This window comes from Triticum dicoccoides, chromosome 7B (assembly GCF_002162155.2).
Source record: "Triticum dicoccoides isolate Atlit2015 ecotype Zavitan chromosome 7B, WEW_v2.0, whole genome shotgun sequence".
Classification (NCBI taxonomy): domain Eukaryota; kingdom Viridiplantae; phylum Streptophyta; class Magnoliopsida; order Poales; family Poaceae; genus Triticum; species Triticum dicoccoides.
In genome coordinates this window covers 150706783-150773476 of record NC_041393.1, presented here as the reverse complement: position 1 = coordinate 150773476, position 66694 = coordinate 150706783, and the positions used below count along the sequence as shown (strand labels likewise).

The 66694-nt window shown below is 45.5% G+C and overlaps 3 pseudogenes; 1 reads left to right on the top strand and 2 right to left on the bottom strand.

Annotated features, from left to right (window-relative positions):
- Positions 1-7023: 7023 nt before the first annotated feature.
- Positions 7024-10458, top strand: LOC119340688 (annotated as a pseudogene).
- A 15461-nt stretch (positions 10459-25919) lies between these two features.
- Positions 25920-26187, bottom strand: LOC119341913 (annotated as a pseudogene).
- A 438-nt stretch (positions 26188-26625) lies between these two features.
- Positions 26626-28100, bottom strand: LOC119341392 (annotated as a pseudogene).
- Between the last annotated feature and the right edge of the window lie 38594 nt (positions 28101-66694).

Genomic DNA, 66694 nt, shown 5'->3' with positions numbered 1-66694 from the left:
AAAGGACCCCAAACTTTATTTGATGTTACAATACGGTAGTACAAGCCAGAGCAACAGGACACACAACAAACTGAAAATTACAAAGCAGTCCCTGAAATATGCAGAAAGGACCCCAAAGATCTGAAGAGGAACGCAATCAGGTCCAAGCCACTCCCGATCGACTCCAAACTCGCCGGCGCCGGGGACATCACCACTTGGTCCGACGAGTTCTTCACCGCAGCAAGCCGTGAACATCGAGCTAGAGTAGCACTGCCTCCCATATAGCTTCAAGGCTAGGAGGAAGAGGTTTGGCCGCCCTTTGGCCAGAGGATTCGGTGGCGCGGCGGCGCTGCAAGCCGGCTGTCCGCCGGGAGCGCCAAAGCTCAAGCACCATCGATGATTTGCTCTGGAACCGGTCGCAAGAGCCGTCTTCATACCAGTCCCCGTCGACTTGACCACCACCATGGTGACTGCCGTCGGCGAGAGCAAGCGAAGGGGATTCCTGCATACCAGGGAAGACATCGAGCTTATTTCCGAGGATTCCAGCGCACCTCCTTCCAACAGCAGCGAGCCAACCGCCACCACCAACAAGAGTATCGCCAGGAACCACCGAACGCGGCTCGGGCGCGCCGGCAGCAAAATCCTCATCGGCATGACGCCAATCTCCGGCACTAGGCCAAACTCCTCTAAGGAAAAACTAGAACTACACCTACTAGCTGCTATAGAGCACCGCGCACCTCCCCCATCACCTCTCCAACCGGCGTCGCCGGCGGCGAAGATCCGGGATCGGGCCGGGCCCGAGCCGCTTTTGTTTTCGCCTTCTCCTGCTACAGTCGGTTGTGATGAATCATTTTCCAAATGAAAACACGAATGATTCATCACGGTCATCGGTTGTGATGAACCCTGGGTACCCGGATGGAGAAAATTTGGTGTGCCCTAAAAGTGTCGGTGTTGCCGTCCTAAACGCGTTCGAAATAATCGGCAGATCATTCCAAATCGACCGTATATATACTCCATATACATATATTTACTCTCCTATCGATCACGCCTACGTCCGATCCAAAGCTCCAGACCAACATCGCCGCAGCAAGCACGTACGTTTCAAGGTGACTGATCGTACACCCATGGCGACGCGGCGGACGACCGGCGAAGAGCAGGCAATGGCACGCGTATCGCGCTCCGTGCTCTGGTTCATGGCCGTCTTCCACCAGGTCCAGATTGCGGCCTTCTACTCGGCCTTCTTCATCGGCGACGACGACCGTCTCTACTTCACCTGCGTCCCGTGGCGGCTGCGGCTGCTGCTGTCGATGTGCGCCTACACGTCGCTGCTCATGCTGGTCCTGTCCCACGTGGAGCTGTTCCTGCCGCGCGTGCCGTTCGTGGTGCACCAGGCGCTCCTCTACGGCGGCCTGCTCGCCGTCGTCAATCCTCTCGGAAGCTTCGCCCTCGGCCTCTCCGTCGGCCACCAGAACATCGTGGCAGGCTGCACTTGTTTCGTCTGCGTGCTCATCGCTGGGCTCCTCGTGCTGTGGACGTGGCTTGTTGGCCGCTACAGCGGTGGCCGGCAGCCGTCGGGCGCAGCTGCAGGAAACCCTATGCTGAAGGCTCGCCCGCGCCGCTGGAAAAGATACCAGAAGCTCGTCGCCCCATACTATGTGGCCGCTGCCACACCACCTTCGGTCCTATAGACTGATACCAATGCTCTTTTCTTTAGTTCTCACATATTTTGAGAGCGTAGAGACATGTCCATCTGTAACATGATTAAAAGAAAAGTTCAGGCTTTTTTTTGGACGCAAAGTATTTTTGGAGTTTTCACAAAATACGTTTTTTTAAGTAGTTTAATTTTGATGTGTTTATAGAACCGGAGCTGTTGCCTACCGGCGCAGAGAACCATGACTTTCACATGATGCAGTGTGGTGTGATCAAGCGCAGAGGATCAGAGAGGCTGTGAGCGGAGAGGAATCCATGCTTAAATAGGTGTGACCAAATAAAGGGACAAGAAGTCGGCTTCAATGCGGCGGACTGACCGAAGTAGGCTTCTTGGTCGCCACATCGGTATTGAAGCAACGCGCATCAGTATTGAAGCAAAACCGCCCGCTCTGACTGGCATCAATGTGTGGAAACCGCTTTAGGAGGAGAGTTTTTATGTGGGTTCAAAGTGTCGGACGCGTACATGGCAACGGTTCGGACACCTCACAAGGCCCCCTAGTTTGCATCTGATGTGAAGGATTGTGGACAACCAGACTGATCAGCAAATCGATAGGGTACCATATTGGATGGCCCGTCGGTCCTGATGTTTACGGGCATTTTGAGTGGAGATGCGGTTAAAAAATCAACTCTCAACCTTTTTTTTGTAAACTTAGAACCAATTGCTACTTCGCCAAAATCTCACGAGATGTGCTTGAACGTGCATATCTTTTGCCCATATGGAAATCCAATGCTATTTATGATCTGACCTTTATATCACATATAACACATACAACATATATTTCACACATACCTTTTTCCCTTGCAGTATTTGAAAAGGATGTCTCCATCTCGATAGTGGCATTCTGCTTCGAGGTGCAAATGCACTTGGATGAACAGCAAACTCCAAAAGGTATTCAATAAACAAAATCAAACATTCTTGAGAGTTTTCCTATTTCGTGAAGAGATAGCATTTGTGATGCTTTGGATAAAAAATAGACACCGCAAAACACTTCGAAAATGAGCTTTTTCATAGTACCATTTTTTTTTGTCATGAGCATATCCTATGTTTTTTCTACACGACCGCAGGTTGTGATCGGCACACCATATGTCAAATAGACGCGATTGGCAGCGAATGAGAACACACGCTTATTGAAGCAAACATGCCGGGAGATGAGAACCCGGCGGGTCATAGGGTCGTAGCACCGATGACCGTGATGATCAGGCGGGTACCCAGGAACACGCAGGCGAGCGAGCGGTGATCGAGCTTGTGGTGGGAGGAAGCCATGGTGTTGGGGTAGCAAAAACACCAAGAAACTCGAAGAATTGACTAGTCCCGAGGGGTGCCAAGGAGAAGTTCATGCGACGAGCGCGGCAAGATGGATGTGCAGGGTTTGTACTCCCTGCGTTCCAAATTACTCGTCGCTGAAATAGATGTATCTAGAACTAAAATACATCTAGATACATCTATATATGGGACAAGTAATTCGGAACCGAGGGAGTAGTTGATAAGGAGTGCGACTGTGGTGAGCACTTCTACCCAGTACCGAGCGGGTATCGAGGCATGGAAGAGCAGCGATCACATGATGTCATTGGGAGTGTGCAAGATCCGCTCGACATTGATGTTTTGTTGGCTTGTGTGTGGGCAAGACAGGCAAAGCACCGTACCATGTTTGGGAAGGAGGGGGCGCAGGGCGAAGTTGCTAAACTCACGCCCGTTGTCTGTCTGCACGGCAATGATGGGGTGTTCGAACCATGTCTGAGCATAAGCGTATAAGTCAGCAGGAACAAAGAGCACATCAAATCTGATTCAAATAGGAAAGGTCCACACGTAATGCGTACAACTGTCGAGTACAACAAGATAGTACTGAAATCTGGCAACGCTTACCACTGGAGAAGTCCAAACATTTAAATGCATTAGCTGGAAGGGGAAATAGCTATGAGTAGTTGATGTAGAAGATGGCAGACGGGCATGCTTGCCAAGATAACATCCGTGGCATGTGTGCTTGGCTGATGGCGCGCATGCGAAAGGGAGCGACACTCGATGAATCACATATTTTGATAGGCGCCCGTCGCATGCATACAACCATTCCTTCTTCTCCTCGGAACGTCAGGTCGGTCGGAAAGAAAGCATGGTGTAGCTGGCATCAACATCTCTTGTTAGGTTCGCACGCACAAGGGTGGTGGGTAGGTCTCTTTACGTGTCCCGCGAGGCAAGGAATTCTTCGACCAATGATATCATGGTATCAGAGTCGCCGATCGAGATTTCTCATGGCTACCCATTATTTTCGCTTGAAAGATCTTCACATGTAGGCGGAGCCGTCCCTTTTGAAAAGTGGATCTTTAGACCATTCATTCTAAGTACTTTATTATTTATTTTGTAGAATAAGAAGGTTTCGCAGACATGTGCTTCATGGTGACAAGTCGTAAAGCATGGATAGGTGGAAATGCGCTATAAAGATTCGACATCGCTCGATCAAACAAAGGGAAAAATCATCAAGAATCTGATCTTGCTCTGAATCATCTACCAAGGGTTCGCTGTCAATGCAATTTGAGTTGGCCAACTCCAGTGCCTCTAAGTCAGAAGTATCTCTATTGGCAAGCTCTCATTGACATAATCCGGTGTAGGTGTAGGGAGCTGACTCTCATGTGGATCAAGAAATATCTCCGTAGTGCTCAGGACATGCCGTGAGCATCTTATCTTCTTGGATCAGGTAACAGCTTCATTTCTTTTCAGAAGCTCAAACACAGTGTTTTCCAATATAGAAGCGGAGTAGTTCTTGTGCAATCTAGGCACAGGGCTACTAGAATCCATCACTAAAAGAGGAGTTTTCCGAGCTCTATCGACACAACAGGACTCTAGATATTGGCAACAAAAGGGCACTTACCCCTAAACTAGATTACTCTTCTTCTTCCTATGATAAAGCGGGGGCTGAAAGGGACTCTTTAAAGTACTTCAACGTTATCACTGGACTTTTGTGTCAATCCAACTGGAGGAGGGAAATCGGGAGAATAAAGAAGTCTTGCACGAGGGCGGCCTCTTTCCATGCCTTCAAATCCATTTGCCACACTTTCAGATCTCCGATATACAATGATGAATCCTGACGATCTACGATCACAGAACGCAGTAATATGAATGTCTCTCACGAGCCCCAAAGAGTCAATCAAGTATGCCTGCTTTGTTGGCACAGGGAAAGGTAGAACAACCTTCCGCCATGTCAACCGCTCACTAGGCTTCTTGCTGCGGTGAAGTTGCTTCATCACCGGGCTCAACATCAGCCTCATCCCCCCCATTTTAAGCTTTGGTTATAGTATCCTTTAGTTCCACTTCTTCACCGATCTCTCCCGCAATCTTCTTTCCCCACTCCTCATCCAAGTGAGGAGCTACCCGAGATCATCGAAACCCACCACACAAACCCTAACTGGCAAAACCGATCTACGAACACCAAGGGCGGGTAGAGGCGTCAGATGACAATTGAAGTATGGGTCTGCCTCTTTCAAAGGGAAGCAAGAGTCTCATAGGGAAGGAGATCCTGCACAGACCAATCCCAATCAGGAAGAGAGTCTTGTTGTCAATGAAAGCAATTTTTCTATGTCACATATCTGCCTATCTCGTGTTGTGAGCTATAAAGTACCCACCAGGGGGGTGGACCAAGAAAGAGGCAGTCAATTGGGTCCTTCCCATCCTCTGTGATGTCAATCTCTTTGTCATTCTTTCACCCTTGCTGAGTAGCGAAGTGAGCAAACTCAAGATCCAATTCATCAATCATTTGAGTTGGTATGAACATAGGAATCCAGACTCCGCTTGATTCGATCTTCAGTTTTGACCTTCATCAGTCAGGAAAAAGAAGAAGGACCCACTTATTCCACTCGGAGAGACCGAACTAGGCAACAAAAAAAAAAGAAAAATTGAAGGAAGTTCTCTTTCCATTCCAACTAAACTAAGTGAAAAAAGGGGGAGAGCAAAACAGAAACATAGGAACAAAGAAACTATGTCCAAACCAACGAGTCCTTTGGTCGACTCTAAAGAATGTATCGGGAGTTGGGAGTTAGCCGTCTCATAGGAGTGATAGTTGGGTTTTTCACGGAGTTTCTTCATATGATTGAAAAAAAGAGTGCTCTAGGTCGGAGAAAACAAGAAGAAGCCTATTCACCAGTTTGTCTCCCAACCTCTTTAAAGCAGCTACCTACCGTGATTTGGTCTTGGGACAGCATTGGCACCCCCGTTTGCTGGATCTTCTAGGCACTCTAATGTGCTTCCACGAGAGACAGATGGACTTTGAGTTATAGACGGAGAAGAGCCTTTAGAGGATCAAGAGTGATTCCTCAATAAAACTAATGGGATTTTGAGGGAGGGCTGAACGCGATGTACTGAAGGGTTCGCTTTCGCTGATCGGCGCTAGTCTTTCCTGCTGTGAATTTCCCAGGTCGGGAGGGGCCCTTTCCTTCTACCTTACTGAACCCATTCACCAATGATTGGATCACTCAAAGCTAAAGACCAATTCCTTCCTTTTAGGTGGTCTAGGTGGCTGGGATACTATGCCCTTCTTTTTAGAGGCTCAAAGACAAGTTCTTTGAAGGAAGCAAAAGAACCCATATGTCTCGGATGAATTCTACCCTCTTTTTGTGCCGGGAAGAAGAATGAGATCCAACTCAAAGTCAAGGAAAGCGGCCTAGACCACTGACTTTTGATGGAAGGCTTCTGAACATGGATTGGTCTGATAAAGCTAATTTTTCGGCGAATCAAATATTTTCTGAGAGCACTAGACCTTCTCTCTTTCAGGATTGATTCCCACTCACTGCCTGATAGCAGGCATGGCCCATGAGACCTATTGTCTTATTGTACTGGCTCACTTCACTACTTTGGAGGATGGGGTTTTCCTCTTTTTGGTTCGCAAACGCTCTAACCCATCGAGAAGCTCCATCCAAATTGGAGTTGATGTGAGCACTTCCCCAGAGGCATAGGCTTTTTCTACAAAAGGGTGGGAGCGTAAAATGTAGGTGAGTCAATTGCGTGTGGCCTTCAAGTATTTCGTATTGTAACAATATTAGATTGGCATCCAAATAAAGGTGCATGTAAGGTTCCTAAGGGATACAATTTTGTCCTAATCATCGAGAAAGATGAAATAAGTTGATAGCGCAATCTCATACTAACACATACTCTCTAAATATTTCAGAACTTGCATGCGGCCTTCAAGCCACAACCGCGGTATGAGTTCTGATCTCATACTTTGGTTTGGGGGCTGCTGGCCCCTTCGCGTCGACAAGGAAACCGTGGACGACAATGGGTTTAGAATTCGAATAAAACGAAGACCCTATCGAACAAATAGAGGAAAGGGCGGAAAGGGAAAAAAAGTAAAGTCTAAGCGACATATGGCACAAAAAGGAAATCCAATTTCGGTAAGACTTGATCTGAATCGTAGTTCAGATCCAAGTCGGTTCAGTGAGGGCGACCGCGAAAGTCACCGAATGGGTTCGGTTCGTCTTTTCCTGATCTTTGTTTGTCCCCCCAAAAAAGGCGTGAGAGGACGTTGCAGATGTCCGAGACGGACACGACTTCTTCTAACGCTAGAAGACCATAGCTAGAAACCCGGTACCAGAGCATGTCGTGAAAGACGCACACAGGGCGGGCGTGCTTCGACCGTGTCTCCGGGGCACAGTTGAATGTAGATATCATGAACGCGAGGATAAGGATACCAGGCCGAGAAACCCGGGCAAGTACTCCCCTAATGTGCCGATCGCTAGCGCATCCAGGGCCCCGGCGCCCAGCTCTGCTGGAGAGGCCATCCCTGATCTGAAAAGTGCGTCTGCGGTTCGGATAGACTGATTATGCGAACGCCTAGCCCCAGGAATCAATAAAAAAACAAGTGCTAAGTTTCATTTCAGATCAGTGAATAAACCAAAAAAGAGTCCTTTCTCGCTCGAGGGCACACTATGCTCCGCTTCAACAAATGAGAGTTTTCGGTGGAACCGGTGAACCACGCGAGCTGGTTATTTGCGTGGGGTAGAGGGCTCGTAGTACCTGTTAGCGCAGCTATGCAGTGGAAGGGAAGGAGCCTAAATCGACCCCCTTCTTTCTTTTTTATTCAAAGACACAAAAGCAAGCACAAAAGAGATTGGACTCTCGGATGAGAGAAAGCAACTACCGTTTCGACGCGCCCCTGACCCTATCTTGATTCAAACTGAAAACCCTCTCTAAGGTGGAGCCTAGTTGAAGCTGTCATTCAAAGAATAAATGGGAATCCAAATCCAGTTTTAGGGATATAGATGAAGTCTCGCTCAGTAAAGAGAGTTGTAGATTCGTAGAAGAGGATCAGAGTACGCGCGCTACAAAAGGCAGCTAGCCAATGAAAGTAAGTGGAAAGAATATAGTACTTTTGTACTGAACCCTCCGGGGCCCCCGGTTGTTTTGGCGCACCCTACCCCAACGTTAGACTATTGCCTTTTTAGCCTATGCTTGCTGCTTGCAGCATGGATTCGATAGATCTATCGAATCCATGCTTCCCCCGCCCCGAAGCGAGACTCTATCCAGATCTCAAAGAATAACGAGCTAGGCGGCCGGCAGGCAAAGAAAGGGGGCGGGGCGATTACTTGAAAATGACAACCGCCTGTTCCAGCAGCGGGGGCCTTGCACGAAAGCAAACCTACAATTAAGTAGCAGTTGCTTTCGCTGATGGGCCCAGTGAGGGGGGCATTGTCCCTCAGTTCTTACCAACCTCAGGTGTGTACATCTAACTTATTATCTTCTTTTTTCATGCAAGCTTGACCTCAGCTGTCCATTTCTTATTCATTCAGGGTGCTCCTAGTGGACTTGGCGGTGCTCCTTTCTCAAACCAGAACAACTCTGAACGTTAGGGAAAATAAGGGAAGACCACCTGAGCGAACTGACCGAAGGGACTTTACTTATCCGAACCAAACGTTAGCGGCTTAAGCTAAGCCTATCATGAGCTGCATTGCTGCTTGATCGACGGGGAGGAAGATCTCAAAGTATGGGGCAAAGGATCAAGCGCTTTGACTTTGCTTTGTCCCCTGGGATCCACCACAGGTTGGGTTTGAGAGCCGTGTGATGGGTGACTATCTAGCACGGTTCAGAGAGCACATGTATGTAGTCTGCGCTGGTGAATGGAAGCCCCCGCCACAAAAAGAGGAGGCTCTTCCCACGGCTCTATCACCATTGACTCTATTTATTATTATGGTAAATCATTGTATCAAGATGTCAATCTTAGATCTTATTTTAGTTCGATACGTCCACCTACGAAACTCGCCCTTGGCTTTCGTCTCGGTAGGTGTATTATTCTACATTTTCCCAAAAGGACATTCATTCATTTCTTTCTTCCCGAGCGATCACCATGACTAAAACAAAAACAAGACAAGAAATCAAGACCCGTACTACAGGAAAAGGGCTGGTGGCCGACATTTGGGAAAGTCGGGCCGATCGGGTGTCTTCATTCAAGCGAGGGTACAAAGGAAGAACGAAACAAAGTGAGATGCCGGGGGGCAGGAAAAAGAGTCGAGTCGATCGACCGGGAGAAGCAAAACGAAATCCGGATTTGGCCGAAAAAGATGCAACGTTATGGATACCATGACCAATCACCATCGAGAAATTAGAATTTTGATAAATCACTTCAGGTGAGCGGGGCCTTCAAGCGGCCTCAATACGCCGGGGTTGTAAATGACATACCTTTCCTTATGGGAAATGCTACCTCCTTACTAAAAAGGAATAGAATCAAGTTATTTTTACCAAAGAAGTCCCGCTCCGACGGCCCGACGAGTCATCTACTAAAAAGGACCCTCCCCGTTGTACGCCCCTCCTTGAATTATTCGGTCATGCAATACTTTTTTAATACTAAGAATAAAATGCATTTTGACCCCGTCCTAGTTCTCAATCATTTCGTGGCACCGGGTGTGGCTGAACCATCTATGATGGGGGAGCGAAGGATGGAAGCTTAGATAAGAGAATACACTCTCGCATCGCTTTTTTTAGAAAGCTCTACCAGCGAGAAAAAGTGTTTGGCCCGAGCCAAAAAGAGGTTGATCCACTTCATTCGCCAAGCGAATGATCTTCGCTTCACGCGAACAACAAAAACCACCATATCGCTCTTTCCTTTCTTCGGTGCTACCTTCTTTTTTCCAAGGGATGGGGTTGGGGTGCATAATAACCCTTTTTTTGAGTATGCCCGGAAACAACTCCTAGCTCAATTTAGGATCAAATGTAGGAACCTCATGGGTAAGGATAAGGTAATGGAATTGATAGAGAAATTCATAGACCTAGGTAGGATAGGAAAATTGATAAAGGGAATAGAGATGATGATAGAGATCATACTGAGAAAGAGGATAATTCCGTACGGGTACAACTCTTATTTGAACGAAGTGCAAAAAATGCGATCTTTTTTGTCTAATAGAACAAACACTAATACCTTAATTGAGTCGGTAAAGATCAAACCTGTTTATCAAAGTGCTTCTCTGATTGCTCAAGACATCTCTTTTCAACTGAGAAACAATCCAATCTCATTTTGTTCCATTTTTAGTAAAATAGTGAAGGATATTCCATTAATAATGCCAAAAGGGGTGGAGGGGATACGTATTTGTTGTTTTGGTTGATTAGGGGGTGCGGAAATATCTAGGACTGAATGCGGAAAGTATGGAAAAACATCTTGTAATGTATTTAACCAGAAAATCGATTATGCTCCTGCGGAAGTATCTACTCGTAACGGAATTTCAGGTGTCAAAGTGCGGATCTCATATAGTCAAAATAAGAAGGGACGTGCTATATCCGAAACATACGAAATATAGTAAATATTTTAAATGCAGATGTAGTAGGGGTCGCGAAACGGATGGTACACAACTTGGTTTTGGAAATATGGCACCGAAAATTGTAGAGCTGGTCGTCATTCATATTGAGCCATTGAAGCAGCACGTCGGGCTACAATCAGACAATTCCATCATGCTATGAGCGGACAATTTCAAAGAAATTGTAAGATATGGGTAAGAGTTCTCGCAGATCTTCCTATTACGGGGAAACCCGCAGAAGTTCGAATGGGAACAGGAAAAGGAAATCCGACGGGTTGGATTGCTCGTGTGTCCACGGGACAAATCCCATTTGAAATGGATGGTGTGAGTTTGTCAAATGCTCGACAAGCCGCTAGATTAGCTGTGCATAAACCATGTTCATCAACCAAGTTTGTTCAGTGGTCGTAACGTAATTGGTTAGTGGGGAAAAACCGGGCCGGGACTCAAAAGAATTTGGTAAAGTTTTTGTTCCTGAACGAGGGAAGTGGAAAGACAAAGAGGGATAGGGAGCACGCCTCCTTCTTTTTTGTAATCGCCGAAATTGTACGACGACCCTTCTTGTTCCAGGCATACGACCCTGAGACGTGACGGTGTCACTTTTCCGGCCCGGTAAAGTGACAGTTATATAAATAAGAATAAGAAAGAGAAGCGTGATGTTGTCGTGTTGTCAGCAATCAAATTATTGTAAATAGATAGTACGGTTGCGTTGTTTCAATTTCTGTTCGTACTCTGATTGCTGTGGTTGCAGCTCGATCTTGGCAAATCTATCAAATGGATGTCAAAAATGCTTTCCTTCATGGTGATCTACATGAGTTTTTTCTATATGCAGCCACCTCTGGGTATTGAAGTTCCTGATGGTCATGTTTGTCGCCTTCGAAAGGCCCTCTATGGGAAAAAAGCAACCACCTCGTGCTTGGTTTGAGCGGTTCAGCTCTGTGGTTCAAGCTGCTGGTTTCTCTTCTAGTGAGCATGACCCTGCACTTTTCACTCATACATCTGACCGCGGTCGTACCTTGCTTCTTCTCTATGTTGATGATATGTTGATCACTGGAGATGATCAGAAGTACATTGCTTTTGTTAATAAAAAGTTGAGTGAGCAATTCAAGATGTCAGATTGATTTTCTCTCCGTTATTTTCTGGGAATTGAGGTTGATCAAACTAATGATGGTTACTATCTCTCTCAGCATCGCTATACTCAGGATTTGATCTCACGCTCAGGTCTTACTGATACACACACTACCGCTACACCCATGGAGCTCCATCTCCAATTGCGCCCTAGTGATGGTACTCCTCTTGAGGGATACCACTCGCTATCGTCATCTTGTAGGCAGCCTTGTGACCTCACTGTGACCCGGCCTGACATTGCTCATGCAGTCCACATTGTCAGTCAGTTTGTCAGTGGTTACTTGAGGGAGATGCAAATACTTCATTCTTCCATAGTGCTGCCAATGGAAGACACATAAAATGTAATATTGCTTCTTTGGAACATGAAGGAAATGTTATAGAAGATGAGAAAGAGTCACAAGAACACATTTCTAGTTACTATAAGAGACTATTTGGTTCAGAGGACAGGGGGGACATATCTCTTGGTGGAAGCCCCTTGGTTAACAGAGCACATGCTATCAGAACTAGACAATGAAGAGTTGACTAAGCCTTTCACTATGGAGGAAATAGAGTTAGTAGTTAAAGAGATGAAAACCAATACAACTCCTGGCCTAGATGGCTTACCAGTAATCTTTTAGAAACATTTTTGGGAGATGGTTAAAGAGATGGTCAAAAGAATGCTTGATAGCCAGCATGCTGAGGAGTTGCAACTTAGAAGACTTAATTATGGGGTGGTTACTCTGATTCCTAAAACGAAAGATGCTGCAACTATGAAGCAATATCGTCCAATATGTTTATATTATGTTTGTTAGAAAATTGTGACTGAAGTACTGACAAATAGGCTTGAGAGAGTTGCAGATAAGGTGGTGAGTAAGAGTCAGACGGCATTTATGAAAAACGGAAATATTTTAGATGGGGTGGTCACTATCCATGAGGTGTTTCATGAGCTTAGGAGGCGTAGTGAGTATCAATATTAATGGAGAGGTTGGCCCATATTTTAAGAGCTACAAAGGATTTTTGCATGGTGATCTCACCTCTTCTTTTGAATTTGGTGGTGGTCACAGAAAAGGGGGTCACTCAAGTGTACGGCATTCTTTGTCCGTCCAGATTGCGGTACATGTTCAGATTACTCTGGATTGTAGAGGAACGAATTTCAGGCTACTTTAGATGGGGTGGGCTGCACCCATTCTCGGTACGTACAAGGTGGGCACCCATTCTCGGTTAAGATGGGAAATCCTATAGGGGTAGAAATGCTACATGAAAAAAATCCGCTCTTGGTGTATTAGGAATTGAAAGTAAATCAACTCCTTCCTCTTAGAGCAACCTGTCGCAGCTGTGACTACTCTTTCTATTTGAATTGAATGTCAGCGAATCACTTGTTTCACTAATGTGATTAGTCTTGACTGCAGGTTTTTTCTTTCTATAGAGAAGTGACTGGGTTAGGGATGCTTATTAAAGGTTTGCTTGGTGGCTTCCTTGCTTGACAGGCTTTCCTTTTTGATTGGCTTGGTCTGCTAGTTCCCAGAAATCACTTCCTCTAAGTCTTAAATAGCAGAACCTACTCTTTCTTCAAAGAATGTAGCATACCTAAGAAATGATTTCTCTAACGAGTCAAATCCATTGTGAAATAAGGAAATGCGCGGATCGCTTCTTCTACCCTTCTCTTATTCGCATTTCCTGCTTACTATTGAAAGAAAAGCTGTTATTGCTGCATATCCCCTTTTCCCTCTAATTCGAGCGAGTAAAGGCGCAACTTCCTCATCTTTGCTTTATAGTTTGATATAATATAGAATTGGATTTTGCTTTCCTTTAAGGAGCTCTAGCTATCTTGCTGATCCACCAGTTCATACTATTAATGAAATCTCTTTCACCCTGCCCGCGGGTAATCCCTTACTGAGCCTACTCAAGCAATCTCCCATTAGCCGCTCTTTACTTTACAGTCAAGTGATTGTAAACTCCTTATTTAGGCTAGCGACTTTGCTGATTAACAAGATTATCGCATTGGAGCTGTGAAAGTTATGTAAACTACTTCTCTAGCAAGTAATGAATCTAAGGTCAAAGCCAATGAGTACGCCGGATGTTGCATTTTCGCAGTGAGGGAAGGTTGGCTTGACAGGCTTTGTTCTGGATGTTGTAATCTCTTCTCATGGTCTTTGTTCGCTTTATTATCCCGTTGTGAGAATGACTAGGACTATGGATCCACACGCCCCCCTCTAGTTAGTACTTTCCGAGTAGCGCAAGGCTTCTTCGTTGGCAAATAAACGAATTAATGAACTAATTTCCTAATATGACGTGAACTTGAACTAGCATTGATCAAGTCCATGAGCTCATAAGAAGGAGTTCTTCACGTGAGAAAGTCCACGGCTTAGCTTAATTCAATAAAAAAGAAAGTATCCAATTGACTTTAGGAGCGCCATATGTTTCTATTTGAAACGGTAAAGCGAGGCTCACTATAAGGGTCATAGCTAGTTCAGGATTGGTAGGAAAGTAATACAAATGATTGTAATATGACAACCCCCAGGGGAGCTAGCCTTTGTGTTAAGATTAAAAAGAAGAGCCCTCTTTTCATACGACTTGGTGATTCCATTGCTCTATCTGGCCGCAAGATTCGATCGCGTACAACACGAGCACGAGATGGGTTGGGGACTTAGAAATGAGCTATGCTCCAAGAATTGACCCCTGAACTACCTTTGCTCGCCTTTTCTTGTAGAATCCATTCCCCCTCTTTTATATATTTAGAATGCTTTTAGGGCTAGTGGAATAAGGCTGGAACCCATCAATATCGCTAAACCGAGAGAGTTGCTTGTGTTGGGTTCAAAGTTTCGCTCTACCAAGGCAAGATATAATATGCATCCAGCTTTAGCTGAATATCGTGAGTGTTCAGCGAAGTCTGCTAGCCATTGGCCTTACCTTCAGGATACTCCTTTATGTCTTTGCGATGTTTGGTTATAAGAGGATGTTGCTCTTTAGAAAACGCGTATAGTGGCCTTCATCGATGGGACAAACGCTCCAGTGTATGCGTTACAAGGCAACTAGCATTTTGTCATGGAAGTTCGTGAAAGAATGTTCTTGTTTTTTCGTTGGAAAAACCAACGTCGACGTCAAGATTAGTCTCCTTTCCTTTCAAAAGTGAGCGAGCAGAGCTGAAAAAGATGGAGTTACCTGGAGATGAGATTTCTTTCTACGGATATGAAGGATAGAAATATGCTATTTGCTGCTATTACAACGAATCAACCAATTCGTAGTAAGTGTTCTCGTCTTCCCAATCTACATGATTTTTTCCCAACCAACATCTCTCAGAACTTTGCTATAACGCCAACGCCTGAGCAAATTGCCGGTGTCACAATAGTTTTACAAATAGAAGGGTATTTGGGACAAAACGAGTCTGAACAGGGAGGAGTCAATTTAGCTAGAACAGTATTGGGAGCCCGCCACCGAAATGGCGAAACTTGGCAGGGCATATTAGAGGATATTCGGGTGGGTGGTGGTATGTATAATTTTATCCAGAATCTGCCTGGTGCCTACCCTAATACCCCATTGGATCAATTTTCCATTATCCCAATAATTGATCTTCATGTGGGCAACTTTTATTTATCATTTACAAATGCAGTCTTGTATATGCTGCTCACTGTCGTTTTTGTCGTTTTTCTTTTTTTTTGTTGTTACGAAAAAGGGAGGTGGAAAGTCAGTGCCAAATGCATGGCAATCCTTGGTCGAGCTTATTTATGATTTCGTGCTGAACCTGGTAAACGAACAAATAGGTGGTCTTTCCGGAAATGTGAAACAAAAGTTTTTCCCTCGCATCTCGGTCACTTTTACTTTTTTGTTATTTTGTAATCCCCAGGGTATGATACCCTTTAGCTTAACAGTGACAAGTAATTTTCTCATTACTTTGGCTCTTTCATTTTCCATTTTTATAGGCATTATGATCGTTGGATTTCAAAGACATGGGCTTCATTTTTAGCTTCTTATTACCTGCGGGAGTCCCACTGCCATTAGCACCTTTCTTAGTACTCCTTGAGCTAATCTCTTATTGTTTTCATGCATTAAGCTTAGGAACACGTTCATTTGCTAATATGATGGCCGGTCATAGTTTAGTAAAGATTTTAAGTGGGTTTGCTTGGACTATGCTATTTCTGAATAATATTTTCTATTTCATACGAGATCTTGGTCCCTTATTTATAGTTCTAGCATTAACCGGTCTGGAATTAGGTGTAGCTATATCACAAGCTCATGTTTCTACGATCTCAATTTGTATTTACTTGAATGATGCTACAAATCTCCATAAAAATGAGTCATTTCATAATTGAATAAAAATGAGGAGCCGAAGATTCTAGGGGGCTACAGCTGCGCTTTTGCAGCACTGAACATGGTTCCGGGTACTCAAGATATTGCGTTTGTGTTTGGAGAGGTGTAGATTGTAGATTCGAGCCGAGAAGACCAGGAAAGATAAGGATAAAGAATGTCATATATCTCAGGAGCTAGATCACTTCCCGATGAACAAGTAAGAATTGCCTCAATAAAAATGGATGGAATTGGACCGAAAAAAGCCATTCAGCTTCGTTATCGATTACGTATCAGTGGGAACATTAAGATGAATGAGTTAACTAAGTATCAGATTGACCAAATTGAACAAATGATAGCTCAAGATCATGTTGTTCATTGGGAATTTAAGAGGGGAGAACGAGCAGACATCGAACGATTAATTTCTATTTCTTGTTTTCATGGAATTCGTCATCAAGATGGATCGCCCTTACGCGGTCAACGAACTCATACTAATGCAAGGACTGCTCGCAAGCAAATTCGGAAATGAAAGAAGGATACCGAAAGAACAAGCAACGGATTTCACGCTCATCCCTTGCTAAAGCGCATACGTTTTCTTGCTCCTTGGTACTTTTCTGATCAATCACACTTTTCATTAGTTCACTTGATTTTTTGTTCGATGTCTTGAACCGCTTACTAATCACGTATATGTATAGTAGGCCCCCTTCACCACTCCACGTCTAGCCCGTCTTGGTCTCGCTTACTTTTCCCGCCTATCGTATCGGCTCGGCTTCGTCCGTCAAGCAACAGCTTCTGCCTTTGACGGCTTCACTATCGCTCATGACTGGTAGTAGTTGTCTCTATGTAGTAGTCGGCCTTTGTTAAGCTTCGCCAGAAACGACTAGTCTCTTCCCGAATGCCTCTTTCTTGTACTAATTAATGTGTATGGTCTAGTCTTTCCAATGCCTCCTTCCTTGCCGCCAACGCATGCTAGATGGAGAGTAAGCAAGCTGCCGTGCTTGCATTGCATTCGTTAAACGGTAGCTTCCACGCCCTTCCTGCCTGCTTCAGTTGATGTGAATGATCGTGTCTTCAACATCAATGTCAGTCTGGTTAGATATGTCATTGAAACAAATCTGTTTTTTCTATGTTTTCTTTTCGGATGATGAGGATGAGCCAGCCGATCCTAACATAATTTTGGAGGAGCCGGACGACGAAGCCTCAAAATCAGATAAAGATGTCTCCGACGCGACCGGACTTCCACTAGATTTTTATAGGGGTCAGGAGGGAAAAGATATGCTGTTTTCTATCAGTCCCAAGCGGATACTCCCCAGCTTCCACGATCCGCTTACCGAGGAAGAGATGCGGGAGGACCCAGGGCCAGAGCAAGTTGGGTTGGGGTATAGAGCCGTAAGCACGGTGGGGGTGACACAGGATGTGCTCGTACGGTTCATAGTTGGGTATTGATATTCTCATGGATTGTTGGGAACGCCCTCTATATTCGAAATATGCCTTTCTAGGAGCATTACGATCTGCAGCTCAAATGGTCCCTTATGAAGTCTCTATTGGTCTTATTCTTATTGTGCGCCTTGTGAGCACGTTTGGATCCGCGAAGGCAATCGCTCGGATCTTCCCCTAACCCAACCCGGGAACAGACCGGAGGGAACTGCAACATGAGGAATGTTCGTGTCTCGTTGCAAGGCTCATTTTGAGTTTTGGGTCATAGGGCGGGCAGTGCAGTCCGGGGCACAAGGATCCTGGTACTACCCAGGTGCGAAGAAGCCCGGAGGCGACTGCAATGAGCAAAAATGTCACTCACCATCCTATACGACGAGCAAACACTCGAACGTGAGAGCAAGGGATCACCCAACGGATGGACGAGATCCAAGGAGGGAGGAGAGAGGGAGGCAAGAACCATGCTTTCAGAGAAGTGGCGGTCGGAATCCACTCTGACAAAAGAAAATAACAGACTAAGCCATGCCGTAAGGGGGGCATTCTCCACACGGGACGGGGCCAAGGCCTTCATGTATGGGTGACAGATCGGCCATAGGAGTACTTCGGGATATACACCAGGGCAACTAATGTCGAGCATACGATGATGCCGCCCGTTTTCATTTCATGAAAGTCCCCGGTATAGGAAAGGGCTGTAGGTGATGGCGCGTTCTGCTTCTTAGGTCGATGAAGTCGTTCCCATGGGATCGTGCGTGGCAGCTCGTATAGATGATGATGAAAGGCGGGCCGCTTGAATCAGGACCTATTCTCATAATAGGCAGCAAGCAAAGCTAAATAGGAAAGGGGGTGACTGATGACTGCCTTTTTCGTCAGAAATCAAAAAGGGTGGAATGTGGAGCTAATGTGGCTGGCTACAAGTATAGCCAAAGAAAGATGAGACGAGACGGATTGTCAGAGGACGCAGCGGGACTACCAGGGGAAAGCCTACCCCCGCTACTTAACATAGATATCTATTCTCGGTGCGCATATTCAAGATTTAGAATCTCTTTCCGACCAGGCCAGGCCGAATCGGGCCACCACTTGGGATGGGAATGGCTCAGCCCAGATGCATCATTTGATGAAAGCACTCAGTCCAGTCGCCTCTGATCAGTGGCTTGTCAACCACCAGACCGTAGCTCCTCACCAAATGACCCTGCGTTGGGGCAACACATCACATGACTAGTTCGCTCAAGGACCACACCCTCTCGAGAGCAGGATGCCGACCGAGATGGAGCGCCAACCTAGACTTTCCTTGGGCTTGCCTTGCCCCAACATCTAAATAAAGGGCGGGCGCCGAAAAGGAAGCAGTGATGCCTTTTTGACGAAAGCTTAGCTTGATAGGCGCAGCTTACTCACCCTACTCCCTTAGACAATGCAATGCTCTGAACACGAAAGTTTGCAGTTCAGCCCTCTTCTCCCATGCAGAGTCGCATGTAGCGCCTCGGATAAAAGCATGGACGAGCCACATGCAGGGAAACTTGCACGTGTGGTTCTGGCTGGGGACCCCGGTATGCTGTACTAATATGTGTAGGTCCCTGTAATCCGAGTGAGATTGTCATGGCGCAAAAGCAGATATACCGGTATTCCCTTGTTCCCCGTATTGGTTATGTTCCTTATTCCTCGTCTAGCAGAAACTAATCGAGCTCTGTCTGATCTTCCATAAGCGGAAGCTGAATTAGTTGCAGGCTATAATGTAGAATATGCGCGGGATGCGATCCTTAATAGTTCACTATTGGCGGAAGCCAATGTCTCGGGGACTCATTCTGACTTAAACAAGGGGTGGGTCTTTACCAACTTCCAAATCCAAGATTTAGGGAAAAAAAGAGGGGCCGGGCACTCTTAATTCTTCATTCGAAACTCATGAATGTCGGGTCGGAGGTTTTTGCCTTGTTATCAAAAAGGGGAGTTGAGTAAAGCAAAATCCCTCCTTGGACGAGCACGGGGCTTAGTCAAGTAGAACCGGGTTGCGCTGCTTGATGCTCCGATCGAAAACAAATCAGTGGGGCCATGCCGGTACGACAGAATATGCGTTAGAAAGGTCAATCCCTCCCCCCCTTTTTTCTTTTTTTAATGAAAAGCCGGGCCGAACTTCTAAAAAGCAGCCCACCCGCTTCCATAGAACAATATCACGGCAACATAGACCTAAGTGGATATTGGATCCTGGGGAACCATCACAAGTACGGCCGGCCTATAGAACGAGAATGCCGTGTCGTCCAGTGGAGCTTAGAAGAAGGTGACTCGGAGCCTAAGGAAGGTGACTCACGCAGAAAACTGACTCCTTTTCAATAGAAAGGAATAGCCAAACCTACCCAGCTGGCTAGTCAATCTCAATGATCTTATTGCCGGCAAAGAGGAGACGGACGACCACAGTCCCGACCTTACCAGCACCGTAGGTTTACTAATCAATGAAGCCCCTCAACCTACTATCTTTTCTTACAAACTCAACCAAGCCTAACCAAACCCCATGCTCATGACATGTTCTTGATATTGATTGAGTTGGAGGGAGTCAGAGACTACCACGAAATCCTTCCATAGTCACCCCGGTGACCTTTGTCATCAAAGCGTCACGACAGTTTCCAAGACCCCTCATATAATCTCCAGTGGGGATCAGTCGGAGCACGTAGGAATGCCGACCACTACATAAGCCACGTCTGGCTGAGGCGAGTAGCAAGCGGGGGAGAGTATTTTGAAGTACAAGAACGTTGGGGTGGGACGCTAGTACTTAAACTAGGGTTGCTTCTTAGCGCTAATCTTGCATTTTTCAGCAGTTAGTTGTAGCGCGCCTTCCCTCCTTCTCTCATTTCGGAAAGATTTGGCAGTATTTTCTTATGATGACCTGTTCGAGAGAGTACGAAACATCGGTGTAAAAGATTGAGTGGGATGGTTATAGTAAGGGGCGAACCAAGTGCTTGCGCGAAGAAGCGAATCAATCAGAATGGAGACAAGGAAAGGAATCGAGGCCCGGCCCGGTAGTGATGCCTCTCACACGAATGGGAGTTACTTTTCTTTATCACCGTAAGCGTTACGAAATGGACCCGCATTCCCCTTTGCTTTTCTTTTGCAACTAAGCTTAAAAGAAACATAGTAGTCTTGCAAGCCATTAGAAAACTCATTAAGTGCTCTGTTGAGTGAATGCCTGTTGAGAAGCTTAGGTCATACATTTCCAGCTAATTAGAATACAACCATGAAGGTGGGGTTCGAATGCCATACAACTATTTATTCTGGTAAGTAGGATTGGAATGTAGTCCCTTTTTATTGGATCCGCCGCTCCGTTAAGTGAAATTCAAAGTAGGTGTGGGTCTAGGTAGAGGAAGTCATAAATCAAGTATCAAGTATTGTTATAAATATCGTATATAGTAGTTGCCAAAATCACAAGCATCACACACTTCGATCTACTTTATTAAATAACTTAGCTAGATAGAACCGACTCAAGCTTTTAAATGAAAGAAGCAATAATGGCATAATTTCTGTCTCAAGACCTCTTGCAGCTACAGCCAATGCAGCACCTCCTTGATCAACATACAACACATCCCATTACGCCTTGCTCGAGTCGCAGTATAAAGAGAGACACCTAGCGGGGAGCCCTCGGCAGAGTCCCTATCGTTGTTGCAACAATCACACACAGAGTTCCGGAATTTCACATTTGTGAGAAGAAAGGGTATGTGTGTTTGAAAGGAGTGGTGCAAGAACGTATTATGAGCCTCAGTCAACACAACTTGTTTCGCCTTTTCCAAACAACATTCTTATCAGGACCCTCCTTTATATAAACCACTCGTAGATATATACCTGCCTGTGGCCTCAGATGAATACATCGATAGATAAGAAGGGAAATGCATCATCTAGAAAGGCTTACTGAGGTTTAGGGACGTTTGTATGATGGATCGTACGCTTACTCACGACGACTTGGCTATTCAATAAAGGACGGAGTCAACGTGAGCCTTAGGGTCCCAAAATATTCCATTGGTGTCAGCTATTAGCGATTATTCAAAGTCATAATGGTATAAATTATTGGTCAATTCCACTGATTCTTCTTTCCCGTTCCTTCACTGGCTATAGCGCCTTACCTCTTCTGTGACTTGTCCTGAGATGAGAAGTATCAAAAGTGCCGGGGTTTGGGTTTATGTCATGCTAGACTCACGTTTCTCGTTCTTACGCGGGTCCGCGACCTTACAAGGATACACAAGCTGGTGAAGGTTTCGGAGAAGCAGCAAGCTGTTCGGATTCAAGTTAGCTTTGAGCAGGCCTCGGGCAAGGAAATGCTTTGGCTGTGCCAGGAGATAGTCGGCTCAGGGGCTTTTGGGCGGAGCCAAAGTGGTCCACATACGTACCATTTCCATCATCACAAGATCCCCTTTTTTCTTTGTGCATAGAGATAAAGCATGCTCTTATATTTAGATAAGAGAGGGATTTTTCTCAGTGCTTCCCCTTATCGGCTTGATCTTCTTCTGCCCCTCGGTAGAGTGAGTCTACTTAGCGAACTGGCAGGACGCGGAGATCGATTGATCAATATGCATATCGAGCATCTATAGTTATTCTCTCTTACCAAAAGATATCTCATGTCGCTTCCAACATTTTGATGAGTAAGGGAGGGTATTTTAAACAAGATAACTATGTATGACCATCTTCCAGTTTCCAATCTATATCTTTCATTGGGTAAGTAAGGGGAATAAGCAAGAATGGTGGAAAGCTTAAGAAAGTGCTAGTTCCTTTGCTGCGAATGGGTGGAATTGGTATCCCCAAAAGGTTGTTCTCTTAAAACCTCTGGCAAGGGTGTGTGGAAGAGTTCAAGTCTATCCCTTTGGTTAAGCTACTGTTGTTATACATCTCTACTATTATGGGCCACCACTTACTTAAAGGAAGTCGAGTACACATCTCCTTCAACCTGAAGGGCGAGGACCTGCAACGACGTAACGTTTGAAATAAAAGTAACCAGCATAGGAGAGTGATCAGAAAGCATACGACTTGAGGGAGGGTTGGCTAATAAAATTAGAATGAAGATTCCGCTCTATATGATAAATGTTGGTTGACTTTGATATGAAGTGTTGATTGTGTTTTCTATTCGTTCAGACCCCGATAGTGCTTCTCGTTGTGATGGAAGGAGGGTTCATTCTATGCAAGATATATGCTAATTTACAAGCATGAGACCCTCCTTTCGGGCCGGTAGACAGAGGCCTCAGTTCCAACGAAACGAGGAGCAAAAAGAGGTCGTGTCATACCATACAGATGAAATGAATGGAAGATATTCCTGCTATTTCTGTGCCTATTAGTACTTCACTCTGACCACATCAAGAGGAGTAGTTTGTTTTTCTTTTGTAAAGCGAGCCCATGGAAATATATAGGAGAACATAGCTTGTTTTGTAGTAAGTAAATTCAAAGGCTCAAATCGTCTATATCAATGCAAGTATAGCTGGATGGAGTGACTCGTGCTTTCGAACCATAAACTAATGCCGCCTCTCGGGAGCGCGTGTTACTATTCCATTCTCTGGAGCACAATCCAACGGAAAAAAGTATGTTTCCAACCTACACCTTTAGTTGTTCCAGCTCGTGAGGAAGACGACTATGGAATTCAGATTTCCTTTCTCTCGAAGCAAGCCAGTCCTTAATTAATGATAGGGAAGGAAGGAATTGCTCTTAGGCTTGTGAGTCTTTTTATCATATGGATGGGTCGTACAACCCTTACATGGTCTCTTGGCATGAAATTGGGTACTTTTCGTCTATGGCGAGATGGAAGTTATCTGCAAAGAATGCCAACTTAGGACCGTCAAAGTGGAAATCGTATCAACCCACCGAAACTGCTCTTTGGAATGGAATGCATAGTATTGTGCATTGGAATGGAAAAGTCGAATAATCAAGACATGGATCTAGTATCAACATGACCCAACTTCCATTCTCATGACCCAACTTATTCAATCACTTCCATTATCTTTCTATTGCTACAAATCGACAACAAAAAACATCCCTCGGAATTCCTGTTCGATAGGAAAAAATAGCTCTTCAACCAGAAATAGCAAGCAACATGTTTTTCTTCTCTCTTCCGGGCACACACCCTATCGGGTGACGCCACTGACAAACACCCTAAAGGGGAACGCAACACTTCCTACAACAGAAAAAGCAATATCTGAAATCTTTAAGCAACTAAAAAAGACGTATACTAAAAGATATGTGTTGAAAAGGGATGGTCAATAACAAGATGAACCCAATGCCCAATCTTCCCAATAGTATTCCTTAACTCTTGAATTGATACACTTGTTCATGGCATCTATTCTCTATCTTCACTTTTCACCTTCTCATCCTTAACCTCAGTGATCTGTTCCTCCTAGACATCCTTCTGCGTACAAAAACAGAAGAAGAAGCACGGGCATAAATCAATAGAATAGTTTAGTTTCAGAAGTATTTTTTGATTGGTATATCAATCATGGTTTATAGGGAAATAGTTATAATAGGAAAGCTCTGTTAGTTTCTAATGTTTGGGTTTTTGTTTACGGCAATAGTAGGTTTCTTTCTTTTCATATTTAGAATATAAGCATCAGTTACATTTGACGTCCAGCCTTTTTATAGAAGAGAAAGGAAGGTTAAGGGCAAGGGCGCATCATAATATATAAGAAAAACTTGCTCTTTGAGGGGAAATTTTTCCAACTAGAACGATAAATGAGAAAAAGTACCAGTCGTACCAAGAACCAAAGGCGCCAGCTTTCATTGACATATATACCGTATCTTTTAGCTGAAAAATCTATGGATAAGAACCGGCTCTGGGAGGAGGGGTGGCGCGACAGAGCAATGAAAAGCTGGGATCTTTCTTTATCTTCGGTCGTGACGCGTTTTCCTTTTGTATGAGAAAGCGCTACAAAACATCCTTCTCGCGGTTTATCTTCTACTCAAGCAATCTCTCTCCTATTCTTCATCCACCAACTAGCAGGAACGTAGGAGCACAAGAGGGTCATCATCTTCTGAAATGATTGGCTTTCGATCTGCTTTCCAAGAGTTGGTTTCTGACATGACCAGAAATAGTGGAATTCTTGTTAGGATTGGCATGTCAAGTTGCTTTCTCAGACCCTAACATAAACCACCTTATCCTCACTCAGATTGTTCTTTTGGACCGAGCAGAAGCACGACCTCTATATGACATTTTCTCTATCCCTTCTAATCTCTCAATGGCATTTCCATCTCTAGATTCAATCAATCAAGTAAGTCCGGATGACACTTGTCTTTATTTAGTGTTTCCCCGGCTATTCAGCTATTACTTGCATCTCAGGTTCTTTGTACCCTTTTTTAGTGACATGCACAATGAGGTTTCTGGCATGACCGAATCTTTTGAGAATATCACTTATTACGTTAATTTCTTCATCTTGATGTACTCAATCCATTCAAATTCCATAATTCCAATGCTACAATCCCTATATTAAGATGAAGTAAGAAAGCATCAGTCCTCTTATTTTCTGTCTTCTATGAAAGAATGTAGCTCGCTCTTTCAACCCGGGGCCCCCTTCGGGGAACTGTTTGAGTTTTAGCATCGACCCCATTTCCTTTTGAGCGTATTACGCTTGACTCGCTACAAAACATTTCGCTTTCTGCGCCACGCTCGTACGTGGGTTACACTCCTAGACTTTCATCTGACTTTGCCATAGGGCAATTGTTTGTTTTCAACTGGATTGGATTCTGAACCAAGAAAGCTAGGCAACTTTCACTTGAAAGAAAGGAGCTTCAGAACTCTTGTATTCCACCAAATAAGAATAAGAATAAGAATAAGAGCAAGAAGGGCTATCTTTGTGAAGGGACCGACACCAGAAAGTAGACCATATTGGCCTTTATTTCGCCAAAATCAAGTAAAGCCCCAGCCCAAGAAATGCAGCAAAGCAAGTCGTCTTTGGTTTGGAGTGAAATTCCCGGATGTATAGGCTTGATCGAGTGCCTTAACTGAAGTGGGCTCTTTAGCTTGCTCCGACAGAGGTCTCCTCCTCCCTTAGCAGCGAGACCAGTCCCTACCTCTTTTCAATCAATATTTCATACCATATGCCTTTTCTACGCCTAAAACAAGTCCATGTCTCTCCTCTCTGAAGTCGAACCTTATTGAAAAGTAGTACGCTTTCTTTCGTGGTGTTCAGGATCCCATGCTTTGTAGTTCACGCATGGCTTTCTCTAACGAAGTTAATGCCGAATTAAAGACCTTAAACGGAAAGACACAGGAGGTGGCAAAAAATGAAAAAAGAGAAAGAGCTTACAAACTTCTCTGAACCCGATAGCCAGCGGAGCCCTTATTCATAGGTTAGGGACTAGCATTGAACAAAGTTGGTGACAGCCGAAGAAAAAGTGAAAGGGCAAGTAAATAATCTAAACATGCAGGTAAGCAGAAAAAAAAGAATTAAAGTAACGCGCCCTACCTGTTAGTAAAGTAAGGCCTTCCAGAGCCTATCTAACACAGACATACATGCAGATGAGGACACAGAAATAAATGGACGTCGATCCAGTACTGAAATTGCATAGCAAAAAATGCAATATGTTCATACTTGATGAAACGCACATCATCCAATTCATGATTTAAGAACAAGAGAACGAGATATTTACTTTTTTTACATCTGTAACTACATTCTCACATTTCTTTTTTGATCTCATGACTTTTTATGCGATCGGAAAATGAATGAGATCAGAAATGCCATCATTGGGGGCAAACAATGCAATAGCTTCGGTGAGAGCAAAACCCAAAATGGCATAACCAAATGATTGTTTAGCCAATGATGGATTTTGCACCACGGAATGAATCAAAGAACTAAGGATGTTTCCAATACCGACAGCAGCTCCGGCTAAAGAAATTGTAGCAGCTCCGACACCTATTGATTTAACACCTTCTAACATCTCAAGTCGAGAAAACACTTTTCTTGTCACGTTTTTCCTTTGTTGTTCTTTCTTGGATTTATTGTTGATGATTCGAAGTACTTGGGCCTGCACCTCCATAATTTTCAAATATTGGGTTATGCGGACCACTAATTTGATACATATTATCACAATTTGCAAGGCTTGTCACGTATTCAAGAAAATGAGCTGTGGATTGAAAATCATCAAGTATAGGTAATCATAAGGTATAGGTATAGGTAGGGGGTCCGTCAACCCTTGTGGGGTTGGGTGGGGTATCCTGAACTACTGGAGCAGCTCCCCCTTGTGGCTGGGGTAGACTCTTAGTAGCTTGGTTTACGCATGGCACGAAAATCTATCTTTGATAATTATGTGCAAAAAGTCCAAAATAGCCTATTGGGGTTCAGTTGGCGAGAAAAGCCATCTTCCTACATCTGCGAGTAAGGGGCAACCTTTTTGATTAATTCACAGGTAAGGTAAAGTGCTTTCTTTTAAAGAAGCATCTGGTTCCATCTTTTTTTTGTTAGTTAAGCCACCTTTTTCTAAGAAGGATTTTTGTAATTCTGGATTAATAGTACTTAGAATGGCTTTTTCACATTGAGAAATTCTGTCTAGTGGCATTCGATCACAGAAGCCGTTGACAGCAGCATAAATCACAACAATTTGTTTTTCAATTGGAAGTGGTTCATATTGTGGTTGTTTGGGCACTTCTGTAAGCCTTGCACCTCTATTGAGTAATGCCTGAGTCGCAGCATCAAGGTCTGAACCAAATTGAGCGAAGGCGGCCACTTCACGATATTGTGCCAATTCCAGTTTTGAACTACCGCAGACTTGTTTCATAGCTTTCAACTGAGCGGCAGACCCGACGCGACTGACGGATAAGCCAATGATAATAGCTTGTCTAATTCCGCGATAAAAGAGCTCTGTTTCCAAACAAATTTGTCCATCTCTAATGGAGATCACATTGGTGGGGATATAGGCCGATATGTCTCCAGCTTGTGTTTCAATCACGGGTAACGCAGTCGAGCTACCTGCACCTATCTAGTCCGATCGTTTAGCGGCTCTGGTGGTCGGCGTAACAATAATGAAATTTGTCGATATGCCACCGCCTATTTACTTAGATCATCATATATAATTAATGCGTGCATTCCATTATCGCGGAAATATTCCCCCATGGCACACCCTGAATATGGGGCCAGAAATTGCAGAGGAGCAGGATCTGAAGCAGTGGCTGCTACAAGAATGGAATATTCCAAAGAATTCGCTTCTAAAAGAATTTGAACTAATTGTGCCACAGTCGAGCGTTTTTGTCCAATCGCAACATAGACACAATACAATGTCTCACTCTCATTTGTGCCCCTTGAGTTCATTTGCTTTTGGTTTAATATAGTATCGATAGCTATTGCAGTTTTTCCAGTTTGTCTGTCCCCGATTATATGTTCTCGTTGACCACGGCCTATAGGAACCAGGCTATCCACTGCTTTTAAGCCTGTTTGCATGGGTTCATGCACATATTTACGTTCAATAATCCCCAGGGCTTTCACTTCGACACGTCTTCATTCGTGATCGCTTAGAGCCCCTTTTCCATCAGTAGGTTCTCCCAAGGCATCGACCACACGGACTAACATGGCCTTTCCCACAGGAACATCCACAATAGATCCAGTGCGCTTGACAAGATCTCCTTCTTTAATAGCGGTATCACTACCAAAGACAACAATACCTACATTCTCATTCTCAAGATTTAAGGTGATTCCTTTCACACCGCTGACAAATTCCACCATTTCTCCTGCTTGAATCTCGTTCAATCCATAAACACGTCCAATCCCATCTCCAACTGAGACCACTCGACCAATCTCATCCACTTGAAAATTCGTGTAAAAGTTGGTCATTCTACTTTCTAATAGAGTTGTGTGTTCCGCAACTCTGGGTGAGAATTCCATACTTTAACAAATTAGATGGATGATATTTTGAAGGGAGAAATCCGCTTTCAAGAAAAAGATCTCTACTTCACACAATCTTGATTTGAATTCTCATTTGGTGAACCAGGCATCTTGGACAAAGACAATAACAAGAAGAGATGGGAAGACCCTTCGCGGTCCTGCTCCCTGGTCTCTACCTTGCTTATCGCCCCTCGTAGGGGCCAGCGTACCCATACCGAAAACAACTTACTCTTTTTATGGGTGCTTTCGACTAGGCTCTCGTTAAGGAATCAGCCCAAAAAAGACCGAGATTCCCGCGAGAATTGCTACGCTGCCTCTAGTGAAATTGCAAGAATCACTTTATACGCTATTTCAAAATCGAATGAATTGAGCAGCTGTATTTCCCCAGGTTTCCATTGGAAAAGGAGCTTTTTTGTATGCAAGTGATAATCGATTAGCGGAGAAGCCGCTCCCGTGTGGGGTGGCCGTGAGAATGATTCCGAGTCTTCCTGACCAGACCCATGTGGAACTTGTAAATAAATAGGTTTGTAAGTGCCTAGCTGAGTAATAAGATAAGTACCTTTGCTAATAATCCAAAACCTTTCATCTTCTCTTTCTAGATATAGCAGCCTACCCATATTGATAGTGGAATTATTGATCTCCTCTTTCGGATAGCCCATTTTGAATAAGTGTTATGGGTAAGGGCTTGACCTACCAGTTGAATGGAATCTACCGTTCTTTATGCTCTCGCTAGCTTTGAACTTGTTTGTACCAGTAATCAAACCCAGAATGTCATTTCCCATTGCTTTCACCGCATAGAGACAGATGCCGCATCCACATGCCTATTTAGTAAGTGGGGTGTATCCTTGGTGACACTTGAGAAATAATCCTATACTTCGAATAACCCACTACTTCCTCCACAGATGGTACATGGCAGGCATCTGCCGGAACTAGAGGCGAGCACTTTTCAATCAATTACGAGAGGCATTCGCTTCTCTGATCTTTAATAAGCGAAGCAACGAGCCTAGTAGGGGAAATACCTTCCTCAGGAATGTCATCAAAGCCAGGTTCTCCAATCGTAAAAGGGAATATTCCATGGCACAAGGGTTGTTTTTAGGTGCTTTCCTCGGCATACCACCACAAAAGGTCCGAATCAGGCAAAACTTCTTTTGGTGCCAGCGAGAAGTAGTAACAAGAACTCCTCCTCTGTTCAATATCAGCCTGGTTTAGGTCTAGGTCATAATGAATTTTCTGATACCTTCCTTTGTCCATAGATCAACGTTATGCTTCTGTCCCGTGATGAAGAAGGATAGAAGAATGGTAAGATAGGATTGTATTAGTGAGCCTTGGGAAAAGAGTTTTTTCGTACCTTGATTGGACCCACCCAAAAGCAACAGGAATCCCTTTCTCATCCTATAAGGGAATCTCGTCGTTTCACTCTTCTTCAAGTACCATCGGATTAGTCAACTCAAACACTGAGAGATTACTATAGAACCAAGGCGGCTTTGAGGCTGGCTCCACTCTCCAAATAGAGCAGTTACTTCGTTGACAACAAGAACCCCATTTCCACTAGCCAAAGAGCAATTCATTTCTTCGTCTCGATGCCTCCTCATTTGCTCCCATTCCCATATTAATAAAAGAATTAGGGAAATGCAAGGGAAAAGAATGCCAAAAGCATTTAGAGATTTGACTGGGATTCGTTTTGGCTCAGATGGCGAGGGATTGCTATAACTATTTTTAGAAGCATTAATGAGATCTCTTTTTTTCTTCATAAGCTTGGATCATGAATCCCACTTCCCACTTTACCTGCCTCTTTAGTAGTCTCACATCTCGGTTTAAGAAAGTGCTCACTATATTCCCATACCTTCCTGTGCTTAATACCTAGCTTCAAAGAGCCCACTCTTTTATTTCATAGCCAAGAGGCATGAACGGTTGGGAAAAACCCTCTCCTGTGTGGGTCGTAAGAGTCGATTATCAAAGCGAGACCTTAGAGGGGAGGACACACCATAGCACCCATTAGTAGACTAGACTCCGGAGCTTCAAACAAACTTACAGTGAGCCTAATCAAAGCAGGTGCCCTCACCTCCTTCTTCACCGCCGACGTCTACGGTTTGGGTGAAGGTATCAGCTCTGATACCATGTGTGCTAAATTCTTCCCATTTTCTGTGATAGTCAATAAACACGACCCTTACGTATCCGTATTTTGTAATCACCTTTCCCTTCCCGTCGCTTCCTTATACTAGAATTCTTATGACGCGTGCAAACACGGCTACTTCGCTACCCTACTATTAACAATTACGGAGTTTCGATTGTTTATCCAATGTAGCTTAATATGTTTATGCCAGCAAGGAGCATGAACTGAAGCTGGTTATTTACTTAGAAGAGGAAACGGCTAGTCAGCAGAGCAGCGCAGCGGAGTCATCATATTATCATGTTCTTGAGTCTCTCCCCACGGGATGACCGATTCCACCAGACTCTATTTCTATTGGTTCACCTTAGATTTATTGGTTGTCTACATCCGTCTAATCCTTATCTATAAGAACATAATTGCTAAGCTATGGATGCTTCGGCCGCACTCTCTACTCAGCTATCTGTTTCTACTGCATTGCATTTTGAAGGCCCGATAGAAAAGAAAGTGGCCTTCCTTATTAGTAGTGATGGAGACGTCAGGTCATAGAAGGAATAACCTAAAGCCACTAATAGAATCTGTACAACCGACATGAGCGATTGATCAGATATCGCAGGAAGAGTGAACTAGTAGGCTTCTTGATCCTCCAATCAGTGGTAGTCACAAAGCCCGCACATGCCAATTCGATCATAACATGACTAGTTTCCTAAGGCATGACTTATCTTCCCAGAATAGCAAGCATATCGTAGTTATTTCACATAGTGTCCCGAGATATCAGTAGCTCTAGTCAATGTTGGCCTTACTCTTCCCTTTCCTTATGCTAAGTGGCAACCTCTTGTTTAAGAGTGTGGAATCCTATTTTGTGTATGAGAAGACTATGGTGACCCGTAGATCTTCTATTTCGCCGGAATTCATTGATTGCCATTTACGATGTTTGTTGTAAGATCACTGAAGGTCCTAAATTGGGAGAGTTTGCTTGCTATCGAACAAATAGTGGAATCTAAAAATACAATGAAATCCATTCACACAGGCTGGACCATTGCCTTCGGCTACGCCCTAATTCCTTTCCTATCTTTCTTCTTTTTCTCAAGGACCTGTAAGAAGAAGCAAATCCCTTTCTTGAATGGCCGAGGAAGAGGCGGCACTGAACAGAACAAGATCCCCCTCTACCTATCCTTGGGGCTGTGGGCATTCTTAAACTTGAGCTGGGTAGGACTCAGGAGAAGGGTGCCTTGGGACATAAGTAGTTCCTCACCTAAAGCCCTCGTAGAGTCTAAGTAGTGGACCAGAAATATGACATCCTTCCCGCTATACTAGATTTTATCTGGTTAAAGCCAGGTGTGCACATTATATTCATTATAGAAGATATAGAAGATACTGCCATGCCAGCTGTTTCTTATTGGTAAGCTTGCTTTTCGTCGAATGTCTCTAAAGAGTGATGGTGAGTCGAGTAGCATGAATTGTCTATCCAAGGGGTCGCTAATGCATTATTTGTATAGGATCTCAGTTATTATTGTCAGCTAGATCTACATAATATGCTTCACGCGGAGCCCTTACTTGGTTCGATTGGCATTTTTCTTATCATCCATACACATAGGGAGAAAGGCCAAGGGCCCAGTGGAGTGATAAAATGAACTATCCAAATTAAGCTAATCCCGTGTCCAAGTTCAAACCCCAGATAGCCACTCTTCTTGATCCCCCACCATCACTTGAACCGAAGAATCAACCCGTTTCTTTGCCAATGGGTTTCTACACAGAGAGCTAGATTAGGGATCGAATGTGCACGTTTCACTAGATTAAGGTACAAAATCCCTTACTAGGTTTGGTAAGTATGTTATGAAGGTGAGAAGTCATCAAACTTCTCGGTAGTGAAATGGATTAAGGTAAATGTGCTAGCTTTCCTCCTGCTGGTTGATGAAAATGGACCTATCCCATATCTGAAAATGGCCACGTACACTCCAATGGGAAGTAGAGAAAAGGGGAAGTGCAGAAAAGAAGGATCCCCAAATCAGAGGGTGTCGGTGTCAAAACCGGCGGATCTCGGGTAGGGGGTCCCGAACTGTGCGTCTAGGCGGATGGTAACAGGAAACAAGGGACACGATGTTTTTACCCAGGTTCGGGACCTCTCGATGGAGGTAAAACCCTACTCCTGCTTGATTAATATTGATGATATGGGTAGTACAAGAGTAGATCTACCACGAGATCAGAGAGGCTAAACCCTAGAAGCTAGCCTATGGTATGATTGTTGTTCGTCCTACGGACTAAAACCCTCCGGTTTATATAGACACCGGAGAGGGCTAGGGTTACACAGAGTCGGTTACAATGGGAGGAGATCTACATATACGTATCGCCAAGCTTGCCTTCCACGCCAAGGAAAGTCCCATCCGGACACGGGACGAAGTCTTCAATCTTGTATCTTCATAGTCCAGGAGTCCGGCCAAAGGTCATAGTCCGGTCATCCGGACACCCACTAATCCAGGACTCCCTCAATAGCCCCTGAACCAGGCTTCAATGACGATGAGTCCGGCGCACAAATTGTCTTCGACATTGCAAGGCGGGTTCCTCCTCCGAATACTTCATAGAACATGCTGAACACAAGGATAGTGTCCAGCTCTGCAAAATAAGTTCCACATACCACCGCAGAGAGAATAATATTTGTACAAATCTAATCTGCTGACGTATTCCGCAGTGTGACATCATGCCACGGCCAAGCCTTTATTCGAATCGTTTTATGTCCCACCTTAGCGCGTTTAGCGAGGCGGTTTCCTTGGCACGTCTTGTCAAAGCAGAGATCGTGTCCCCTTATTCCGGGATTCTCATCAATACGGGCATGGGTAACCCAATCGCGCCATTAATCACGGCACTTGGGAGATAAGCGAGTTTTACTAGGTTGGTGGGGGTACATAGTTTCGTCTGCCCATATAAGGGGATAATGATCCACTCTTTCCATTTACGCCTTCTTCCTCCTTTGCTTTTCCATCTCCGCGCACTCGAGCTCTAGCGCCCAAGTCCGCACTTCCCACCTCAACCTTCTCCAGCCATGTCCAGAGCGGGAGGCAGGTGGATGGCCTCCTCCGTCATGGAGAGGCACATCAAAAAGTTGAGGAAGGCCGGATACTTGTCTAACGACATTGTGCACCGGCTCCCAGATGAGGGGCAGCTCATCCCCACCCCCAGGCCCCATGAGATGGTAGTGTTCCTTCCCCATTTCCTCCACGGACTAGGCTTCCCACTTCACCCATTTGTCCGGGGGCTCATGTTCTACTACGGCCTGGATTTCCACGATCTGGCCCCGAACTTCATCCTCAACATCTCGGCGTTCATCGTCGTGTGTGAGGTCTTCCTCCGCATCAAGCCCCACTTCGGCTTATGGCTAAATACCTTCAATGTCAAGCCAAAGGTAGTGGGCGGCCGGCAAGCGGAGTGCGGAGGCGCCATGGTGGGCAAGATGCCCAACGTCATATGGCTCGAGGGCTCCTTTGTGGAAACCATCAAGGGGTGGCAATCGGGGTGGTTCTACATCACCGAGCCGTGTGACCCTGAATGGGCAGCGGCCCCCCAATTCTGATCTGGCATTCCCACATGGCTCACCTCTTGGAAAGAGATGGGCCTGTCGTGGGGTAATTCGGAAGAGGTGACCGAACTCCAAACCTGCGTCCAAAACCTGATGGACAAGAAGGTAAAACCTGTCAACGTAGTCCAGGTCATGCTCTTCCGCCGGATCCTCCCGTGTCAACGACGGGCTTTTAACTTGTGGGAATTCGACCCCGCCCAGCACCAAACTTTGCCCAGGCTCTTCGACACAACGCACGAAGATGCCTGGAAGGTGCTTTTCAAGAGCTCCGAGGTTCACCCTCCCATTACTGAGGATCGCGGATTCTACACAAAGCGCAAAGCCAGCGCGGTAAGCTTAGTTTACCCATTACAGGGTACTTCTTTTTCATAGTTTGACTCCATCCGGGATCTAAGCTCCCATTCCTTTAACAGGACTGACAAAAGAAGTCCGGACGGATCGACTGTCCGGCTCCTTTGCCCGAAGGCCCAACAGATGCCCGCTTGGCGAAGCTGCTGGTCCCGGGACCTCACGTGGTGCTGGAGAAGAAGGCCAAGAAGAAGGCCACGGGAACTCGAAGGAGCTCCCGGCGCCTGGTGGTGTCGGACTCATCGCCCGACGACCCCGAAGCGCCCTCCTCCTCCGAAGACGAGGAGGAGGAAGAAGAAGTCTGTCCCCCTCCAACGGGGGGAGGAAAGAAAAGGAAGGCCGCCCAACTGGGGAGGCCGAAGTGTCCAAGAAGGGGAAGACCCTTCTTCCGGACTACGCCACCGACGCCGAAGACGGCGGAGAGGAGTGGCCATCCAGGGCCAAGCCACTGGCAACATCGTAAGTATCCGGATACCAGAATAACTCATGGCGTTCCTTTAGTGCACAATATCTTCTAACGCCGAATATAATCATGCAGTCCGCCCAAGGCCCAGCTCGACACTTCGTCGAGCGGATCCCTGGATTCGTCGGATGTGAATAGTCTTTCATTTCTGACTGCTACCTCCCCTCGCCCCACGGATGATGTCGAGGTGGAGTCACAGAAGGGGACAGGCCAGGAGGAGGTAGCCCCGGAGGCGCCGCAAGGCGACCTTCCGGACTCCAGGCGCAAAGGGGATGAAACCCCAGAGGGATCTAAGTCCGGCCCGGGGCCGGACGCCGCACCGGAACCTTCAGTGGTTCCGGAGTCCGGCAGGCGGCCCCTTCGTAAGAAGGGCAAGCCTACGATGCTGGTTACCTCCGTCCAACAGGAGGCACCGGATAATTTGCTGGAGGTGCTTAACGGCGCCTCCATCGACGAGGAGCACCGCACTATTATGAGTGCGGTGATCCAGAAGGTTCAGTCCTCCAAGAGCGGGCTGACAGAAGCCTGTGCCAGCCTTCTAACAGGCTTTGAGGTATGTATTTAACACATGTAAAAATATTACCGCATAGACAGTAGCCCGTGATGCTCAGTTTGGTGTTCGGAAAGAAAAACCGGACTGAGGATCTAAAAAGATATATGCAGGAGTCTAACATAAATATGTCAATATGGGAATGCAGGCTGCGCTGCTGACCTCTGCCGCACTGACTGCATAGGTCGATGCATTGAAGCAGAGCCTCGAGCAGTCCGAGAACGAGCTCGACTTGCCAAGAAGCAGCCCGAGGACAAGGAAGGTAAGTAGTACCTTATTTAAGTATATAAAAAATACCTGGTTGCAAATAATGACAGGACCAACATGAATGTTACACGGGCCACAACCGAGGTGGCGACCCTGAAGGAAGCGCTGTCCAAGGCCGAAGACAATGCAGCCGCGGAGCGCACCGAGCGAGAAAAGCAGGAGGCGCGGGCGGAGGAAGTGCGGCAAGAGCTCCATGCTCTTGTGAAGAAACACGAGAGATTAGAGCTTGACTCAAAGACTCGAGAGTCCGAGCTTGCTCGGCCCTTGAGAGCGCCAAATCCGCCAAGGCCGAAGCCCAAAAAGCCCTCCAAGAAATTGAGGCGATGAAGAATATAGCGGCAGGTAAGGCATTCTTTATGAAAAGCAAGCACGTGAAAGTGAATTACTTGTTACTTACCCAAGTCCGGAGCTCTCCAAGAGCATTCGCAGATCTGCCCCACAGTGTGTCCGCCGCCGCCGCATTCTACCGAGCCGAAGAAGGGAGCTCGGTGGAGAAAGTGTTCTGGTCCCAGTATGCTGAGGCCGGACACCCGGTGCCCTTGAGCGACCAGCTGAAGCAGCTGGTCGAGCTCCATAAGGTAGCCGAACAAGCCATGAAGGGCCTTATAGGCCGGCTGTGGCCTGGGGAGGTCCTGCCTGGGAGCTACTTTGGGCTGGTGAGGCGGTTGGTGGATGCCTGTCCACGGCTTGAAGTCATCAAGTGCTCCGTATGCATCGAAGGCGCCCGTAGGGCCCTTGCCCGCGCTAAAGTGCACTAGGGCAAGCTGGATGCTGAGAAGCTGGTGACAGATGGGCCACCGGAGGGGAAGGAGCATCGCAGGCCCGAAATGTATTATCAGGGCGTCTTGAAGGGTGCCCGCCTTGTGGCGAATGAATGTACCAGGGATGTAATTTTTGAGTAAACTCGCTCGTGTTTATCCTGTGCGCTGAAAACTTGTTCATATGCACTAAGCAACGCTTGTTGAATTTAAAATATTACCTTATGTGCGGCCGTTTATTGAATCTGAGAGATGCAAGTCGTCGGCTTCTACCCCCATGCCACGAGTGCTGGGGTGTTCGAGATAAACCTGAGCGCTCTTGTTCCCATTCTTGGGTCCTTCGAGGGAGGCGCTCAGCACAACGAACAAGGCAATCAGACTATAATGCTTTATCACTCTCACTTAGCCATAGAATTCTATAACTTTAAATTTCGGCGAAGCCCCTAGTATTCGGAAGACCGAGTTCGGGGCGCTATCCACGCCTTGGCTGGACAAAGACAACTCCTCGCTCTAAGCGGCATAAGTCTTTAGGGACTCGAAAACCTCTCGAACAGCGACCGGCTCTCGCCCTATCATGACGGTCAGTTTTAGCTTTCTCTACTGAGGTGCTCAACCCAGCTCAACCGGGGCACAATCGCAGTAGTTCTCCCAGTGCTACCTTAGCCGATATAACGGAACGTAAGGTACCAAAACATGGGAGCCGGGCAAACCCAACTATTGACCCAAGACATGATTCGGAGCCGATGCATATAATGCTATAAGTTCGGGGTGCCGCACTCGTGAGAGTGTTCGGTCTTCTCACACCATATTCTGGGGTACTTAAGCCCCTGGTGTATTGGCCGTACCAAAGTGTACGGTTGCATAATGTTATAACTAAACATACTTACATAAAAAAATGAATGCAAGAATAGACAAGAGCTATGTATTGTTTATTAAAAGGCTGCTGTGAAAGCAGAACGATACAAATAGTGCGATAAGCAAGAGATGGGATTATTTGACATGTCCTCCTCCAGGGCAAGTTGCGGGACTTTATGTAAGACATGTATTTTGCTCGTTAAAGAGACCACTTGGACATTCGACGTAGCTTGCTACCTCCCTGGCTGTTGCATCGTGTGTCCGGCGATTGTATTTCCAGACAGGCCTTCCGGAGAATGGAGTCCTGAAAGTAATAAAAAAGAAATGACAAAATCGGGAGCCCCTAGTGCGGTTGAGCTGTATTTTGGGCGTGCCGTGGTTGTGCCCCTCCCCTTATGCCCATGGTATTTCCAGAGCGTAATTATGTACGCGTAGCACTGGTTTCGCAATTTTGCGAGGGCTGGGGTTGGGGCCGCACTGCTACGCTTGCACGGAACGTGCCAGGCGGTCTTGTTGTAGGTTACTCCGGGCGCGCTTGACACTGTCCGGACGTGTAATAGTCGGACTGGAGAATTGCCTTGAGAGGCTACTTTGTACTTCCGCCGTGAGGGCCGCCGTATGCTCCTCTGTTCGGAGAGAGCGTTCGGTGTTTCCATTGACCGTAATGACTCCTCGAGGGCCTGGCATCTTGAGCTTGAGGTATGCGTAGCGCGGCACCGCATTGAACTTTGCAAATGCGGTTCGTCCGAGCAGGGCGTGATAGCCACTACGGAACGGGACTATGTCGAAGATTAACTCCTCGCTTCGGAAATTATCCGGGGATCCGAAGACCACTTCTAGTGTAACTGAGCCTGTACAGTTGGCCTCTACACCTGGTATGACACCTTTAAAGGTCGTCTTTGTGGGTTTAACCCTTGAGGGATCTATGCCCATTTTTTGCACCGTATCCTGATAAAGCAGGTTCAGGCTACTGCCGCCGTCCATAAGGACTCTAGTGAGGTGAAATCCGTCAATTATTGGGTCTAGAACCAATGCGGGGAATCCACCGTGGCGGATGCTAGTGGGGTGGTCCCTTCGATCGAAAGTGATCGGGCAGGAGGACCATGGGTTGAACTTTGGGACGACGGGCTCCAACAAATATACGTCCCTGAGTGCACGCTTCCGTTCCCTTTTAGGGATGTGGGTTGCGTATATCATGTTCACTGTCCGCACTTGTGGGGGAAAGCCCTTCTGTCCCCTGTTGTTCGGCGGCCGGGGCTCCTCCTCGTCATCGCTATGTAGCCCCTTGTCTCTGTTTTCGGCGATTAACTTGCCTGCCTGCTTGAACACCCAACAGTCCCTGTTGGTGTGATTGGCTGGTTTTTCTTGGGTGGCGTGTATCTGGCACAAGCGATCGAGTATTCGGTCCAAATTGGACGGGCCCAGAGTACTTCTTTTGAATGGCTTTTTCCGCTGACCAGGTTTAGAGCCTCGGAATCCGGCGTTAACTGTCGTATCCTCCGCATTGTCGCCGTTAATGCGACGCGACCTGCCATTGTTGTCCTTGGTATCCGAATTACCAGGGCTCTTGGTCATGTTATTACTACGAGCTAGCCAGCTGTCTTCTCCCGCGCAAAAGCGGGCCATGAGTGTTGTGAGGGCTGCCATGGATTTCGGCTTTTCCTGTCCTAGGTGCCGGGCAAGCCATTCGTCATGGATGTTATGTTTGAAGGCTGCGAGGGCCTCTGCGTTGGGACAGTCGACTATTTGATTTTTCTTGGTTAAGAACCGTGTCCAGAATTGTCTGGCCGATTCCTCTAGCTGCTGAATGATGTGGCTTAGGTCATCGGCGTCTAGTGGTCACACATAGGTGCCCAGGAAGTTGTCAAGGAATGCGGCTTCCAGGTCCTCCCAGCAACCAATTGACTCTGCTGGCAAGCTGTTAAGCCAATGCCGAGCTGGTCCTTTAAGCTTGAGTGGGAGGTATTTGATAGCATGTAGATCATCACCGCAGGCCATGTGGATATGAAGGAGATAATCCTCGATCAATACCACATGATCTGTTGTGCCATCGTATGATTCAATGTTTACGGGTTTAAAACCCTCGGGGATTTGATGATCCATTACTTCATCTGTGAAGCATAGTGGGTGTGCGGCGCCTCTGTACTGGGCTTTATCACCACAAAGCTCAAATGAGCTTTGTCTGCTGTGTTCGGCCTGGCCGTATTTGCCATGTCCGGCATGACGATTATCGCCACATGCCGTGGGGCGCCCACGCGATAGATCGATCTTGTTTGCCTTGCCTTGTCCTCCAATATGTCTTGCAGGTCCGGCGCGTTTCCCCATGCCTTGGTATAGCGGCGCTGGGGTGCGGCTTGAATCGATGGCCGAGAGGCCTCTCTATCGCGGCCACGAGGTGGCCGGTCGGCCGCATCGTGCGCTAATGATGTAGGTTTAGGTGCTTCCTCCTCTAATCGGGGTAGCAGCCTGCGCTTTGGGTAGCTCTTGGAGGGGCGTTCGAGTTCATACTCTTCGGCCGCAAGGACTTCAGTCCATCGGTCGGCTAGCAAGTCTTGGTCAGCTCTAAGCTGCTGCTGTTTTTTCTTGAGGCTGCTTGCCGTGGCCATAAGCCTGCGTTTGAAACGCTCTTATTTGACGGGATCCTCAGGCACAACAAATTCGTCGTCTTCGAGGCTTGCCTCGTCTTCGGAGGGAGGCATGTAATTATCATCCTCGACCTCCTTGTCTGCCGCTCTCTCATGAGGGTTGACTTCTCCATCCTCCTGTGCTGAATCCTGCGGGAGGGGGTTGTCTTCGGCATTGTCCGGGGTGTTATTATCTCCTGTGCCGGAATAACCGTTTTTGCTTTCGCGGGATTTAGAGCGGCGCTGCTGACGCCGGCGCTTAGGCTGCTTCTTGGAGGGGTCATCCTCCGTTGTTCCATCGCCATTCCCTTCTTTTGGGGTGTCCACCATGTATATGTCGTATGACGAGGTGGCTTTTGAGTGCCCTAGAGGCGCTGGGTCTTGGTCGTCTCCTGCATCGTCGTTCATACCGTCGATGTCTTCGGAGTCAAAATCGAGCATGTCGGTTAAATCATCGACAATGGCTATTAAGTGGGCGGTGGGTGGGATTTGAATTTCTTCGCCGTCCGCATCCCATCCTCGCTGACCATAGTCCGGCCAGGGCTCTCCTGGCAAGGAGAGAGACTTTAGTGAATTCAGAATGTCGCCGAAGGGCGAATGCTGAAAGATGTCTGCAGCGGCGAACTCCATGATCGGCGCCCAACCAGATTCGATCGGCAGGGGCGCAGAAGGTTTGGAGTCCGGAGAGGAGTCCGGCACCTTGGAGTCGCGAGCTTCGCAAAGGACAAGACTGGTGTTCGGCTCGATCACCGTAGAGGGTGCAGCCCCCGAGGCGGTGTCTAGCCATCCATCCTTGATTAGCGCAGTCGGCTCCGAACTAAGGGTCGGAGCGGACACCGGCGCGGCCTCCTGGGCACTGTTCGGCGGCAGAGCTAGATCGTGCCCATCATGACAGTGCGGCGCACCCGGCTATGGCTCGAATCCGTCGAAGATCAAGTCTCTGCGGATGTTGGCCGTGTAGTTCAAGCTTCCAAATCTGACCTGATGGCCAGGGGCGTAGCTTTCGATCTGCTCCAGATGGCCAAACGAATTGGCCCGCAGTGCAAAGCCGCCGAATACGAAGATCTGTCCGGGGAGAAAAGTCTCACGCTGGACCGCATCGTTGTTGATGATCGGAGGAGCCATCGGGCCTAAAGACGACGACATAGAGGAACTCTCAATGAAAGCACCAATGTCGGTGTCAAAACCGGCGGATCTTGGGTAGGGGGTCCCGAACTGTGCGTCTAGGCGGATGGTAACAGGAGACAAGGGACACGATGTTTTTACCCAAGTTCGGGCCCTCTCGATGGAGGTAAAACCCTACTCCTGCTTGATTAATATTGATGATATGGGTAGTACAAGAGTAGATCTACCACGAGATCAGAGAGGCTAAACCCTAGAAGCTAGCCTATGGTATGATTGTTGTTAGTCCTACGGACTAAAACCCTCCGGTTTATATAGACACCGGAGAGGGCTAGGGTTACACAGAGTCGGTTACAATGGGAGGAGATCTACATATACGTATCGCCAAGCTTTCCTTCTACGCCAAGGAAAGTCCCATCCGGACACGGGACGAAGTCTTCAATCTTGTATCTTCATAGTCCAGGAGTCCGACCAAAGGTCATAGTCCGGTCATCCGGACAGCCCCTAATCCAGGACTCCCTCAAAGGGTATATAAACTTTCTTTGATTAAGGGAATTAGAGAATAGAGAGAAATGGGATAGGAAAAGCTCACGGAAATGCAGGTACCGTTTCCCAGGGAAAAGAAAAGGGAACTTCACCTCTTCCTACTAATAAGATAAGGCAATCCAATCCTGATTCAAGATCATGTTGTCTCAACATAGCAATGCATGTTATGGCAACCTGATTGTGATAACAACATCCAAGCCAAGAAATCAAGGTCGAACAGTTCGTTCCATCATCAACTGTCAATTTTTTCGAAAGACATGCGAATGAACTACGCATTCGACACTTATCAGCAAGGTCATCACTTGTACTAGGTCTTAGAAAGGCAGCTGCAGCATGTCTTCTCTATGACGTTAGGGCAAGGCTACCTCGCCAGCAATGGTTAGTGTGGTAAGGATAATCGGATGTGAACTAGCTTGCTCTGCTTGCGGAGAAAAACCAACCAAGACGCGATGGAACCCTCAGAAAACTGGTAATATTGCCCCGGGCAGTACTGGCCATAGACTTGAGCGCATAGGACAAGAAGGCAGGATATGGAAACAACAAACATAGGGATAATCCAGGAAGTAGCAAAGAATCTAGTATTCCACTATAGATAGGTCTGATAGATCTACATATCCATGAAGAAAAGGCTGACCCTATCCACCTCCTTTGCGGAATACCAGATCAAGAGATGATTTGGCGGATCACAAGGCTAAGTCGAAGCATGCCAGAACCTTCTTTAGTAGTGACCCGTAGAGACTAGGTCCTAGCAAGGGCTTCAAGATCACAGTAATGCCTGCCAAAACTTTCCTTGGGTACGAATGTCATGTTCAAAGAAGGTTTCTCTAGACACCTTGGAAAAGATCACTGACGAGCTCAATTTCAAAGTGTGAATGAAATTATCAGTTTCATCCTCTTTATGAGCCTGAGATCATATGGGTCAACAATTCTCATTTCTTAGTTATAGATTCTATATTCTCAAGGAAGTGAGCCACTCAACCTTAGCCTAGCGGATTCTCCCCGTTACCTGGACCTGCCTCTCTCGCAGTCAAAACTCTCCTCTACAGCCCCTCTGGCTGGGCCAGAAGCCTCATCTCCTTTAACTGATTCAAGTGATTTAGTAAAAATGAAAGTAATCTCACATAAAATTGGATTATCTAAAAACTCGTGAAAATGACAACGCTAAATCGAAAGTCCTTTATTTATATACAACACACACATATTCCTCCCTTACGAACATGAAAATCCAGTGGATGGTTTGGAAGGCTTTGACCTGATCTTTTGATTTATAATGAGAGAAAATCCATAGAAAGATGGAAGTCATCATCATCCCCTTTATCGATCACAGCCTCTTCCTCCACCCATGATTTTGTTTTCCCATTGACAAATCAGACGAAGACGAACTTGCATTTGTTGAATCAAAAAAAAAAGAAAAGAAGTGTTCTCTTTCTCCAGCGAAAAGAACAGTCTCGCAGGAAGATCCAAACACTTACTATATGTGCGTTTATGTATCAACTCTTATATAGTCTAGTTTTCCCGCCCTATCTAGAGAAGGAATCAATTCCCCTTTTTGAATGTACAAAAATTGGTAGAGCTCAGCATGTCTGGAAGCACGGGAGAATCCTCTTGTGCTTATATTATTACCAGTATTCAATACTGGGTTATTCATAGCATTACTATACCTTCCTTATTCATTGCGGGTTGGTTATTCGTCAGCCCGGCTTTCACTTGGAAAAATAGGAGATTTAGTTCCACGCTTTGATTGGTAGCAGAAGGGAGGGCGCGTTGCCAACCTTCATTTTTCTTGGATATTCAACACTAAATGAAATGCAAATACATATGAGAGAACTTCAAACTACTTTACTTATTTGCAACAGCAAGCTGAATAATAGAATAAATAAGCAAGGAAGGAAAGAAAGAATAGGGTTGTCGCTGATACGCTGTTTGGATTAGATGTCACAATATCGGTTGTAGTATTTCCGCTCTTTCTATAAGGTAAGAGAGATGTCGCATAATCGATTGTTCATGATCTTATAATTCATGGACCAAAGTCGCAAATCGCTTGTTCTCATTCAAGCATGAGTTCATTCAAAGTCGGCTAGGGGAATAAGAGAAAGGGCTGTTTAGTCAACAATCATGACCATGGGAACATTTGTTCGCTTTCTAGGTACCCCCGGATCTACTAGTCATCGCCTTTGAGCTGGGAAAAGCATTTACCCTGAGTCGGCTATTCCTGATTCAGAAAGGAAAGGTATGTGGGTAGACATTGAGTTAGAGATTGAATGAAGGGGAACACTAGAGAAAAGCAAGGACAAGTAGCTAGTTGACTAACGCTTTCGAGCATGTACGCTGGCGCTCTTTGATAGAGCATTATCTACAACCCTGAAGCGAACTATGAAAAATAAATCTAGCAGTCTCTTCCAGCAATGAATTGTAGCAGGGCTTGGTCTCGAAAGGTATAGATACCACCAGAAGCTTGGAAAGAAGAAGGACTGTCGACCTACCGCTCCGTGGGATTTGAACCTTGCTTTCCTATCAAATTCTCAGACGCTATAGCTGTGTAAAAACAGTACTCGATTTCTCACTAGAAAAAACAACAGTCTTTATTGTTGTGTGCATATTAGTCACTGATTATAGCTTTGAATAGGACAAACTACTTTAGTAACTCTTGACTATTGCTTGAAACAAGCGTTGAAGCAATGGAAAGAAGCGAACGGTTAAGCTAATGCAGCAAGAAAAGGGATGCAGCAAGTGTCCAAAAATCGGATATGCTCGGTGAAAATTAGAAACAAGGCTGAGGAAGGATTTCATACTGCCACAATGCTCTTGATAGAAGGAAGCATGAATACCGAAGGCCTACCTAGTTGAAATAGGAACAACTATGGAAGTCCTCGGCCAAACGAATATTTCACGGAAAGGCGACAAGGGATTTTCTTAATAACTGGGCACTTTGATTCTTTGGAACAACTCAATGAATTTAGTAGATCTTTTTAGGAGGCCTTCCATGACCATAGATTGAACCTATCCCATTTTGACAGTACGATGGTTAGCTGTTCACGGATTAGCTGTACTGGAATGACAACACATATGAGAATCTATACACGATACAGAATAACGACACGACACGCAATCTTATGACTACAATATGGCCTTCATCTTTGACAACAATCATGACAGGCCGCGGTATTAGCATTATAGAAAGGAAATGACTTGAGGTCCGTCCACCTACAACTAATAAAGCTCCACTTTCGGGACTACTACAACAGATAGGCATTTGAAGGACCAAACCACCTACTGAGGACTTTGACACCCAGCCCTTAAGAAGCAAAATCTACAACTTTGGGATACGTATTTACATACTGCAAAAGATAGATACAATTCTGTTACCCACCATGCATGCAAATCTTAGTTCTATGGACTACTAGTACCAGGAACGTCATCTACTACTGCGAAACTCCTGGGGGACGCTTTTCTAACTGGTTTAGCCTCTAAAGTGGGGAGGAAGAACACCCTCTAGACCAGGATAACTTACTAATTCAATTGACAAAGCGTCCTATTTGCTAGATTTCTAGTCGTTAGCTCTTAGTGAAGACGAATTGCTATCATCTGCGGGCGGCCCTCATTATTGAATTTATCCGCCTTCGACGCAACTAAATTCACTATTGACTTACGAGTTTATGCATGCTTCATTCCTATATCGGCATGTATTATCCGTAGGCTGGTTGTGAGACATCTTCCTCTTAGTGCTACAAATGGCTTCTTCCTTAGTTCTTTATAGCTCTTTCACCTCTTTTAGACTCTTTGCAATGTTTAATGCGGGGAACTCTACACTATTGTACTCAGATGCTATTCCTTCAAGAAAGTATCGGAAAGCAAAAAGGGACTCGTTCACCGTATCGCTTCCAATACAGCTATGCCACAAGTTGACCTAACCAACTGGTAAACAAAACCCAAGTTAACAGATCGACCTAGGAATAGGATGAATAAAACCATTGAATCGTCACCCAATGGAGCAGAGAGCCTTCCTTTAAGAAAGAAATAACTCCCTACAACAACCGTGTTTCGAAACTCGATTCATTATAATACGAGAAATTGCATGAAAAGAACCTTCATTCCTACAGAGAGGTTGAAGCTAAGTTTCAAGACCTAGTACGGGAAAAGCGCAGTTCAAAACCGAAAGGATCAAAGAAAAGGGAATATCACGAAGGTAAGCACATTCTATTTTTCTTAATTGACAAAGCAAAGGGAGTTATCAACCCTTTTTCCGAAACCCTATAACGGCTAGTTCCCAATGCTCGGCTTCCTACCTCCTCTAACAAAATCAAAGGTAATATCCTCCGTTTTCCAAGAAGATAAGTTCTACAGCAAAGGATGTCAACGTAACAGTTTCGGCAAAGGCAAAGCCCGGGAGAAATCCAATAGCGTATGGCGATAATGTCATCCCCACCGAATCCTCATCTTCAAAGCATTTTCTTGCAAGGGCCGAAAGAACTCAAGCCAATACTTTTTCATTTTCATGTAGTAGATCCTAGGAAACATACGTACGAGATATTTACAGCCCTTCTTCGGCAAGGGTATCCGGTAAAAGGAGGACGGTTCCTAATCTTTTGATCGACAAAGGGTTCGATGCATTAGTTTTCGACTATGAACGAGTCAATCAGCTAGATCTACTTGCGGCAAACGACACCTTGCTTTCCCACCCAATGGTACGTAAGGCAATGGTTGTTATTAAAGTTCAGATTAGGGAATATCCTAGGTTTCGACTTTTCCACAGTTCCGTAATGGTAGGTTTCGGCTCCTTGCTACATCCCTTCCGCTCCTACTAAGGATGCTGCTGAACCGATAGAATTTGCCGAGCGAGCACAACCATAACTTATGGTATCTGACCAGTGTTAAGCATTAGCCATCCAGGGAATGAAACTATGCGACTACCTGCGCTGTCACACGGCTCCATTTATCGAAGAAAGGGATAACTGCCATTTAGGCAATGAAATTGACGAGGAAGAGTCAGGAGTTTTGCTGCGCCAAAGCAGAGGAACGGAGGGAAGCAGCCGCCGCTGCACGGGTCCTGCGCATTATCAAAACCAGGCAATGTAGTCAATGAACAAAAGTTTCGTTTACCACTGGGGTTCTTCATATGCACAGTCAGCTCGGTAGCGTCCAGAGGTGTTAATACAAAGCAAGAATTGGATTCTGAGTATTGCGATTTCGTGTTCAGAAGTCTGAAGCACATCATTTGTGGGAAGCTGCGAGGAAGAAAAGCATACCATATTGATGGTAGTGCAGAATGATCTCCGCCATGATATCGTACGTATCTCCAGAGCACGAACGTACGGTATACAACCGAGTTGCCCGATGTCGGACACAACAAACTTTCGAGCACCCTGTTCATTTAGCCTCTTAATCGATGGAAAGAAAATAGAGGTCTGTAGCAAACAAGAGCAAGCGACACTAAACTACAGTAGTGATAAATTGGCGGAACCTTCTGATAAAATGATAGTTTGGAAACCAACACGTCCAGAAAGTCTGAAGGATAAGGCTTCTCTCGTCCAAAGAATGGTACTGAAGGCGAAATATACTCCAAAATATGTCATTGGATGCATCTACAACAATGAAGAGCACCGTCTTGAAGAAATCACTTGCTGATTCCTCCACCATGTTCTCCAATATCTGGTCTTTTCAAAGTAGCTTATTAGCTTATAAGCACTAGCTGAGGCATCTAGCTGATGAGGTAATCTCTGCATTTAATACCAACCAAGTTGGTTGTTGTTACTACATGCTGCGAGCATTTGGGAAAATGACAAAAACATAAAATGGGTTTCTAGCTGCATAAGCACAATTATACAGAAAGCAATCTCCTTTATTCGTATCTGGGGAAAGGGTTGGTTCTCCAAATTATCTTTAAAGAATGTTAAAGCAGTACTGTAATTTTTTGGTGAACTGGAAAGTGGTTGCTACCATATTGTTTGTAGTGATTACATCATAATCCTCATCTTCAAAGAAAGGCTATCCACCAGGGCTTCCAAAGCTAGGTTAACCTCGGCAAAGAACCTAAGGGATTTGCAAATTCTTGAATCGATAGACTTTTGTACAACGGCAAACAAACAGACGTGATAGAGGGTTTTATGCTACTTCATAGTCACCAGCAAGAGTGGATGGTATAACTCTAGCCAGCAGGCGGGAGGGAACGAAGCTCTTTCCTGATCTTGAGCTAGAATCCCTGACGTTGGTTGATTTAGCTGTGGTGTAGCTTGGGATCTTAAAGCTATGCAGTTGGATTGATCTCTATCAATGGAATGGAGCTTATCAACTCATGAATATCATGGATCGCCTTCTACTATACCGGGCTAAGGTGCAACAATGGAAGCATACCATGGATAATCCAGAGATAAATCCTACCTATGCCGAGAGCACAAAGATCAAGCTAAGTAAACAGGTCTAGTTAAAGCTCACTGGAGTAAGGAAAATACAATAGGTTGCTTTTTTCCCCACCATACCTGGCAATGATTGGTATCCCTTGATATTTTAACACAAACTAACCAGTTGTCCCTTCCCCTAGAGGGGTTTCCTATATGGATTCGTTCCCCTGAGCATCTTCCATGAATTGACGTATATGAGCGTAGTTATAAGGTACGCCGAGAGCTGGATTCTATCCCCGGGGATAGTGATTGATGGCATAGAGTTTTGATAGAAAACTCGTATCAAAATCATACCAAAAGAAAGTCTCGATTCGAGGAACGGAATACAGATCCATGATAGAACACAAACCGGTAAGAGAAAGGAAAGTAAGCATAGTCTTCATTGAACCGGAAGAACAATTAGATTTTCCGTCAACAAAGTAACGCTGTTCAAACTCATCTGACCCCTGTTTGGGACTTCTTCTTCATGTCACGAGCCAGAATCGAACCGGCGCTTTCCAGATGCATGGTCTGGATAGATACCTATCATATCGCGACTTTGATTTCTCAGTTCAAGAGGATACCTCCCTACATCTGTGGGCTGGCGGTCCTGCCGGCCAGCCGACACAAAATCCAATTCGAGTTTTCAATACTGAGCCAGAAAGAGTAGAGTTTTCAATACGGAGCCAAAAAGAGTAGAGTTTTCAATACAGAGCCAAAAGAGTTGAGTTTTCAATACAGAGCTTATACTAGTTCAATTAAAGACAAAATGGCAAAAAAGAGTTTGCTTAGAAGGGAAAATACCAAAACCCCATATAAAAAGACATAAAAAAATGAACATACATAGGTACCATAGGCAAAAGCGGCTGGCTACTCAAATAATTAAAATTAATTAGGAAATGCATGTGCATTTGATAAAACATCTGCATTTGATAAAACATCTGCATTTGAGATAAGTTCAAGTAATCCATATTTGCATTTGCGGCGACAAAATCAGGAATCTGAAAATAAGGGTTTGGATTAGGGGGAGGAGGGGAATTTATTTCTTCCTCCAACTCCATGTAGTTAGAACTCACACTTTCAACGCTCAAAGCCGGCCCATGAACCGAGTTTGGGTATGACGACGAAGGGTTAAATTCCACAATCATTCAGTCCATGGAATCCGGGATAAAAAAAGGATCCATTGTGACCCCCAATCTTTTTAAGCTCTGCTCCCAAACTAAAGAGAAAGGGAGACTTAGTTTTAGATCGGCATTTGTTTTTCCAACGAAAAACAAGAACATTCTTTCACGAACTTCCACGACAAAATGCTAGTTGCCTCATAACGCATACACTAGAGCGTTTGTCCCATCAACGAAGACTACTTACTATACGCGTTTTCGAGTTGCATTTCGTGCTCTTTTTTGTCGCCAGCTAAATCAATCAATTTGACAAGATCTTGCATCAATCACCTCGTCCGCTAGGGAAATGCACTCCTGAATAGACTCGATTCCCCACCCCACATCAGTGAAATGTCTAAGACGCAACGGAATAGCAATGTTTCTTTCTATATGATAATATGCACCGAGGGGAGGAGTAGTTTCAAATAGAAGTCAAGTAAACAGATTCAAGTTAGCCCAGTTTGGTTCCTTGGAAAAGCAGTTCAAAGCAAAGGGTTGACGGGTGGTGGAGTCCCATCCCAGGTTTAGTATATAGCCCCTGTTTTCCAATCCGTAAACGGTGGATTGACTTGATTTTTATCAAATCGACATTAAAAAGGGGTTTTGTCGTTCAATGCTTTGATCTGCGCACCTTATTTCTGATTGAACCACTTCCTCGAAAGGACATCGTATCGGTGCCAGAATATGGGCTAGCGGTACACCAACCTCCCCACCAACTGCTACGTCCCGCGGGGCTTCTTCCTAGCGCTATTGAAATGATATTCCTATTATTGGTCCTAGCAATATCCCTGGACCAGGGCATGACACCTAGCCAACTATGTCTTGTTTCGATTTCCGGATCTGAATCTTTTGTTATACTTATGTATGGATGATTGTACACAACAGGTGTGGAATGTGCGATGGAGCTCGAAAATGGATGCCCCTATTTCAATTTAATAAGTGCTTGTGCAACGGCTTGAAAGTGGCAGACTGAGTCAAGTGACCTGTTTTTTTCACATGATCCGGAATTGCACGAGAACCTACAAGTCCTGTTATCATTCTTAATTCGATAGCCATGGGACAGCCGTTTTCTCGTCTCTCAGCCTTTCTTAAACCTGCACTGACCTCAACGGTATCCAACCTGCAAAAAATATCTATACCTATTAGCTCATCACGCCAACAGCTCTCTTGGGTTGACTGAACCTACCTATCCGAAATCCCTGTTGCCAACTTCTTACTGCACAGAAGCAATGGAACAGTATCGTAAAGTGAAGTGAAGCAAACAAACCACTCCTTTGGAATTGATGGACTTGACACACAGCCGACGACTGAGATGTGCCATTGTCATCGTCAAGATCGTCCATCACGAGTACCTTCTTTTCTACATCCGTCAGTTCCCGTTTTCCCAGCATGTTTTATTACTTGCCTCGATCGATACCATCCACTTATTTCTCTTTCTCACGGGACACATAAAGATACCAGCGCTTGTGCGAATAGTTGATGCTTGTTAAGCCATAGCTATCACTTCTCGCGCCAAAGTGCTCCCACCAACTACAAAATACCTTATAGAAGGGTCCCTTGTCTTCAGCTAAAAAGAAGCAGATATTGCCGTAAGCAGGAGATGGAAAAGCCCACGATCCATAACTTACTCACTCAGATATTTACTAGAGCTTGGCAGTGAATGAAGGCAGTACAGGAGACTTCGAATCCTATTCATATTGCCAATGATCCAGTCAAGCATGAACTAACGAAGCATATTGGTTTCGATCACGTCTATCCGAAGTCAATAGAGCAATTTAGAGCATAGCGGTATCTTTTGCTAATGAAATGAGATTGGATATGAATGTGGAATTCATTGAGTGGAGAGATGAACTAATCTATACTCTGCCTATCTTCCATTTCTCTGAAGATTTCGTTTACAACACAACATCGAACTCCAATTTCATGAATTGATAGGTCAAGATCGTTGTCGAACAACTCTTCTTCATTTCTTCCGGAATTCTTTCTTCTAAGGTAGTAGGTATCGGGTTTCCCTGTTCATACTCCGAACATGAGTTAATATACTCTTGTAGAGCAGATCACTTAGGGCTTTATACTGGTTCTACGACTGGGTTCTTGTTCCTTTCTCTTCTTTGTCTGTCCACTCCCTTTGTTTTCAACAGTCTTTGGAGCTTCTGGTACCACCGGTGTGATCTCATTCTTGAATGCTAACACCCTGGTGTCTCCTAACGCTACGCTTTCTAAGCAACCTGAGTGTTCTCTAAACTAGGTGAACAATCCAGGGCGATGGCGTGAAAGGGCCTCATCATTGCTCATCCAGTTTCACTACATTAGCCTCCTCGTGTTCCTAAGGGCTACCACCAAATAATGCTTTTCGACTTCTGGCTAGAGCTACTAACCTACCTCGAACAAGAGCTGCATCCCGGTAGCGCTTTGAATCATCATTTTACCATTCCTAGGTTCGATTCCTGCTGTCTTTACTTTCTGTCTTGCCTCTATGCCTTCCTGGTGGGTGACTGTGACCTAGAGATGGTTCGATGGTTGGTGACTCTAAGCCAGAGTGATGCTTTCTTAGTTTCCTAAATGCCTTTCTGTAGGACCTTGAAGTATGTCTAGAGGGGGGGGGTGATTAGACTACTTGACCAATTAAAAACTTAACCTTTTCCCAATTTTAGTTTTTGGTAGATTTTAGCTATCTTAGCACAAGTCAAGCAATCTACACACAATTCAAGCAAGCATGCAAAGAGTGTATGAGCAGCGGAAATTAAAGCATGCAACTTGCTAGAATGTAAAGGGTAGGGTTTGGAGAATTCAAACGCAATTGGAGACACGGATGTTTTTGTCGTGGTTCCGATAGGTGGTGCTATCGTACATCCACGTTGATGGAGACTTCAACCCAAGAAGGGTAACGGTTGCGCGAGTCCACGGAGGGCTCCACCCAAGAAGGGTCCACGAAGAAGCAACCTTGTCTATCCCACCATGGTCGTCGCCCAAGAAGGACATGCCTCACTAATGGTAGATCTTCACGAAGTAGGCGATCTCCTTGCCCTTACAAACTCCTTGGTTCAACTCCACAATCTTGTCGGAGGCTCCCAAGTGACACCTAGACAATCTAGGAGACACCACAATCCAAGAAGTAACAAATGGTGTGTTGATGATGAACTCCTTGCTCTTGTGCTTCAAATGATAGTCTCCCCAACACTCAACTCTCTCTCATAGGATTTGGATCTGGTGGAAAGAAGATTTGAGTGGAAAGCAACTTGGGGAAGGCTAGAGATCAAGATTCATATGGTAGGAATGGAATATCTTGGCCTCAACACATGAGTAGGTGGTTCTCTCTCAGAAATGGTAAGTTGGAAGTGTAGGTTTGTTCTGATGGCTCTCTCCATGAATGAAGAGGTGGTGGTGGGTTATATATAGCCTCCACACAAAATCTAACCGTTACACACAATTTACCAATCTCGGTGGGACCGAATCAACAAACTCGGTCAGACCGATTCAGTAAACCTAGTGAGCGTTAGGGTTTTCGGTGGGACCGACATGCAACTCGGTAGGACCGATATGGTTAGGGTTAGGGCATAACGTAATCTTGGTGAGACCGATTACACAAACTCGGTGAGACCGATTTTGGTAATTAGCTAACCAGAGAGTTGGTCAGGTAAACTCGGTGGGACCGATTCGCTCATTTCAGTGAGACCGAAATGTTACAAAAAGGAAACAGAGAGTTTGCATTGCAATCTCGGTGGGACCGATCGCTCACTTCGGTTAGACCGAAACATTACGAAGGGAAACAGAGAGATTACAATCCCATCTCGGTGAGACCGAGATCCCTATCGGTGAGACCGATTTGCCAAGGGTTTGTGGCAGTGGGTATGACATCTGAACTCGGTGGTGCCGGATAGAAAGAATCGGTGGGGCCGAGTTTGACTTCAGGTTTAGGTCATATGTGGATATGAGAAAGTAGTTGAGGGTTTTTGGAGGATATCACTAAGCACTTGAAGCAAGAAACTCATCAAACAACACCTCATCCGTCCTTGATAGTATTGGCTTTTCCTATAGACTCAATGTGATCTTGGATTACTAAAATATAAAATGTAGAGTCTTGAGCTTTTGAGCTTGAGCCAAACCTTTTGTCCTTAGTATTTTGAGGGATCCACTTTCCTCATCCATGCCATGCCATTCATTGAGCTTTCTTGAAATATTTGTCTTGGAATAGTATTAGCTCAATGAGCTATATGTTGTTATGAATTACCAAAACCACCTAGGGATAGTTGCACTTTCAATCTCCCCCTTTTTGGTAATTGATGACAACATATAGATCAAAGCTTCGACAAATGATAATAAGATTGAAAAACATCATCGCTTTGAGAAGTATATTGTAAGCAAGAGCTCCCCCTAAATTTGTGCATAGTTTAAGATTTGCTTTGGACTGAAAATGCACAAGGAATTAGGCTCATGGGTTACTCTTCCATGTCACATACATCTTGGTGGAGCACTCAAAATAATAAAGATTGAATACATGCACTCATCACCAAGCAAAGTGAATGATCATATAAAGGTAAATAAGATAATATCATCTAACAAGCATAAGTGTAGCTTATGATCAAACACATGATCATCAATGTCTCACAGATAATAGCATAGTATCTCAAGCAATCAAAAGCAAACAAAGTTCAACCACGAAGACAAGAGAGAACAAAAGCAAACTCTCTCTCTCGAAGCCTATGATCTATACATTTTTCTCCCCCTTTGACAACAAGTTACCAAAAAGTTCCTAAAAAATGCATAGTACTATTTCGTCTCTCAGGCTTGGTCTTCAGTTGGTGGTGTAGAGATGGTTCCTTGGACGAAGACTTCAGTTGATGTGGATGGAGCTGATGGAGTTGGTGCTGGAGCTGGTTGCACTGGAGCTATAGCTGGTGCAGATGAAGTGGCTCTGGTGTCTGTCATAGGCTCTGCAGCTGATCTCTGAGCTTGAGGCACTCTGGCAAATGCATCAGTAGTTGTCCTGCCCTTCCTCTCCTGCATGTCATCATGTAGCTGCTCCACAACTGACTGAATCTCAGTTACTTTCACGTCGAGGTCATAGAATTTTTGTTCCATGATTCTTTCCAGGCTCTCCTGGTTTTGAGTTAGGGTGGCCAACCCTTTCTCAATCCTCAGAGTTGATGCTATTAAGTAACCAAGCTGGTCCTGCTTGCTCTTCAAAAAGTACTCAGATGCCTCCTCTAAAGTTGGCATCTTGGCAGCCTTCTCCTTCTTTGCTTTCTCCTTCTTCTCTTAAGCTTGCACTGGTGATGGTTCATTCTCATTCATGACAACTTGACTGTCGTCAAAATCTGGATTGAGAACAAAGTGTTCCTTATCCAACTGGTATTTTCCTGTGCCCATCTTGGAATTTATCAACTCCTGGATTTGTGGGGCATACCCACAACTTTTCTTCTGGTCTACTGCTGTCCTCTTGATAGTCTCAACTATGAGGCTCATGACCTTGAATTTATGTGGCACATCAAATATGTGTAGCAAATTAATTGCATGCCCTCTGATCATGTTGTGGTCACCTGACTTGGGCAATAGAGTGTGCCTAAGGATCCAGTTGATCGTTGGCAGCCCTGACAGAAGAAAATGGACAGACCCAAACTTGAAAGTCTCAAGTGCCTTCTCTGGGATCTCCTTGTACATATGTGACATTGAATTGTGATCCTTCTTCTTTTTGGAGTAGACATCCAAGTCATCTTCTTTCTCCTCTGGGGCATTGATAAGATTTGCCCATTCCTCAATAGTTGATTGGTACCTTGTACCTTCAGACATCCAGACTATTCTGCCATCAGGATAAAAGTGAGCTGTGGAGTACAATTGCATAACTAGCTCATCATTCCAGCTTGTGAACTTCTGTCCAACAAGCTCATCAACTCCACAAGCCTTAAAGCTGTCAAATACTCCTGGGTAGTGATCCTCATTTTCCTTCATGTATTTCCAATCTACCCACCTTATATCACAAACTATGGGCTTCTTATCCAACAACACAGTCTCATAAAAGTCCTGTTGTTCCTTAGTGTGGAACCTGTAATCTACAACAGTTCTTCTTCTGATTGCATAGGGATCAGACAATCTCCATTGCCCGAGCCCTGCATCCTTCCTCAGCTTCATATTCTCAGCCACTGGATGAGCATCGTTGTGGTCTGGAATCTTGGGTTTGAGCTTCCTCAGAACTTGTCCTTCATCATTTTCCTCAGCAGCAACTTCAGGCACTGGGGCCTTGTTCTTCTCAGCAGCTGGTATGCTCCTGGTATTCCTCTTAGGTGCAGACTTGGCCTTGGAGGCAGATTTGGGTGCTTCTTTGGGCTTTGCTGATGCAACCCCTGACCTTATAGCATCACCCATCAGCTTTTGTGCCTTGGGTGTTGGTGCATCAACCTCTTATTCCTCCTCCTCTTCCATCATGGAAGGTTGTCCAACAACTCTGGCCATGGTCTTTCTGACCCTTTCTTTCCTCTTCTTTCCTTCTGCAGCTGGCTCTTTGGGATCAGGTTTCACAGGTTCTTGTGTTGATCCTCTGACCTTCAGCATAGGTGTCCTCTTGGCAGGGACCTTCCTATTTAGTCTAGGCTTTGTCGTCTTAGCTGAGCCACACTCCTTTTTGAGCACTACCTTCTTGGAAGTAGCCTCATCTTCAGCTGCCACATAGTCCTCATCCTCAGAGTCTGAGGTTCTCTTCCTTCTGGCACTTGTGACTGCTTTGGGCAAATTGCTAGGAGTGCTTCTGCTGCCTTCATCTGAGGAACTAGAGGGACTAGTGCGCTCACTCATGTGAATTTGCTCTTCTTCCCTGTTCTGGCTGTCACTTTGGTGTGACATGTTGCAAGCTCTGACTGCTGACCCTGTGAATAGATGTAGTTGAGATAGAATGGATGAGCATCACAAAATGCAGAGATTTTTGCAAAAGAATGATTCAAAAACTTAGTTTTAGTTTTCCATAGAAAGCATATCGGATCAACCGATTTGCAAACTAGTGATACTGAAGCAGCTTTTGGAACCTAAACTAGTGATCTCGGTCAGACCAAATCACAGCTCGGTGGCACCGAGACTGCTAGGGTTTCACTGAGTTCTAAAATCGGTCACACTGATTCACAATTCTCGGTCAGACCGAGAATTACTTGTGCAATAGTGTTAGCCAAATTGGTGGAACCGAGTTTTTCAACTCGGTGGGTCCGAGATGGTTTCGGCGGAAACCTAACCCTAAATTTTCAAATCTCATCTAATCTAAGGATTGTTTTGACTGGATAGATGCGTTTCAATCATGGAAAGAATCATAATGAACACAATGTGCTAGGAATTGGATGGGGATAGCACTGTGATCGAGTCCATACCCTAGTTTGGCGATGAACTCGCTACAGCGGCAACGGCGGGGATGAATTCCGTTGACGGCAGTGGAGACCAGCAACTGGAGGCGGCTGGCGACGAAGTCGACAATCCGGAGACCTAGGAGGCAGAGCGAGCTATGCGCGGGCGAAGGGGTTTGGAGAAGTTTTCCAAATTTTTGCCCGTGTGTATATATAGCCCAACCCTGTCAGTGTGACCAAGTGGAACAACTCGGTGGCACCGAGATGCATAACTGTGTTCAGTTACAGCAACTCGGTGTGACCTAAAAGTTCAAATCGGTTGCACCGAGATGGAAAACTCAGATCAACTTAATGATCTCGGTAGGACCGAAATGGAGGAATCGGTCAGACCGAGAATCACAAAGAGGTTTTGGAAGTTTAAGTCTATGACGAATCGGGGACTCCGAGTGCTCCTCACACAAAGTGGTTCGAATCTGACTTGATCAAATTTTGTGATGTAGCATGAATAGAGTTTGAGACAAGAAAAGCATAGATAGGTAGAGAAGGTTCTTAGGCATTCTTGTTCATCCACTTGGCAAAGGAAAAAGAAGCCAATCAATCAAAGCAACAAGTGGATGTCCTCGAATGAGTAAAATATGGAACCAACATGCTCACACAACAAAATGGCAAATGATATATGTGGCAAAGCATGCACAACCGATTCTAGAATCTATCAAACAATTGGCGATGACTAGGTCATCTATATATGAGTATATTGACTTAAGAGTCAAATGAGAACATTTGATCATAGGTCATACTCATCGTTTAAGCTCAAGTGGGGTTACCACTTTTACATAATGCATTGATATGTTCACATCATTAGAGTCACTTTGACTCAATTCTTAGAGTTAAGCTCCCCCTAGATGTGAGATCCCCCTTAGAGGAATGAACTAACCTTGGGTTTTGTCAATGATGACTTCATGTAGGTGTTGAAGATGTGGATGCTCAATGTTGATGAAGATCATTTGGAGCAATCCTTTGGAGTGAGTTGCACTTTCAATACCTACACGGGATAGTCCCACAAGGAACAAACAAGTATATCCATAGACATAGCGTGATGCACACACAAGATGATGTCCATGAGAGTATTATGTTACCTTGTTCCTTGCCTTACCAACATGAGGGTTTGTGACTCCTTGAACTAGTGCAAGATGTGGAAGTTGATTGCACTTGTCCTTGCCATAATGATATTAGTGAATAATGTTGGCGGAGTCACCCTCAAGAACTCTCTAGTTCTTTTTCTTCGGGATCCACATCATCTTGATGGGAATCCTTGGAGTTGTAGTTGTGCTTGATGAAGTAGAACTTGACGTAGTCTTGGGAACCCACTTGACCAAGGCCTTAGGAGCTTCTTCAAATGCATCAATCTCCTCTTGAAGCTTGTGCTTGCCTTTGTGCTTGTGGTCTTGTGGTGGAAGATCATCTTGAGCTTGTGTTCCCTTGAAGGAAGTAGGATCGTACTTCTCTTGTTGAGGAACAAACTTCGTCTTGGGGTATTGATCTTCTTCCCACTCAACTCCATTGGCATTGAACTTTCGTTCAAAACCAACACCTTGATTCTTCCGGTGCCTTCTTTGCTTGCGTACAATTTCCTCGAAATGCTTACTCCCATCAAGGCTCTTGTATACACCTTTCTCTATAATTCCCTTCAATAGGCTATTTTCTTTCTCAAGTGTAACTTGGCTAAGAGAATCATTAGTGGAATCAAGAGAACTACTAGAAGCAACAATATTGGATTTAGCATGATTATTGTTACTACTAGAGGAAGAATCCTTCTTGTTCTTGTCAGTGGACTTGACTTGAGGCATGTAAGTAGATAAGATTAAACGCTTGGCAATGTAAGAAGAACTTTTCTTGCGAAGATCATCATTGATTGCTTTAAGAACTCATGCTCTTGCTCAAGATTGAGCTTTTCAAAGCGTAACTTCTCATGAGTCCTCAAAAGTTCTCGATGATCCCCTAAGATAGTTTCATGAGCTAACTTAAGAGTGTTTAGTTCTTTAGTTAGAAGCTCAATCTTCTCCTTATCATTGTCATTCATTTTATCTTGTTTAGCATGATTAATTGACGTTTCATCATAGTATTCATCACTAGAGTTGTCAATAAGTAAATCATCATCACCTAACAAGTCATCTTCATCACTATTGAAATCAACATACTCGGGGTGAGTTACCTTAGGGCCTTTAGCCATGAAGCATCTTCCAATTCCTTCATTTGGTGAATCAAATATGTCGTAGGAGTTGGTCGACACAAGTGCTAGACCGGCAACACCTTCATCTTGAGTATGTTCGGAGTCGGAGTGATAGCTTCTCTCGGAGTGATGTTCAGAGTCGGAACCGGATACCCATTCACCAACATGAGCTTGATGTCATCGTTTTGTGTAGCTCTTTGATGACTTGTCCTTCCTTTCCAAATCTTTGCTTCTCCGGGATGTTCTTCGTTCATATCGATCATCTCTACTCCTTCTCTTTGTTGGATGCGATTCTTCTCTTCTACTTCTTCTCTTGGGAGAATCTTCTCTTCTTTTGTAGGGTGCCGTACACTCATTGGAATAGTGTCCGGGTCTCCCACAATTGTAGCAATTGCGCTCTCGACTGGAAGATCTTTTGTCATTGTAAGACCTTGACTTGAAGCTTCTTTCTTTGCTTCTACTCCTGTATAATTTGTTGAAGTTCTTCACCATTAAGCTCAATTCCTCATTGAAGGTTTGTTTCTCACTTGATGATGTAGGGGCTTCACATGAGGCTTTGTAAGCACCACTTGACTTGTTGTGAAGTTCCTCTTCATCCTTGAGTGACATCTCATGAGCAACAATTCTTCGAATGACTTCGGTTGGCTTGAGATTCTTGTAATTGGGCATCATTTGGATCAATGTGCACACGGTATCATATTTTATATCCAATGCTCTTAGGATCTTCTTGATAATGAATCTGTCGGTCATCTCTTCACTTCCTAAGCCCGCAATCTCATTTGTGATAAGAGCAAGCCTAGAGTGCATTTCAGCGACACCTTCACCATCCTTCATTTTGAACTTTTCAAGTTCACTTTGGAGCACATCCAATTTCGATTCCTTGACGGTGTCGGTACCTTCGTGCATATCAATCAAAGTATCCCAAATTTCCTTTGCATTCTCAAGACTGCTGATTTTGTTGAATTCTTCGGGGCACAATCCGTTGAAGAGGATATCACAAGCTTGAGCATTGTATTGCAGCATCTTCAATTCATCCGCGCTAGCTTCACGGTTTGGTTCACTCCCATCAAATAATTCACCTTACAAGCCAATACACACAATAGCCCAAACGGCGGGGTTATGTCCGAGAATATGCATTTTCATCTTATGCTTCCAACTAGCAAAATTAGTGCCATCAAAGTAAGGACCTCTACGGTGATAATTTCCCTCGCTAGACGCCATACTCTCCTAGGTTGTGAAACCAAGGCTATGACCACCAAAAGCTATGGACATCAAAGCAAATCGATACCAAAGCTCTGATACCACTTGTAGGACCTTGAAGTATATCTAGAGGGGGGGGGGGTGATTAGACTACTTGACCAATTAAAAACTTAACCTTTTCCCAATTTTAGTCTTTGACAGATTTTAGCTATCTTAGCACAAGTCAAGCAAGCATGCAAAGAGTGTATGAGCAGCGGAAATTAAAGCATGCAACTTGCAAAAATGTAAAGGGTAGGGTTTGGAGAATTCAAACGCAATTGGAGACACAGATGTTTTTGTCGTGGTTCCGATAGGTGGTGCTATCGTACATCCACGTTGATGGAGACTTAAACCCACGAAGGGTAACGGTTGCGCGAGTCCACGGAGGGCTCCACCCAAGAAGGGTCCACGAAGAATCAACCTTGTCTATCCCACCATGGCCGTCGCCCACGAAGGACTTGCCTCACTAGCGGTAGATCGTCACGAAGTAGGCGATCTCCTTGCCCTTACACACTCCTTGGTTCAACTCCACAATCTTGTCGGAGGCTCCCAAGTGACACCTAGCCAATCTAGGAGACACCACTCTCCAAGAAGTAAGAAATGGTGTGTTGATGATGAACTCCTTGCTCTTGTGCTTCAAATGATAGTCTCCCCAACACTCAACTCTCTCTCACAGGATTTGGATCTGGTGGAAAGAAGATTTGAGTGGAAAGCAACTTGGGGAAGGCTAGAGATCAAGATTCATATGGTAGGAATGGAATATCTTGGCCTCAACACATGAGTAGGTGGTTCTCTCTCAGAAATGGTAAGTTGGAAGTGTAGGTTTGTTCTGATGGCTCTCTCCATAAATGAAGAGGAGGTGGAGGGGTATATATAGCCTCCACACAAAATCTAACCATTACACACAATTTACCAATCTCGGTGGGACGAAATCAACAAACTCGGTCAGACCGATTCAGTAAACCTAGTGACTATTAGGGTTTTCGGTGGGACCGACATGCAACTCGGTAGGACCGATATGGTTAGGGTTAGGGCATAACGTAATCTCGGTGAGACCGATTACACAAACTCGGTGAGACCGATTTTGGTAATTAGCTAACCAGAGAGTTGGTCAGGTAAACTCGGTGGGACCGATTCGCTCATTTCGGTGAGACCGAAATGTTACAAAAAGGAAACAGAGAGTTGACATTGCAATCTCGGTGGGACCGATCGCTCACTTCGGTTAGACCGAAACGTTACGAAGGGAAATAGAGAGATTACAATCCCATCTCAGTGAGACCGAGATCCCTATCGGTGAGACCGATTTGCCTAGGGTTTGTGGCAGTGGCTATGACATCTGAACTCGGTGGCGCCGGATAGAAAGAATTGGTGGGGCCGAGTTTGACTTTAGGTTTAGGTCATATGTGGATATGAGAAAGTAGTTGAGGGTTTTTGGAGCATATCACTAAGCACTTGAAGCAAGAAACTCATCAAACAACACCTCATCTCTTCATGATAGTATTGGCTTTTCCTATAGACTTAATGTGATCTTGGATCACTAAAATATAAAATGTAGAGTCTTGAGCTTTTGAGCTTGAGCCAATCCTTTTGTCCTTAGTATTTTGAGGGATCCACTTTCCTCATCCATGCCATGCCATTCATTGAGCTTTCCTGAAATATTTGTCTTGGAATATTATTAGCTCAATGAGCTATATGTTGTTATGAATTACCAAAACCACCTAGGGATAGTTGCACTTTCACTTTCTAATCCCTTTCCAATCAATGGAGAATGGTTACTAGAGCTAGCGCCTATCCCACTTTTGAACACTAAGAAAGTAATAAGCCTAGCCGGGACAAATGCACTCAGTGTTAGTCCGATCACCTCGGCTAAAATCATCTTCCCTTTATTAATGACCAAGGGTATCCATATCATGATATGTAGATACAAGAGGGCAGAGTCATTGCTGCGGGTAGGATGCATGTCTGCTTTCCTGTTGTTTGAAGGAGTAGATACATTCATTTCCTTTTGCCAGAGTGAGAGTGAGAGTTGTGTGGGATGTTGACAATCACTATCTCGTGAAGTCACGAGCGTAAACCTTACATAGTTCCAGCAAAGCGCAAAGACGATGGTGAAAACCTTTGTTCTTGTTCGGCCGATGTTGTTTAAAGAAAACCTGGACAATGAGGGGCAGGTTATATTCCCTTTCTTCTGATCGATCGAGGAATCGCGGATAATGACACCACAGCTATAGCATCTACTGCTATTGCAAGGCCCGAAGCACGTGGGAGAATGTTCGTTTTTTTGGATCGGATTAGCAAAAGCAAGCAAGAGTGTGATGTGGCGGGGAAGCCTAAAAGAAGCCTTTGGGAGGCAGTGTGGTGACGCCTGTTTGGCGCATGGGAATTAACTAATCTAATGATATATTGGTAACTGCCTGTGGGTCCGCACACCACTCCTTATGTTCAACTAAAAAGCCTTCCGGGTCGAATTTCTTAAGAAATAATCAAAGATTAGAATGCCAATGTGTTAGAATGTCAATGGGAGCTTTCACAAAGCCAAGTCACAAATACAATGAAGAAGTGCTACTGCCAACAGACGCAACCATGGATCCCGATTCAAAAGATTCAGAGAAAGGCGAGTTAGTTATCACATGAGAGCCATAAGAACTCTCCAGGAGAGTGATCGCCCGGTGTGACTGATCCAATTTATAGTCACATTCAAGGCTCCACACGGGTGGTAAATTCCAAATAATATTTGGATATCTCGAAGAGAACCCCAATAGAACCATTTAGATACTTCGATGAGAACCAATAGAACGATAATGGTGAGCGGCTACGCGTTGACGCCAGGTCAATTTATAGTTCTAGTCTACTGGCCCTAATTCACAGTCGCATTTATTACACTTTTACAAGATGAAAGCGATAGTGGTTAGAACGCGCTAGAATGGTTGATGCTATAGATTTGCTCCATCCAGAGTCACCCAAAAGGACCTTATCTGTTGAATGATCGGTTTTATCCTCGAAGTCTTTCTAGCTCGCCCGTGCCAAACTAGTCTTCTTTAAAAGATGTGGATCCAACAAAAGTGTAGATCCAATTAACAATTAACCGCAAATAAGGGTTTTAGGAGAGTCATTATCTCCCTATAGGCACACCGGTGGAAGAAACTCCTAAAGCTGGGAAGCACGATCTTGTTGCTTCTTCTGTTCTTGTGGATCCACGCCTGTGGTTAGCGAGGCTACAGAACACAATAAAATAGCATTGATAACCAGAGAGATCCGCATGCCTATTACCAGTTTTGGCATGTTAGTTGTTTTGGTCATAATGTTAGCCATTTTAGGCCTCTCAAATTCAATGAACATGTTTTGCATGGAGTCGATAAAGACAGCGATATGATTGCCGCATAATAATAATGAGTCAGTACCAAAGAGTACGAGGATAGCCCAAGCCTTCCAAAAGTTCCTTGCTAAACAGTGTCTCATCTATGCTTCATTTTATACGTTTTTATAAATAAAAAGGCCACGATAGACCATCTGATGCTAGCTCCTCAAATCATTGGCCAGAGAGGGAAATGGACACACCAAGTCTCCCCTCATCTACCAGAACGTGTTTGGAGTTATCTTCGCTCCCACGCATGGCTAGACACCGAAAAACAATCTAGCAAAGATGACTTCTCTTGGGGAATGCAAGGACAAGTAGCTCTGATTACGAAACACAACACAAGTTGGCATAACCCAAGTAAATATGATAACTCGATCCTCCAGGTCTTGCCTGTGTGAGCTTCTTTCTTTGGATCAATGAAGACTTCGACACCCTTGATCTTTTTAGATATGAATGAAAGTCGGTAAGCAATCTCCGAAACCATGAACTGATGGACATCGAACTCTTCCTTTCTTTCTAGCAGCATAGCAACATAGCCCTATGGGGGCCTGATGATGTTATGTACCTAGGGTAGGGTCATGGACCTATCTAGGATACCATACCCAAGGACATCCTTACACGGAGCTACCTTCCAGTCGACCAAGAGGGACTTCACTCGACCGGCTAGAAGACAATCGACGAACCTAAAGACACTCGACCATGAAGACTCACTCGACCATCAGGAGTTCAGGATCTACTCTATATCCAAACGGTCTGTAATTAAGTAGTCTTAATGGTCATGATGACACTTTATGTAGGGCGTTACCAGTAACACCCGACCTTAATGTACTTTAACCCTCTGCTACGTTGGTTGGCTGGGGTCCTGGCGTCCTCTATATAAGCCACCCCCCTCCACTGGTAGAAGGGTTCGCACCCCTGTAACTCATATACACATAAACCAGTCGTCCGCCTCCAGGCTCCGAGACGTAGGGCTTTTACTTCCTCAGAGAAGGGCCTGAACTCGTTAAACACTCGTGTGTACAACTACTCCATAGCGACTTTTTTGGAGAAGTTGGCGCCCACCGTGGGGCCGGTGTCTTAGCGACTTTTTTGGAGAAGTTGCAATTTGTCCGATCGCCTTCATCATGGTTTCCGGCGGAGCTCTGGTCGAGGGCCGCGAGATCCGTCTCGGTGTGCTTGCTTTCATCGCCGACGACTGCGCTTGGCTCCAGGAGGCACCACTTGACATCGACGGGCTCCCCGTCTGCGGGGCGACGCACTTTCGGGCATGTGTCCGCGGCGTCCTGCTGCGGCAGCCATCGACCCCATACCGGTCGACTCCTGTGCCGTCCTCCCTCCCTGTCTCCCGCCAGCGCAAGCGCTCCGGTCGGTCGAGGCTCCAGTGGTGGGTGAGACACGTAGTGGCTCGCCAATCGGCCACCACCCAAGTCGCGGCAATTGAGCCCGACGAATCTCTCTACGGCCTGTTCGACCTGTCGACTGGCTCCCTAGAGACTGCATCCGAGTGCGATAGCAGTGATCCAGCGGCGGAGGTCCTGATGGTCAATAGGCCTCGTAGTCCTCCCAGTTTCCCCCGCAACGACGGGATGGACGACGGGGGCGACCCCGCTCAGGCCCATGAAGAATATCAGCCCGAGCCACTCACTTCTCAGCAGAGGGAAGAACTTCGCCGCCGGAACATGGATGCCCTGCATACTCCCATTGCAGGAGAAACTCCTGAGGCTCGTGCCCTGGAAGAGGCGTGTTTGGCCAATTTGGCTGAACGCACTCGACTGGAGAACCTCCAGCGAGCACTCGACGAGCGTGCGCGTCAACGAGTGACCAACTCCAACCGACGTCAGCTCTTTCCGCAACCGACTCAGGTATATCGAACCCCGATTCAGAATTTGGCAGCTGCAGCCCGTATAGCGGAGTCAATTCAGCCCTCTCAGTCAGAGGCTGGAAGAGGCTTGATGCAGATCAGAGATTTGCTCCGGGCGGCAGGAGATCAGAATTCAGTTGTGTCACAGTCGCGCAACAGGATTCACAGTCGATCCGTCGCTGCGAATACTGTCCAGTCGGCTCACAGTCCAAGGTCGCCTCCGAGGCGCGTGGGACGTGAAGGCCGGCGGGATCACTATGATGATCGATTTGACCGTGATGACAGGCGTCGAGTGCCCACTCCTTCCCCGAGGAGTGGGTCTAACGCCCACCGGCAACAAGATGACAGACGCCAACTCAGTGTTGGGCGGAGAGCTCCAGTCGACCCCAGAGAGCCCGGCTTTGACGCGAGATCCATCATCGTGCAAGGTTTGGTCTACCGAAATAGAGCTCATAGAGGTGGCCATGACAGAGATTTGCCCACAAGCAGCCGAGTCCACGTTTCAGGTCCAGAATGCTTTAGCAGAGCCATCAGAGCCGCAGTGATACCCCCCAACTTCAGGTTGGCGACTTGAGTGAGTAAGTTCACCGAAGAATCTAAGCCTGAAACTTGGCTTGAAGATTACCGAGTGGCTATTCAGATTGGTGGCGGTAATGATGAGGTGGCCATGAAGCATTTGCCACTTATGCTAGAGGGTTCGGCCAGGGCATGGTTGAATCAGTTAGCTCCTAGCAGCAGTTACACCTGGGAAGATCTTTCCCGAGTGTTCGTCAGGACGTTCGAGGGAACTTGCAAGCGACCGGCCGGATTGACAGAGCTGCAAGTTTGCGTACAAAAGTCGAGTGAAACACTGAGAGATTACATCCAGAGATGGATCACTTTGCATCATACTGTAGAGAATGTGTCAGACCATCAAGCGGTCTGCGCCTTCAAGGATGGTGTCAAGAATAGAGAGTTGAGCCTGAAGTTTGGTCGAACTGGAGATATGACCCTGAGTCGGATGATGGAAATAGACACCAAGTATGCCAATGGCGAAGAAGAGGACCGACTCCGGAGTGGCAAGTACAAGCCGAGTCAGTCGAAGAAAGGAAACTCCAGTCGGAAGCAGAAGCGGAAGGTCGAGCCAGCTGCTCCTGGAGAGGCTCTGGCCGTGACTCAGGGCAAATTCAAAGGGAAGCCCAAAGGATCTTGGAACCCCAAGAAGGTAAAAGATAAGTAAGGTAATGACGTGATGGATCTACCATGTCATATCCACACGAAGAAAGACGAAGAGGGTAACTTCATCTACCCAAAGCATACCACTCGCCAGTGCCGGCTCTTAATCCAGCAGTTTCAAGGAAAACAGCCGAAGGACAAAGAGAAGGAGTCGGACAAGGCTGAGGACAAGGAGGACAGTGATGGAGAGTACCCTCATGTCAACTCCACTCTGATGATTTTTGCTGATGTAGAGAGCAAAAGTCGACTGAAAGTGATCAACCGCGAGGTCAATATGGTCGCCCCGGCGACACCAAACTATCTGAGATGGTCGCAAACTCCCATTACTTTTGACCAGTCTGATCACCCTACTCACATTGCCACCCTTGGGAGGCAAGCGCTGGTGGTCGACCCAGTCGTCGAAGGCACCCGACTGACGAAGGTATTGATGGATGGCGGCAGTGGATTGAATATACTGTATGCAGAGACGCTCAAGGGAATGGGCATTCCAATGTCCAGGCTCAGTTCCAGCAACATGAGTTTTCATGGAGTCATCCCGGGAAAGAAGGCTGAGTCACTCGGCCAAATAGCTCTTGATGTAGTGTTCGGCGATTCGAAGCATTTCCGCAAAGAGAAGCT